We start from the raw sequence: 66,216 nt of genomic DNA on the forward strand, positions 1-66,216 counted from the left end.
GAAATGTTGGCCCATATTGATAGGATAGCATCTTGCAGTTGATGGAGATTTGTGGGATGCACATCCAGGGCACGAAGCTCCCGTTCCACCACATCCCAAAGATGCTCTATTGGGTTGAGATCTGGTGACTGTGGGGGCCATTTTAGTACAGTGAACTCATTGTCATGTTCAAGAAACCAATTTGAAATGATTCGAGCTTTGTGACATGGTGCATTATCCTGCTGGAAGTAGCCATCAGAGGATGGGTACATGGTGGTCATAAAGGGATGGACATGGTCAGAAACAATGCTCAGGTAGGCCGTGGCATTTAAACGATGCCCAATTGGCACTAAGGGGCCTAAAATGTGCCAAGAAAACATCCCCCACACCATTACACCACCACCACCAGCCTGCACAGTGGTAACAAGGCATGATGGATCCATGTTCTCATTCTGTTTACGCCAAATTCTGACTCTACCATTTGAATGTCTCAACAGAAATCGAGACTCATCAGACCAGGCAACATTTTTCCAGTCTTCAACTGTCCAATTTTGGTGAGCTTGTGCAAATTGTAGCCTCTTTTTCCTATTTGTAGTGGAGATGAGTGGTACCCGGTGGGGTCTTCTGCTGTTGTAGCCCATCCGCCTCAAGGTTGTGCGTGTTGTGGCTTCACAAATGCTTTGCTGCATACCTCGGTTGTAACTAGTGGTTATTTCAGTCAAAGTTGCTCTTCTATCAGCTTGAATCAGTCGGCCCATTCTCCTCTGACCTCTAGCATCAACAAGGCATTTTCGCCCACAGGACTGCCGCATACTGGATGTTTTTCCCTTTGCACACCATTCTTTGTAAATCCTAGAAATGGTTGTGCGTGAAAATCCCAGTAACTGAGCAGATTGTGAAATACTCAGACCGGCCCGTCTGGCACCAACAACCATGCCACGCTCAAAATTGCTTAAATCACCTTTCTTTCCCATTCTGACATTCAGTTTGGAGTTCAGGAGATTGTCTTGACCAGGACCATACCCCTAAATGCATTGAAGCAACTGCCATGTGATTGGTTGATTAGATAATTGCATTAATGAGAAATTGAACGGGTGTTCCTAATAATCCTAATAATAATACTTTCTTTCAAAGTAATCAGAGTTTTCTGCGAATCGATAATGCAACAACGCGATCTCCCAAAAAACTAACGAGACGTTCACAGACAGGGCCATTATTATCCTAAAACCTCAAACAGTAGTAAAGTGTATAATCAGTAAATTTGGTTAAAACTCCAAAACGCTTAACACAGGTTGTTTACGTCATCTTTAAGTTTTCTCGATGATTAGGCAAGATATTTTTTAGTGTAGGAACATAGGCATGATTTTTGTCTTAAGTATATATATGAAACACTGTCTGAAGTATATATATGAAATAAGTGCTTTACGTTGCTTGTAAAAACTGATTTAGTGTTTGCTATTTTTCTCAAAACAGACATGAGTGGAATTAAAAAGATTGTTGTGCCCTATGCAATGTCAGAACGTGCCTTCCAAGAGACGGTTTGGGACACATTTCCTGAACTTGACCATAGAGAATTTGAATTATGCAGAGTTGATCAACGCCGTAGAATTCACAGAGTTGATATTTGTGCTCAGTGTCCTTCTGTCATTAAGGCATGCCCAGAGCTTTCACGTTCAGCAGTGTACATCCGTGTTAAGGTATGATTTAAAATCATCTCTCCGGAGATGCTCAAATTAATAATACAACTCCATAATGATTCATTTGTTATTAGACTGAAGTTGACTCAGCAACACTTGATAATCATCCAGTCTACAGTGACCAAGTGAGTAAACATTTGTTAGTGAGTAAACAATTGTTTGCATTGTAAAACATCACAGTAATATCACTTTTTTTTCACAGTAATATGTCCTAGTGCTCTAGAGTTATTTGTCTGTTTCTTTGCAGGATACCCAGTCATCTTCAATTGAAGTGCAGTCAGTAAGCAATGAGGTAATTGACTGTTACAGTAGAATTATATGCCATAACTGAGATCTGGGCATGAAACTATGAATAATCCTTTAAACTGATATTAAAATGTTTCCTAATTCAATATTACAATCGATGTCCCATTCCTTATCATGTCTGATAAAAAAACAGTGCTCATTAAATGTTACCATAATTGTGTGCTAATCTTTGTTTTAGGTGCTAGTCCAAGCAGACCCAGAGGCCACAACAGCAGCCACAAACAACAGTGTATTTATGATTATTATTTTCATATTATATTTATATTTGTGTATTATATTTAGATTTCTTTTAGAATTTAATCTTTTGGTAGACTATTGGGCCATTCTTATTATCACATGAATATAATTATAACAAAACTAAAATATCATTGTTACGTCGTTAGGAGTTGATGGCCAGGAGAGCTCTGATAGCAGCGCAGGATGATGAGTACAGCTACTCCCTTGAAGTGGATAGAGCCAGGGTAGGAACATATAGGCTCTGTTTTGATTATATTTTTATGAGTTTTGTGTGTATTTTAGTTAAGTGAATTTAAACATTTATAGGAAATTAGAAGAAGATAAGAATTTGAGCTGGAGCGAAGACGCAGAGAGGTACATTATTTTTCCATTATCACAGATGTAGTAGTTTCTCTATTGCATTCTGTCAGAAGAAATGTAATTTCTTCACAGGCATTTCTTATCAACTAATTAAATGCTCATTTTAGAAAATAGCAGACAGAAGGAATTACATAAATGCAGTGCCTGAGATAGAAGATGGGTTCATAATCCAGCTGAAGTACTCAGATGGAAGGATTCAAAAGAGGAGGTTTTCATCGTCACAGCCTTTTCAGGTATGCTTTTACTGATCTCTTAAATTTCAAATTACGTTGTCCACAACACCACTTGGAAATCTCACTAGCTTCATGATCCAAGTGATAAATACATTTATTAAGCAAAGACAGTGGTCAAATAAATTCTTGATTAGCGGGACAAAAATTTACATGCTGACAAATCAGTTAACTTGCCTAATCAGAGAGACAATATGATCACATTTTTTATTCTTAAAAGCACAATATTTTTGGTATTAACATGTTCCTTTTTTTAGGATTTGGTGGCCTTTGCAGGTATGGATGAGATGGCTAGTGAAATATTTTCATTACAGCCAGCCATCTCATCAAATCCATTACTTAGCACCTTGTCAGGTACTATTTTGGACCAAGGTATTAGCAGTCCACAAACCCTGTTTGTGCTTTGGATGTCTGGTGATGAAGTACTGGTATGTACAGTTCCTCTTTAATATCCTCTGAATTTATATCTTTCGGAAAATGAAGTGTGTTATAATTTTCTTTTTTAACAGCAAATGTTGACGGAGCAAGAGAAAACTACCTCTGAACAATTTTATTCGTCCAGTCTAACCTCCTTTACTCCAAATTTGCCTTCTACTGTGGCCATTACAGATGATAGAACGTCTCCACCATCTGCTTCTTCTCATGATATTCCTTCTGTCCCTCAAATTTCATATGAACAGAGCATTAATTCCACAGCCCACATCACAATTCCCATATCTTTTAGTCTGTCCTCTCCCTCTCCTACTCGGAGTAATTCTCCCCTCCCTGACAGTCTGTCCTCTCCCTCTACTATTCGGAGTAATTCTCCCCACCCTGACAGTCTGTCCTCATCTACTTTACATAATTTCAACCAAGTTAGTTTGCCCTTATTGGGACCTCCTGCTCTTACACTTGCAGCAGAAGGAGGTTCTACAATGGAAAGTCCATCCACATAAGAAGAGTAAGCCATGAATTTATTTCATTAATGTATGACCAGCGTACTTGCATATTTTAAGCCTTAATTCATTGTATATTGGAGTGGAGTTTAACATAACACATACAGCTACAAAATTTTCAATTCAATTCAATTTTATTTATATAGCGCATTATCACAACATTACATTGTCTCAATGTGCTTTACATTTCTGCCTCGTAAGGACCCCCCATTGAGTAAGCCAAAGGCAACGGTGGCAAGGAAAAACTCCCTAAGAGGAAGAAACCTTGGGAGGAACCAGACCCAAAGGGGGAGCCCATCCTCCAGGGGCCGGCAGATGAGTCAAACAAACAAGATGATATGACTAAGCTAATACAGACAAGATGAAATGACTAAGCTAATACAGGGGTTGAAATATATGTCTCAATGCAGCGGCCGACCGGTGCAGGCACGTGGTGCTTGATGCACGATGGCAGGATTAATAGACACACAGCCGCAGGATGGATGGCGAGGCATCGTGTTGAGCCAAGGGCAGGCAGGTTGGAGGGTAGTTGCCGGAGGTTGAGGTAGTTGTCTTGCAGGCCGCAGAGGCATAAACTCTTCAACGACATTGTGCTCCATGGAGCACACCCCAGAAGGGGTGAGGGAGGAAGTAAGGATAATTGTGTATTAGCCAGAGTTGAGGAAATCAGAGGCAGTGCAAGCAAAATGATCGAGTGCAATATTCGTCTAGGCTCCGGCAGGTCTGAGTATAGCAGCATGAGAAAGAGGGAGAGACAGGCGGAAACACAGGCATGGGGACTCCCTGAACATCAGCACTCTAGTGTAGAGCCAGAGTGACAGCACTGACGCCTCAGTTTATCCAAAGCCAATGACACCGATCCCCACCCAGCTCATCACCTCATACTGTTAGTCTGACTGGGAGTGAGGGACTAGCTGGAACCAGAACTAGGTTTCCTATACGCTAAGCTATACAAGTGCGTTTTTAATCTAGACTTGAAAAGAGAGAGTGTGCCTGAATCCCGCACATCCGCCGGGAGACCATTCCACAGCTGCGGAGCTCTGTAAGAGAATGCTCTGCAGCCTGCCGTAGCCCTGTCTACTTTAGGAACTAATAGATATCCTGCTCCTTGTGAACGAAGCAGGCGAGAAGGGTTGTAAGGGACCAGAAGATCATTGAGATATTGTGGTGCAAGGCCATTCAGAGTTTTGTAAGTCAATAGTAATAATTTGTAGTCAATCCTAAACTTGACCGGTAGCCAGTGCAGGGAAGACAGGATAGGGCTAATGTGATCAAATTTTTTAGTTTTTGTTAGAACTCTGGCAGCTGCATTTTGTACTAACTGAAGTTTATGTAGGGATCCAGATGGACAACCCGAATGGAGGGCATTGCAGTAGTCCAATCTAGAAGTTATAAAGGCATGTATTAGTTTTTCTGCATCTTGAAAGGACAGCAACTTCCGAAGCTTGGCTATGTTCCGTAGATGATAAAATGCCGTACTGGTAATGCTATTTATGTGAGCACTGAAGCAGAGGTCGGAGTCTACCAGGACACCAAGATTTCTGACCACTGTTTTAAATTGAGTAGGGAGGTCGCTAGGGTTGGGGTTTACAAACTTATTGCGGGCCTCCTTAGGACCGATTAAAAGAACCTCAGTTTTTTCAGTATTTAACATGAGGAAATTCCTTGCCATCCAACAACGGATGTCTAGCAGACAGTCGGCTAAAGAAGAGAGCTGGGATGCGTCACTAGGTTTAACAGATATATACAATTGTGTATCATCAGCATAACAATGAAAATTAACACTGTAATTTCTAATTATGTTACCAAGCGGTAGCATATATAGATTGAACAGTAGGGGGCCCAGCACTGATCCCTGCGGGACACCATATCTTACTTTAGTGGCTATGGATGACTCATTGTTTACATGGACAAACTGGTAACGATCAGTTAAATACGAACGAAACCACAGTAGTGCTGTCCCTTTAATGCCAATCAATGTTTCCAACCGGTCCAAAAGAATATTATGGTCTACAGTATCGAATGCTGCAGTTAGATCCAGTAAGAATAATAGCGATATACAGCCACGGTCGGAAGCCATAAGCAAGTCGTTTATCACTTTGACTAAGGCCGTTTCTGTGCTATGATTGGGTCTGAAACCAGACTGATATAGCTCGTTAGCATTATTATCTTGAAGAAAGGAGGACAGCTGGTGAGCAACAACTTTCTCAAGAATTTTAGAAATGAAGGGAAGATTTGAGATGGGTCTATAGTTTCCTAAGTCACTAGGTTCAAGATTTGGTTTCTTTAGGATAGGTCTAATAACAGCCATTTTAAAAGATTTAGGAACATATCCAAGACTAAGAGATGAGTTTAACAAGTGTAACAATGTAGTGCTAATCAGTGGTGCAATTTCCTTAAGTAGATTGGTGGGTATTGGGTCAACGAGGCTAGTGGAGGGTTTGCAAAAGGAAATTAACTGAAGGAGTTCTGTCTGCACTACAGGAGTGAAACATTCCAAGATGTTATCATTAGTACTAATAACACTAGCACTAGCAGAGGATTGGTGGTTGTGTGCAACCGTGGGCGTGCTCGTGATGGTATGTCTAATCGTGGTTATTTTATTATTAAAAAACGCAATAAAGGCATCACTACCAAGAGCTTCTGGGACTTGTGAGTTTAACATTGAACGATTCTTTGTTAACCTAGATACAGTTTCAAATATGAATTTAGGATTGGTTTTGTTATTTTCTATTAGTTTAGAGAGATACATAGACCTAGCAGTCATTAGTGCATGTCTATACTTAGACAGGCTCTCTTTCCAGGCAAATCTAAAAACTTCTAATTTTGTTGACCGCCATTTGCGTTCTAGCTTTCGTGAAGCTTGTTTAAGTTCATGTGTACGGTTAGAGTACCAGGGGGCAGGTTTCTTATCTCTATGTTTTATTTTCTTGAGTGGTGCTACATGATCAAGAGTGGTACGAAACGATTCTACCATGTTGACAGTTACCTGTTCAAGTTCATTTACACATGACACTTCAGAGGTTAGGTTAAAGGACTGTGGGAGCTGTTCCAGAAAAGTTGCAGCGGATAATGAGGCTATGGAACGTCTAGTATCGTACCTCTGGTCTGGGGCCTTAGGGGAGTTATGTTGTATTTGAAATGTTAAAAGGTAATGATCTGAAAGTAGAGGATTCTGAGGGATAATTGATATGTGTTCTACCAGGACACCATGACTAAGAATCAGGTCTAGGGTGTGGTTACAGGCATGAGTTGGCCCAGTTACATTCTGATGTACACCGACAGAGTCAAGAATGGCAGTAAATGCTTTTGTTACTGGATCACTTTCATTTTCCATATGAATATTAAAATCACCTACAATCAAGGCCTTGTCGGTAGTAACCACCAAGCCTGTTAAGAAATCTGCAAATTCCTTAAGGAAATTGCTATAGGGGCCTGGCGGTCTATACACAATGGCAATGGTGATTGGAGGTGTAGAACTACACTTAGATGTGCTTGCAAGATTTAGAATAATAAATTCAAACGTACTAAAGCTATAAGCAGTATTTTCACGCACTCCTAGGTCAGTCTTAAATATTGCAGCAACTCCGCCACCTTTGCGATCGGGTCGAGGAGTATGCTTATAGCTATACTCAGCTGGAGTGGATTCATTTAGTGCCAAGAACTCATTCGGTTTTAGCCAAGTCTCAGTAAGACATAGGGCACTAAGATTAGAATCAGTAATGATTTCATTTACGAGCAATGTCTTAGGAGCCAGCGATCTAATGTTCAGGAGTCCAAGTTTTAGGTTTGCATTACACCTACTATCCAGAGTTGAAATAGGTCTAATTTCTCTAAGGTTTGCAAGACACGAACTACGATGGAATGACCCCCCACGATTAAAACCGCGGGGAACAGACACAGTCTCAATAATATGAAGCCTGGGTGACGACTCTAAGTGACTAGCAGGCGGTCGGTTAAGCCGTTTTACCTGCCGCCTTGGCTTGGCTCTGGTTAGTCAGCAATCTGCCCTAAGACTGTGAGCTATGCTTTTTGACAGGAGATCGGCACCAGCCCACGTGGGGTGAATACCGTCCCTCTTCAAAAGCCAAGGCCTACCCCAGAATGTCCGCCAATGGTCTATATAACCCACACCATTTATCGGGCACCATTCTGACAGCCAGCGATGCAGCGACGATAATCTGCTGTACATTTCGTCGCCACGTCTAGCAGGGATAGGGCCAGAGCATGTTACTGACGCGGACATCTTCCTCGCAAGGCTGCACACCGCTATGAAATTTGCTTTAGTGATCTCCGATTGCCTCAATCGGACATCATTTGTGCCGACGTGGATAACAATATGCGAATACTTACGTTTACTCTTAGCCAGCACTTTTAAGTTTGATAAGATGTCGGTCGCTCTGGCACCAGGGAGACAATTAACTACGGCCGCTGGAGTCGCTACTCTCACGTTTCTTAGCATAGAATCGCCGATTACCAGAGCGCTTTCAACAGGCGGCTCAGTGGGTGTTTCACTGAGTGGGGAGAACCTGTTGGAAACGCGAATGGGTGAATGGTGCCGGTGTGAGTCCTGTTTGGACTTACGGCTATGCCGCCGGGTCGTCACCCACTCACCTTGCTGCGAAGGCCCTGCTGCCGGAGCGGGGGGAGACTGGCTCACTATAGCGGACATATCCGGAGCCGCTAACACTGCATCAATAAAACTCTCACTCTCCTGAATCTCCCGTAACGTCCGGATGCGTCCCTCTAAGTCTGCGATCTTCTCCGTCAGCCTGGCAACTAGCTTACACTTAGAACATAAGAACATAAGAACATAAGAAATATACAAACGAGAGGAGGCCATTCGGCCCATCGAGCTCGCTTGGGGAGAACTTAACTAATAGCTCAGAGTTGTTAAAATCTTATCTAGCTCTGATTTAAAGGAACCCAAGGATTCAGCTTGCACTACGTTATCAGGAAGACTATTCCATACTCTGACTACACGTTGTGTAAAGAAGTGCTTCCTTAAATCCAGTTTGAAATGTTCTCCCGCTAATTTCCACCTATGGCCACGAGTTCTTGTATTTGAACTAATGCTGAAGTAACTATTCGGTTGAACAGCATCCAAACCTGTTAGAATCTTATAGACCTGGATCATGTCCCCCCTCAGTCTCCTTTGCTTGAGGCTGAACAGATTTAGCTCAAATAACCTTTCCTCGTATGCCATTCCTCTAAGACCAGGAATCATTCTTGTGGCCCTACGCTGCACCTTTTCTAAGGCCGCTATGTCCTTTTTAAGATATGGTGACCAAACCTGTACACAATATTCTAGGTGAGGTCTCACCAAGGAATTGTATAATCTTAGCATTACCTCCCTTGACTTAAACTCCACACACCTGGAGATATACCCCAACATCCTATTGGCCTTTTTTATTGCTTCCCCGCACTGGCGAGAATGAGACATGGAAGCATCAACATACACACCAAGGTCTTTCTCATAATCAGCTACCTTTATTTCAGTAGGTCCCATAAAATACCTGTACTTTATATTTCTGCTCCCTACATGGAGTACCTTACATTTGTCTATGTTAAATTTCATCTGCCAGGTGTCAGCCCAGTCACTAATTAAATTAAGATCCCGCTGTAGCTGCTGAGCCGCTAGTTCAGTATCTGCTACACCACCCACCTTGGTGTCATCTGCAAATTTCACCAGTTTACTGTATATATTGGTGTCTATATCATTTATGTAAATAAGGAACAAAAGTGGTCCTAAAATTGAACCCTGCGGTACCCCACTATGAACGCAGGCCCACTGTGACATCGAGCCTCTTATAACTACTCGCTGCTTCCTATCCGTTAACCAGTTATCAATCCAAGTCGCTACAGTTCCTAAAATACCTGTCGCTTTGAGTTTAAGTGAGAGCCTCTTGTGGGGAACAACATCAAAAGCCTTTTGGAAATCTAAATAGATGACATCATAGGCCTTCTTATCATCAACTTCCTGAGTAGCTTCCTCAAAAAACTCCAACAGATTTGTTAAACAGGATCTACCTCTCCTAAATCCATGCTGGCTATCCCTCAAAATGTTATTTGAGTCCAGGTAATCTACCATTTTCTCTTTGATTATAGCCTCCATAACTTTACCAGTTATACAAGTTAGACTGATTGGCCTATAGTTTGACAAATTACTTCTATCCCCTTTTTTGAAAATGGGCGTTATGTTGGCATGCTTCCAATCAGAAGGTACCACACCTTCAGATAAGGATTTTTGAAACAGTAATGTTAAGGGTTGGCAAATAATATCCCTCATCTCTTTTAACACTATAGGTAAGATGCCATCAGGGCCCTGTGATTTATTTATTTTGAGCTTAGCTAGGCTTTGCAAAACATCAGCTTCAGTTATATATATATTAGTTATAGACGATGTTGGATTAGTAATAAGAACTGGTAAGTTACTAGTGTCCTCAACAGTGAATACCCGTGCAAAACTATCATTGAACTCATTTACTATGTCAATGTCATTTTCAATTATAAGACCCTTACTATCCTGCAGATTAGTGATTTCAGCTTTTAGAGCTCTTTTAGAGTTAAAATACTGGAAGAAACTTTTAACGTCATCCTTAGCCTCCAATGCGATCTTCCTTTCGACATTCCTTTTAGCTCGTCTAATGTCATTTTTTAATTCAGCCTGTAGATTTAGATACTCTTGCTTTATTATGTCATCATCAGTTATTTTCCATCTCTGGAACAAAGCCCTTTTCCTCCTTACTTTATACTTTATGTCCCTATTAAACCACCTAGGTTGCAATTTCCTTGATTTATTCTTGCTAGAAACAGGTATGAAGTCCTCTTGTACTTGCAATAATGTGCTTTTAAAAAATCCCCATGCCTCTTCAACAGTTTTGTTAATTAACTCCATCCAGTTCACAGTTTCTAGTTTTAATCTCATACAATTGAAGTTAGCCTTCCTAACATTATATATTTTTGATTTGGACTTTGCTCTTCGGGCAGTAAACTTAACCTCAAATTTAACCATGTTATGATCGCTACTGTCAAGTGGTTCTAAAACATCTAATTTACCAATCCTGTCCTGGTTATTAGACAAAACAAGATCAAGAATGGCATCTCCCCTGGTAGGGGTGTTAACAAACTGAGTAAAAAAACAATCCTGTACTAATTCCACCATGTCAAGTTCATTTTCAGAAGAGCCAGCAACAATGTCCCACTGCATCCCCGGTAGATTAAAATCACCCATAACTACCACATCATTTTTATTGCTCATAATCCTAATATCACTGTATAACAATCTGCTTTCCTCAGCAGCTACATTGGGTGCTCTGTAACAAACACCGACAATTAGGCTATTTGAGTTTGTAGCATCTAATTTTACCCATATAGCTTCCGTACTTTTACTTATATCAGTAAGCTCCCTTGCCTGCAAGTTTTCCTTTACATATACTGCAACACCACCTCCCTTCTTACCTATACGGTCTTTACGGAACAATGTGTAACCATCCATATTATATTCTTGTCCATCCTTATCACTCAACCACGTTTCAGTTATTGCTATAATATCATAAGAGTCTGATGAGATAAGAGCCTCTAAATCATGAATTTTATTCCTAATACTCCTGGCGTTTAAATACAGACAACAAAGGGTAGGCCTATTACAGTGCCTACTTATAATATGATTTTTTGGGGCTTTCCGTTTCCCCCCAGTTACATACTTAACTAACCTCCCTGCCCCCCCAGTCCCTAGTTTAAACATTCCTCAACTACTCTACAAATACGCCTTCCCAGTACACTGGTTCCCCTCCGGTTCAGATGCAACCCATCCGGCTTGAACAGGTCCCACCTGTTCCAGAAGGTCCTCCAGTGCCCCATAAACCTAAACCCCTCTTTCCTACACCATCCTTTTAGCCACGCATTTAATCTCCTTATTAGGGTTGGGCATCGAGAACCGGTTCCAACTTCGAACCGTTAAAAAAATAACGATGCCATTGGAATTGTTTATAAAATTTGTTTTCGATTCCGATCATCGGTTCCAAACACGCAAGTTTTGGTTTCCATTGTGGCCACCGTATTTCCGGAAGTGCTTGCCGCGCGCTTGTTCAGTTGCAGCTATGGAGCACGGTAAGCGGCGCTCAAAAGTGTGGCTTTATTTCACACTAAAAAAGCCTGGGTCGGCACAGTGCAACACATGTGACAAAATGATATCTTGCACGGGAGGATGCACTACGAATATGACGAAACAATTAAGGAGTGTAGCGTGTTTGACGTGCTGCGCAGGTCCACTGTCTCGTCCTCCTCGGGCAACCCTGCGCTAACCAACGTTAGTAACGTTACCTCGTCACAACAATCAGGTAAGTGATTGTAGTTTAACAATAAAGCGCTTGACCAAATTTGGTGAACAACAACGTTACTGAAATATTTTTTTCCCTCGTAGATGAATGTAGCGTTATGCAAATTGCCCACGCTAGTAGCAGTCCTAATATTACTGCTGGTCTGAACGTTCACGGATACAGCCTGAGAAGGCAGACATGCTCATATTTCTGAACAAGAACTGTTTTTAATGAATTAAGTTTATACATGTACAGAGAGTCCAGACCAGGGTGCAAGTTCTGCATATATAAATCTGTTTTTTTGGTCTGGTGCAGAGGCATTCCTAATTTTCTCCTACATGGGCTGCAGCTCCTAAAACTAAAACTCATATTGAATCAAAATAAAATTATCCTCTGTGAAATCAAATGAGCCTGTGACATGTTTTGACTCCAGCCCACAAAGAATCGGAATTGAGAATCGAAAAGAATCGTTCAAATCAAAACGATGCCCAACCCTACTCCTTATCTCAGTTAACTTAGCCTGACTTGCGCGTGGCACGGGGAGTATTTCAGAAAATACCACCATGGACGTTCTGCTTCTAAGCTTATTGGCGACTTCTATAAATTTATCCTGCAGAACAGCCCTTCTACCCTTGCCTATGTCATTGGTGCCAACATGCACCACGACAACCGGATCCACCCCAGCTGGGGCCAAAAGCTTGTCCACACGATCTGGAAGGTCTCCTACCTGGGCACCAGGCAGGCAAGACACCGTACGGGACCCTCTATCACGCGTGCACACATACTGTAACTGTCTACTCCCCTAATAATTGAATCCCCCACTACCACAACCTCCCTTTTTCTGGGGGGAGGGGGCTCCTCAGTGCCCAAGGGCCCACCTGCTTCCCCAGTCCCTTCCGGCTCTAAAGCTGGAAGCACCTGAAACCTGTTAGACACAGACACCTCAGGTGATGCCGCCTCTGTAACATGTGTACGCCTTTTCCTGCGTCTACGACCTATGGTCACCCAGCTCTCTCGACCTCTCTGCTCTTCATTCTCCCTCCCCCCCGTTAGTGGCGTACACACCATCTCCCTAAACGGCGTATCAACTAGCTCATCTAACTCACTGTTGCATTGGATGCGAGCCAGTTGCTCCTCAAGGTCGCGAACCTTGACCATGAGTGAGTCCACTAGCTTACATCGCTCGCAGATGAAGTCCGACTGGACACTAACGTCCAGAAGGGCAAACATCTTGCAAACGCAACACTGAGCCGGCCCCATAATTAACTAACTCACTATGACCCCGTACTCCCAGCCCAGTAAATTTATATAGTGTATTTAACTATAAAGATTAATTTGCGTAACAATAAATGCAGTAACGTGCGGAGTACACTAAAATAAGTTATTACTTGTGTTAAAACGGAACTTAATTATTATTTTATTTAAAATTTTAAACCTGATAAATTTACTACTACTTACCAGAAGAACTTCTGCCTGAACCAAGTATGAACTAAAAACAAGGCGAAATCGAAGTTGCTCTTGGGAGGTCGAAAAACCACAAAAACCCCCTCACAGCAGGCTACTGCCGGAGCGGGAAAAAAGTGGAAAATGTCCTCCCGGCCCCGACTGGCGACCGAGCAAAGCTCAGGAGCAACTGTCCTTTTCCGACTCTGGGTAGCGATACCGACGTTAGATATTATTAGTTATTATCGCCCCGCGGGTGTTTGCTACGGAGTTTAAACGCGGACAGAAAAACGCCGCTCAGAAAAATCGCGCTGTTAATTAACAGACAGGACAGACAAGCACTCACGCTGACCGAAATAAGAACAATAAATAGAAATAAACAGCCACCCACGTAAACAGGTAAAGCACACAAACACTCAAAACACTCCAAAAAACAATCCCAAACAATCGCTGCAGCTCAACACCACTCTCTCGCAGCAATCCCAGCAATCCTCGCAGCAATCCCAGCAATCCCTGCGCCTAAATGCACTGTCCTGAGAAATCCTTCGAAATAATCGAAGGCACTTATCGCAGACAAACATACCGCTAATGACGGGAGAAGAATAACTAAACATACTGCACTCGGAGCAAACGACAAGAGCCATAGTGATATACTTGCGTTTAGCGGGGAAAAACTCCGGGGGCGGAGGCGATTAATCCGTCGTGGATTTGGAAGATTATCAGGAGACTTATTAAGCTTGCCAAGATTTATCCGATTGCTTAATTCTAGCTCTAAGTATTATTTGGGTTATAGTTATAGTTGTAGTTTAAAAGTTCGCGCGGTAGCAACCAGTCTCGCTCACGCAGGAAACAGCAAAACCAGGAGCAGGAGTGGCTCATCAGAAACCAGGTAGGACAGAAAACTTACTGGATAGTAGCCTTGAATGAATTTCTTTGTAATGTTTGCCACACTTACATTTTTTTCTCAACTTTTTAACAGGCTTGATGTGTCAGTCCTACTGAGAAATCTACACTCTCAAATAGATATGGGAAATTGCCCAACACACAATTTGATAAATGTGTGTCGTGATGATATAATGGCATGTGCTGTGAGGGCTTTGGAACGCCCTCTGTTCGATCCACTGAAGAGGATTGATGTCATGTTTGTGGATGACTGGGAAATGTCTGAGGGTGCTGTTGATGAAGGAGGACCAACCAGGGAGTTCTGTAGGCTATTAATGCATGCCATAAAAGACAGTACCATCTTTGAGGGGCCTGAAGAGGAGAAAAACCTTACCTTGGATTCAAGTGGTAAGTTGAACAAATACAGTCATTTTGTAAATCAAATCACATTGCAGTTTCACCATCTGTAACATGGTCATTGTGAAAGGGTTCAATAATCAGTGTTGAGGAGAAAAGGAATACGTGTAACGGGTTTACCTATTTATAATACAATTGTACAATTATGAGTAATTGTATTCCGATACAGTTACAATTTAAATAGATGGCAATTAGAATACAGTTACATTGTTATCAAGATACTCGTTCAGTCTCTCGTCATCTCCCGCCTTGACTACTGCAACTCGCTTCTAGCGGGTTTGCCACTGAGTGCCATTCGTCCTCTCCAACTGATTCAGAATGTAGCTGCTTGACTTGTTTTCAACCTTCCCAAGTTCTCCCACACCACACCTTTGTTGCACTCCCTCCACTGACTTCCTGTGGCAGCCACACAGATAGGGAGGGGCGAGGTTATGGATGCACTTAAATGCAAAGAGTAGGATTTTAAAGTGTATCCTAGCATCTATGGGCAACCAGTGAAGTTGTTGGAGAACTGGTGTGATATGATCTCTTAACGAGTTATGACCCGAGCTGCAGAGTTCTGTAAAATTTGAAGTTTATGGAGAGATTTGTTGGGAAGGCCAAATAGGAGGGAGTTACAGTAATCGATACGGGAAGTGATGAGACTATGCACAAGGATGGCGGCAGCATGGGGAGTAAGGAAGGGACGGAGTCGGTTAATGTTACGTAGGTGAAAGTATGCAGACCGGGTGATGTAATTAAGACTCTTTACCTGATGGAAAGGATGGATAAGGGAGTTATCTATGTCAATAGGAAAACTATGGGATTTTGTTAGAGTGGAAGGTGTACCAATGAGCAAAACTTCAGACTTATTACTGTTAAGTTTTAGAAAATTGGAGGAGAACCATAATCGAATCTCCATAAGGCAGTTAGAGAGGGAGATGGGGGAAGGGATGAATTGGGTTTCGAAGAGATGTAGAGCTGGGTGTCATCTGCATAACAATGAAAATTAATGTTATATTTCCTGAATAAATGGGCAAGAGGGAGCATGTATATGACGAATAAAAGAGGCCCCAATACTGAACCCTGGGGTACACCTGCAGAAACAGGAAACAATCTTGAGGAGTGAGATTTAAATTGAACAAACTGAGTGCGGTCTGAGAAATATGAGGTGAACCAGGTGAGAGGGATATGACTAATGCCAATGGATGTTAATCTGTTTAAGAGGATATCATGGGAAATAGTATCAAATGCTGAACTGAGATCAAGTAGAATGAGAATGGTGAGAAGGCCAGAGTCAGCTGCCATAAGAAGATCGTTAGTGACCTTTAACAAAGCAGTTTCAGTACTATGATCGGGGCGGAAGCCAGATTGAAATTTTTCATAAAGATTGTATTCATTGAGGTGAGAGTGGAGCTGGGAGGCAACAACTTTCTCTAGGATTTTTGAAATGAAAGGGAGGTTCGATATAGGGCGAAGATTGTCAAAGTTATTGGGATCTGCACCAGGCTTTTTGAGTATTGGAGTAACAGCAGCAGTTTTCAAGGATGAAGGAACAATTCCAGTGTTAAGGGAAGAGTGAATAATACTGGTTATAAGAGGAGCCAACGAGGGCAAACAGGCTTTAACTAACACTGTAGGGAGGGGGTCAAGCTGACAGGTGGATGGTCTAGATTTTTGAATGAGATTTGATACATCAGTTACAGAGGGAATGGTGAATTTTGAAAATAATTGACAGGGAGACAGTGAAGTGAGTGGGGAGTTGGCTATAGAATTAGAAGCTCCTATAGAGTTAAGTTGTTCGTGGATATCAGAGATTTTAAGAGTAAAAAAGGACATGATATTGTTGCAAAAATCAGTTGAGTACATGTGAGCGGGGAATGGGTCAGGGGGTTTTGTAATTTTTTTAAAGAGAGAAAAGAGAGATCTGGAGTTCACTTCTCTAGAACTGATTAAACCGGAGTAGTATGTGGATTTGGCTAAAACTATGCTGTTCTTATAAAGCAAAATATGATCACTATACATTTCTTTGTGTATGGTGAGACCGGTTTTCTTATAAAGACGTTCCAGTTGCCGTCCTTTGGCTTTGAGAAGGCGCAGGTTGGGAGTAAACCATGGTGCTGAATGAGAAAAAGAGACAGAACGGTGTTTGAGGGGAGCAAATGTGTTAAGAAGATTATGGAGGTTGTCATTATAGTGTGAAACAAGTTCTTCAGGGGTTGAGGAGCTGTGGATGGGTGAGAGTTCATTTATAGCAGATGAGAAAATATCCGGATTAATATTACTAATTTTCCTAAATGAAATTTCACGAGGAATGCAGGTTTTTGAAGCTGATACATTAGCAATAAAAGAAATAAACATGTGATCAGATTGAGGAAAAGTATTAGCTTTGCAGTTTGTGGGGGTGACACCAGAGTCCAAGATATGACCTTTAGAATGCGTAGAAAATTTGATGTGTTGTTGTATTCCAAAACTATCCAGACAGGAAGTAAAATCTCTGGAAAGAAGGTTGTTAATGACATGTGTACAGTATATTGAAATCGCCAACAATTATCATATTTGGAGTGAGTACAGAGAAGTGAGTGAGTAGAGCAGTAAAGTCGTTTAAAAAGTCCTTGTTCGGCTTAGGTGGCCGATAAACAGTGCTGTGGTAGAAAAATTATAAATCAAGGACTTAGAATAAAAGTCTGGACCTCTTAGTTTGGTGAGTAAAGAAAATCTCTTTTATTCCAGCAAGTTCAGCAAAGCGCTCCCATCACACTCTGGCACTTGGTACCAAGTCACACCCCGCACACAGAGCAACCAGTAGATAAAACATAATTCCCAGGGCTTCTAAGGCCTGATTGGTCATGAAACATCAACAAACTGAGCTGAAACGTATAACAAACACAATTCTCCTGCTCCATTGGTTCACCTTGGTAGCAAGGTAAAATCCACCCATTATACGCAACTTACTGGAGACAGCCTCGTCTTCTAGACTCTACATGAGATATGTATATAGATATTAATTATATGACATTGAATCACTGTTAATGTTTGATTAATGATTAACACATTGACGTATTGTCTCTGAATCACTGGAAATACATGGTTAACATAGGCCTGGACGATATGGCAAAAATTTATATCACGATATATTTCCTAATTTTGGTCGATACGATATAATTCCGATATCGATATGGACAATATTAAAAAGCCTCAGGAAAAAACTGCCGAGGACACGCACAATGGATGTCTGCAAACTGAATTTGCAAAGTCTATAATACCTCCAGACTCCTCCTATTAAAATTATATAATTTTTTTTTTAAATAAAAACAGTACAAAAAAAAAAAGTTCACTTTTTATTTGTATTTAGCCTTTACAAACAAGAAATGTGAAATAAACTATCAAATAAATAAAACTCTCAGACTCAGCTTATTAACAATAATATATTTCCATTTAAACTAGAACAGGCTGATTATTCATATACAGTCGAACCCGGTTATGTCGCCGGCCTAGGGGGTTGCCAAAAAGCGTTGAGATAACCGATGATCGAGATAACCGAAAACCAATATGGCAGCAATATATTAGCATGTGCTTGAAATGTATTTATGTGCGTTAATAACTGAGAATGTACATGCACGGGTTTTTGGCATTGCCGCGATTTGTTTGACGCGATCGGCATGCTATAAATATGTACATACATCGGGGCCGGTTCTAGACATGCATATATGAGGGGGCAGACAGAAATGTGAAGGGGGCATATGGTGGCGACAAAGGCGGGAAAGGGGTGGGGTGGTGCTCTGGATAACTGTTTTTGTCATGTAATTGGATTGCACTTTGTCAGGCCTCTGCCCTAAGACCTGTCCAACTTGGGTGTCCCACCTGAAGGCTAAGCTTCTGCTGGTGTAGCTCTTAGGGTCACTGAGGCACGCAAAGCCCCTGACCACAGTAAGGTGGCAATCCCTCAGGGGGAAAACTGAAAAGTAAAACAAAAAATAAAATAAAATATTCCTCATCAGATTAAAAACAAGACATTTACCTTAATTGGATGGCCTATATCAAACATATTTGAACCCAACAAAACACCTTTCACTATTGCCAATATTACCAAAACTAAAAAGGGTAGGCTAAGTTATGAAAAAGAAAAAATCAATTCACCGAGTCTTGTGTTACGTCCGCGTGTGTGTGTCCAGTCCATCTCTCCATCAGATCCCATTCCATCAAGCTGCTGATTCCGGTTCCGCATTTTCCATCTCTCTACACAAGCCGTGCCAAAACTGGATCTACTGGTTATCATCGCCTCGTTCCCGTTTCCCGCCTCTACAGCCCCGGATTATAAAAGACGCCTGCACACCCCATCTCCCAGCTCTTGCTCGTGATTTGTATTTGCTTTGCCTTTTGCTATTGTATTTTTGGATTTACTGTTACGACCCGTTTTGGCTTTCGACTTTCGCGTTTTTGGTTTTTGATTTGGTTTTGGTTGCTCGGCTTGGATTGATTTACCCGTGTTTTGACTATTGCCTGTTTATCGACTATTCTTAGGATTTCGGATAGGTTTTGGTTGCTTGTATTATATATATATGTTCTTTTTTTTTTATATGTGTGTGTGTATGGGGATAAAGGCTGTAGGGAGTGACTGCCATTTGGTTTTCTGCGTGTACGGCGTTTTTGTTCCTGTTTTGTGATTAGCGAGGGTTAGGATAGCGTTTGTCTTTTGTTTCACTTTTTGTTTTTGGTTAGGGAAGTTCGTCGGTACGCGGTTAGTTAATTCACTGGATTTTGTTTATTGTTTTGGCCGGTGTCACTCCTGAAGTTCACCTTTTCCCCTGAAATACACAGTGTTATCATCTTCATCGCCTTGGGTGTTGATTATTCCCTCACCTCCTTCTCCTCTACCTCCCGACTCCCTGTTCCCCTTTTCCCGAACCATATCGCTGTTTACGCCCCGTCCCTAGACCGGGACGTAACAGAATTGGGGGCTCGTCCGGGATCATCATCACCTAGGGTAGTGGGCTAGTATCTCACTGGTGTGGCAATGGCTGACTTTGACCTGACTCACTTTACTCTGTGTCCCACCTTGGAAGGCTTTGATGCCTGTAGGAAGATCGATCTGTTACAGATCGCTGCTTTCTTTGATGTGCCGGTGCCTCGAGCTGCTTCCAAAAAGGAGGTTAAAGCTCTGCTGTTTGATGACCTGGTATCTCGGGGTATATTGCCTGAGAGGGAGGAGGCGACGGGTGTTGCTCCTCAGATGGCACAGTCACCCGTAGCGGAGGCGAGCGGGATGACCGGTCCAGCTTTGGGCATGAATCCTGGAATCTTAAGACATTTCTTTTGGCCTGGTATTAAAGGTAATGTTATTTCGTATTGTCGCACTTGTCACAAATGTCAAGTGTCTGGTAAACCCAATCAGGTGGTTCCCCCTGCACCGCTTCGACTTATACCGGTGGTTGGTGAACCGTTCGAATACATCTTGGTTGATTGTGTGGGTCCTCTTCCGAAGTCTCGTGCAGGACATAATTACCTCTTAACTCTCATGTGTATGACAACTCGTTACCCTGAAGCGATTCCAATTCGTTCCTTGAAATCGCGGGTGATTGTCAAGGCTTTTGTTAAGTTTTTCACCACATTTGGCTTACCTAAGACGGTTCAGTCAGATCAGCGGTCTAACTTTACCTCTCGTCTGTTTAAACAGGTTCTTGCGGAGTTACAGGTCCAACATAAATTGTCCAGTGCTTACCATCCCGAGTCACAAGGTGCACTGGAACGCTTCCATCAGTCCTTAAAAAGTATGTTACGTACTTATTGTCTCGAGTCTGACAAGGACTGGGATGAGGGAGTCCCTTTGTTGCTTTTTGCCATCCGTAACGCTGTGCAGGAATCTACTGGTTTTAGTCCTGCTGAGTTGGTTTTTGGTCACTCTGTTCGTGGACCGCTTAAGTTGCTACAGGAGCAATGGTTGTCACCTATATCGGCTGCTCAGCCTAAACCTGTATCGACTTATGTTGAATCGCTTCGTTCTAGGTTGCGTGCGGCGTGGGATTGTGCTCGAGACTCTTTGACTGCTTCCCAGAAAGAGATGAAGTCTCGCTATGATTTGAAAGCGATTGAACGCTCTTTTCAGGTTGGTGATCGCGTGTTGGTTTTACTGCCTCTGCCTCGTTCCTCTCTGCAGGCACGATTTTCGGGACCCTACGTGATTTCCAGAAAACTTAGTGATACGGATTATGTTTTGGACACTCCCGACCGCAAGCGCAAGTCCCGAGTATGTCATGTAAACATGCTAAAGCCCTATCGCACACGTACAGATCCCGACATAGACGCTACATCTGCCCTGCCTGTTTTATCAGTCCCGATTGTCCCAGTGCCTCCTTCGGAGTATTCCCCTGAACAAGATGATCTTCATCTTGGGAAATTGTGTTTTCCCTGTGCTCGCCTGCCAAATTCTGAAGCCCTCGAAAATCTAGCCGACCGTTTAACCCATCTCCCCAATTTAGCTCGACAAGACATTCAGTCCCTCACAAGAAAATACCTGGATCTATTCTCAGACACCCCGTCCCGTACGAATGTCCTCTGTCATGACATCGATGTTGGTAGTCAGGTGCCTATTAAGCAACATCCTTATCGCGTAAATCCCCAGAAGCGTGCTGTGCTCCGTGAAGAAATCGCTTATCTTGAGGAAAACGGGTTAGCCATCCCCAGTGTTAGTCCGTGGTGTTCTCCATGTGTTTTGGTGCCAAAACCAGATGGCACGTTCCGTTTTTGCACCGACTATAGAAAGGTTAACGCTGTAACAAAAGCGGATTCTTTTCCACTCCCCCGTATGGAAGATTGTATTGATCGTATCGGCTCTGCCACTTATGTGAGTAAACTGGATCTTTTAAAGGGTTATTGGCAAGTTCCTCTTTCTCCGCGTGCCTCCGATATTTCTGCTTTTGCAACTCCGGACACCTTTATGCAATATACCGTTATGGCTTTCGGGCTCAAAAATGCACCTGCTACGTTCCAGCGGCTGATGAACAAAGTCTTGGGACATGTCTCTAATTGTGAAGTCTATTTAGACGATATCGTGGTTTATACCGATACCTGGGAAGAACACATGCGTGTGCTAGACGTTGTTTTTGGGAAGTTGCGTGAAGCTTCTTTAGTCTTGAATCTAGAGAAATGTGATTTTGGTAAGGGTATGGTTACTTATCTGGGAAAGACTGTAGGGCAAGGCATGGTTAAACCTGTTAAGGCGAAAGTAGAGGCTATAAATTTGTTCCATGCTCCCCAGAGCAAGCGTGACCTCAGGCGGTTCCTTGGTATGGCCGGTTACTATCGGGGGTTTTGTAAGAATTTCTCGGATGTGGTTTTACCTCTGACTAGCCTCTTACGGAAGGACACAATTTTTGTGTGGTCCCCAGAGTGTCAACAGGCTTTTAACACGGTGAAGATGTTGCTGTGCAGTACTCCGGTGTTATCGACCCGTAACTTTAACAGACCGTTTAAACTAGAGGTGGATGCCAGCGGTACCGGTGCCGGGGCTGTGCTTGTACAAGAAGACGACATGGGGTTAGATCATCCCCTCAGTTATTTCTCAAAGAAATTCGTAAAACACCAGCTAAATTATAGTACGGTGGAAAAGGAAGCTCTTGCTCTTTTGTTGGCCCTCCAACATTTTGAAGTTTACCTGGGTGGGAGTAGTGTCCCGATCACCGTCTATACTGACCATAATCCACTTGTTTTTTTAAATCGAATGTCCTCCTCCAATCAGCGCTTGTTACGTTGGTCCCTCATTGTGCAGAGTTTTAATTTGGTTATTGTGCATCGGCGTGGATCAGAAAATGTGGTAGCTGATGCTTTGTCAAGGTCGCATTGATTTGTGGACCCCCTTTGTGGTTTATTTTGTTATTGTGTGCGTGGGTCCACACTTGTGGGTGGGGGTGTTACGTCCGCGTGTGTGTGTCCAGTCCATCTCTCCATCAGATCCCATTCCATCAAGCTGCTGATTCCGGTTCCGCATTTTCCATCTCTCTACACAAGCCGTGCCAAAACTGGATCTACTGGTTATCATCGCCTCGTTCCCGTTTCCCGCCTCTACAGCCCCGGATTATAAAAGACGCCTGCACACCCCATCTCCCAGCTCTTGCTCGTGATTTGTATTTGCTTTGCCTTTTGCTATTGTATTTTTGGATTTACTGTTACGACCCGTTTTGGCTTTCGACTTTCGCGTTTTTGGTTTTTGATTTGGTTTTGGTTGCTCGGCTTGGATTGATTTACCCGTGTTTTGACTATTGCCTGTTTATCGACTATTCTTAGGATTTCGGATAGGTTTTGGTTGCTTGTATTATATATATATGTTCTTTTTTTTTATATGTGTGTGTGTATGGGGATAAAGGCTGTAGGGAGTGACTGCCATTTGGTTTTCTGCGTGTACGGCGTTTTTGTTCCTGTTTTGTGATTAGCGAGGGTTAGGATAGCGTTTGTCTTTTGTTTCACTTTTTGTTTTTGGTTAGGGAAGTTCGTCGGTACGCGGTTAGTTAATTCACTGGATTTTGTTTATTGTTTTGGCCGGTGTCACTCCTGAAGTTCACCTTTTCCCCTGAAATACACAGTGTTATCATCTTCATCACCTTGGGTGTTGATTATTCCCTCACCTCCTTCTCCTCTACCTCCCGACTCCCTGTTCCCCTTTTCCCGAACCATATCGCTGTTTACGCCCCGTCCCTAGACCGGGACGTAACACTTGAAATATAAAACTGAAAAATAGGATCGGTCAGGGTTCATTTCACTACATGTTGTACTTGTTATAACTATGTATGTGACGAATAAAGAATCTTGAAATCACAACGAACAAGTCGCTCAATGAGAATGAATGACGTAACCGACTGGCTAAGCTGCTTCTAGCGCCAAGGTGGTTCAAATGGTACGATCCACACTAGGGGTGTCTAAAATCGTTTTACATAAAATTTTCCTACAAGGTGAGGTTCTTTCTTAAAAAAAAAAAAACAACAAGAAAAATGTTAATACCCCCCCCCCCCCCAACTGCTATTTTTGTCTATTTGGGGGGGGTCTTGATCGGGGGGTACAGTACCCCCCGATCAAGACCCCCCCAAATAGACAAAAATAATTCGAACCATGATCTCACTAGTCACTATGATTTTGACGAGAGAGATTGCTGTTTCCTCCTAACCTTCCGCAATCACGCAGCTCATTTCGCTTTGCCCTGCCTACTGAGAAACTGGCTAATTTGCATACTAACAGTGATTGGATGTTTAGCTGGGGGGAGGGTGAGTGGGGGATCTGCCGAGTGCTGCGTGAGTCCGCGCACAAACAGAACGCGGAGGGAAAGAGCGAACAAGAAGTGAAACTTATCATCTCGTTTGTGCCTTTTTCAGTGGATTTTTCAGCTACTGTAGTAAATCTTGTCCATATTCAGTTTGTGGGTAATTATTATTTTCTTCTTCAACTTCTAAAAGTTTGATTTAAGGGGGCAGGACGTTTGCTTAAGTGGGCGTTGCCCCAGCGTAGAGCCGGCCCCGACATACATGTTGGCTAACAAAAGGCATACCACCAACTAACAGCAGAGATTTACCAGTATACAATAAAAACCACCGTCGTTTCTTGATACAAACCTTTAATTATATTCTCCAACATTGAAAACACAAAGATCGCTCACAAAATCACAAAAAACCTGCGGGGTGTACTGTAGTTCGTTTTCACAAAAAGCTAACCAGTGTCAAAATTAAATTCACGAGTCATTTCCCTCTGACGCAGCTCTGAAAAGTATCATACACGTGGTTACTATGGTTTCTTTACAAAGTCTAAAATGCTTTGTTGCTTTTGCTTTTAACAGTCTGCTTGAAAACAAATGCTTCAATATTATTTATGCTGTCTAAAAAAGTTTTACCTGGATCACGTTTCACAGCTGCGTTGTTCAGCAAATTACCATGCGAATGCGATTTGAATACGCGCTGTTTAGCACTTGTGATACATTTTTAAAAGCCGGTGAATATATATAATATTCAAATGTATATCGAAATATCGGAAATGTGTTTAAAAATCGTATCACCGTTATCGGAAAAAATTATATCGCGATATATATTGATATCGAATTATTGTCCAGCCCTAGGTTAACATATGATTAGTATGATTAACATGATGCGATCAATTGCATATAACAAATTATATATTGACTACTACTATTCTATTAAGCTATAACTCTTTGTGCACCAGTTGGGGCAGCTTCGAGTCTCTTCCTGCAAGTGGTTTCTCCCCCCCTTTGCTCCACTGTCTGCCCCTCCAAGGTCCGAGCTTCTGTGGAGCCAACTGCAGGCAGCTATCACAAAGCGAGGTCACACAGTATTCAAAACAATCTCTTCTGGCCTAAGGCCTAAGACATAACAGACCCAATATGCCTCCCCTCCCGGGCCTACTAATGTCCAATTTTACTTCCACAGTGCATATGATGGTGGGAGTGGAACCAGGGAGCTGTATTGCTGTGTATTCAAATGAATGGAAGAGTGGGGCTGAGAGAGGGAGGACTTTCCACTGCTTCCGGTGAATTATCGCGAGACCACCACCCCTCCCTGAGTTGCGAGGTTGACAAACGTAAACAAACTCAGGTGGAGTGGAGTCATTAAGCAAAACAAAGTCATTAGGCTGTTGCCACGTTTCAGTCAGGCAAAGAAAGTCCAACTTACGGTCGGAGAGGAGATCCTGGATGAGCTGCCCCTTGCCAGTGAGAGAGCGGATGTTTAGTAGACCGAAGTTGACGCTGGAGATGCCGTTTCTGATAGTGGGCTTGGCCGACCTAGCAGGGTGTGCTAGCGCGTTGTGGCTGACAGTACGGTGGGTATTGCGGGGAGGACGTCGAGATCTGGACCAGATGGACTTATGGAGTTAGTGTCATTGATGTTGAAGTTTCGTCGGGACCCTCGGTGGATATACCTGCGACGGGGCTTAAGAGCGATGTCTGGATGGAGGTGCAGAGACATGGGTGGAGGGACAGACAAGTAGAAGCGGAGCCTAAAAAGTTCGCTTGCGGAGTACTGCAGCAGAGCTGTCGCCGGGTGGTGAACAATGGATAACAAAACCCCGGTGAGCACAGACCACACACACAGCCTGTGGATCCACATCTTCAACAGCGGAGCGCTGGAATATAGCCGGCTGAAAAGTCCCGATGTGGTAAAGTCCAAACAGACAGCAGCAGCGTGAGCATGAGACACCCGCAAATGTTATTAAAATATTAAAATATATCAAGGTACGATTACACTTTAGGTAATCGATTAGAGGTTTAACAAACTTAAAAAACAAAACTTAAAAACAAACTTAAAATAGTAAACCGCTGAGTAGCGGCAGCCAAGAACGCCAGCGTTCACTCAACCGGAACCGGAACATAATTCACCTACAAGAGCATGTATGCATATGAAAAAGTATGCAGAAACTCTCTGCTCTGGCACCTAATTAGTGGAATGAACTCTCCCTAGATGTCCGTTCAGTTGAGTCATTGAATGTCTTCAAACGACGACTTAAAACTTACCCCTTTCGGAAACATCAACCTCTATTTACCAGCCACCAACTTACTTTCTGCGTCCAAAAACTCCAATTCCAACCTAAAGAAACATCTTGAACTAAGTTCTTTTTTTTTGTCTGGCTAAAGTGAGCTTGTTAGCTTGCTTGTCCTAGCCCTTTATAGTTATAGTCAAGCTGCCAATTGACAATCTGCTATATGCTAACTATAGCTATTTACCATGCTGTCTAGCAAACGTTAGGTCAAAGGCTGTAAAATCCATGGTGTTAGCTTTGTGTATTATGCAGTTTCGAGTCTACAAACAATAAAGGCTGTCTACTGCTGGCATTCATGTGTAGTGCTGTTTACATATTTAATGTTTCTGCATACTTTTCCATATGCATTAGGGTGCATCAAACCCCCATTGATTTTCAAAATGTTTTTGGCTGTATAATAAATATGTTCTACCGGATGAAAAAATAATTTGGGCAAAATTTCGTTAATTTTGATTAACATCTACCGGGTCCACATCTAGATTGAAAATATGAAAAATAATGATAAACGCAAGAAAAACGAAGGTACTTCAGAAGTTCACAAATATATTTTAAATGCACAAATTAAATTATTAAATTATTGTGATACATGTCTGATGTCTGATATAGTTGGTACAGGTGTATAGGGCATAGGCCTACTGTTACAGAGCAATACTTCCAGCAGCAATATAATAGCAATATACTTCTGGGCAAGTATAATAGTATGTCTATCTTAAGAACTGATAGTGAACATCAAGAAGACTGATATATCGATGGCACCTGGGAAAAACCGCGTAAGTGCACTATAGTATGGCGCAATCCGCGTAAGTGAAAAATGGGCGGGAACGAAACTAAAGCAACTAAACAAAACCACATCCATTTCATATCATGCAATTTTCGCGTAAGGGACATCAGTCTGTGCTGTGATTTGGAAGTGAGTAGCTTGTGAACATGGACGAGGCTCAGATTTTAGCACCAGTATTTTCAGTATGTTCACAAGGGCTCTCAAATCTAGGTCACGTTTTACTTCCACCATTTAGAAAAAACGTTCCCCTGTAAAATTGACAAATTGTTGGATACGCGGTTTTTCCCCGGTGCCATCGATATCCACTATTAACCACTTTAAATACTAAAACATGAAATCATTAATGCTTGCAGTATAACTATTCCAAAGTATGAATTATTGCCGTTATTTCAGAATTTCATGGCTGTTGTGGACCCGGTAGAACTTATCCAAATTTCAAATTATTTTGCACAGTGTGTTTTTAGTACAGATAGAACATTTTTTTTTATATAGCCATGAAAATATTTTTCACTTGGGGGGTTTGATGCACCCTAATATGCATACATGCATGCATATACATCTTGTTGAAAAGTATAGTCTAATGATACCACTTTGCTACCAAACTGATATAGGATAATACTTTATGGCAGTGCTTTCACTGAGCGATGAACAGGACATGTTAAATAGCTGGTGGTGGATTTCTCATGTACATTTATGATGGGCAATTATTTAGAATCAGTAAGTGTAATGAAACCATCAACAGGGTTTCACCAACTCTCACGTGTCTGGCGTGATACTTTAATACATTCAACCAGTTGCTACAGTAGAAGAACACAACAGAATTGTCTTCTTAAGTAAGTATGGTGCGATTGCCACCTTCATACTGTTATGAAATTGGAGTAGCTTAATGTTAGGAATATTAAGTTTCACACATAAGGAACATGTTACAAATTACATTTTAGGGCATGTATTTTGTAATATGTAGTGGAATACATTTTAAAAGTAACCCTCCTAACACTATCAATAATATTACGATACACATACAAAACTTGTGTTAGGGTTCCTAATCTACTCACAACTGTATTTTTGTGCATTGAAAGGGAATTTATTTATATTTGAAATTTTCTAGTTTCTACTTATCCTTTGTTGCGGACTGAAAATTCCAGAGATTGCAGAAAATATTTTAGAAATATGAGTGTCTGGTGTCTATTTTTTTTTTCTTCAAGCAAAAAAGTGTTCTGATCTTAGCGTACCAAAGGATTTTTCAGTTTGGGCAAAAAAACATACATTATAGACCTGTGTTGAAATTCGAAGATCTCCCCCGACTGACCTAGATTCTTTTATATATTTAATTTGCATTTGCATCCTTTTACCAATAGCACAACCTCTCCTGCCTTATGACATTTTCACCCCTTTTTCGTCATGATCACAGCCTAACAAGAGACATACATGACCTAGCTGTCCTGGCCTCTAATCTAGATTCATGACTCAGGACTACTCCCTGCTCTCAGGCCTAACATCACCATTGCTTAGGGCAGTGTATTTCAACCTTTTTTGAGCCACGGCACATTTTTTACACTGAAAAAATCCCACGGCACACCAGCAACCAAAAATGTTACAAAATGACATTCTATAGCCTAGTAATGAGAAATAGTCTCTCAATTTATTTATACTCACTCAGTGTGAAACCTGAGCTTGTTTGGATGAACATAAAGCTGATATCCTGGCAGGAACTGAAGACAGACACACAAAGCTCTTCCTCAACAGCTCTCAGTCTCTGTCTGTTTTTAGTTTTTATATGAGTCAGGCTTTAAAAGCTCAGCTCACACAGATATGTCGTGGAAAATGGGAGTAATGTTGAAATAGCTTTGTTTGTTTAGAATACATCACTATTACAGCACATACACTCGACAATGGCATCATCATCATCATCATCTGCCGCTTGTCCGGGGTTCGGGTCGCGGGGCAGCAGCTTCAGGAGAGGCACCCAGACCTCCCTCTCCCCAGCTACCTCTACCAGCTCCTCGGGGGGGACACCGAGGCGTTCCCAGGCCAGCCGAGAGATATAATCCCTCCAGCGAGTCCTGGGCCTGCCCCGGGGCCTCCTCCCTGTAGGACATGCATGGAAAACCTCTCCGGGTAGCCGCCCAGGAGGCATCCGCACCAGATGTCCAAACCACCTCAACTGGCTCCTTTCGACGTGAAGAAGCAGCGGTTCTACTCTGAAGCCCTCCCGGATATCCGAACTTCTCACCCTATTCCTAAGGGAAAGCCCAGACACCCTGCGGAGAAACCTCATTTCGGCCGCCTGTATTCGCGATCTCATTCTTTCGGTCATTACCCACAGCTCATGACCATAGGTGAGGGTAGGGACAAAGATGGACCAATAGATCGAGAGCTTTGCTTTTTGGCTCAGTTCTTTCTTAGCCACGACGGACCGGTTAAGCGCCTGCAAAACTGTAGACGCCGCTCCGATTCGTCTATCCAGCTCCCGATCTCGCCTACCCTCACTCGTGAACAAGACCCCGAGATACTTAAACTCCTCCACTTGAGGCAGTACGTCTTCCCCGACCCGAAGAGGGCAAACCACCCGTTTCCGGCTGAGAACCATGGTCTCGGACTTGGAGGTGCTAATCCTCATCCCTGCCGCTTCGCACTCGGCTGCGAACCGCCCCAGTGCATGCTGGAGATCCCCAGCAGATGAAGCCAACAGGACGACATCGTCTGCAAAAAGCAGCGAGGCAATCCTGAGGCCACCAAACTGGACACCCTCAACACCCTGGCTGCGCCTAGAAATCCTGTCCATAAATATTATAAACAGGACCGATGACAAAGGGCAGCCCTGGCGGAGCCCAACCCGCACCGGGAACACGTCCGACTTATTACCGGCAATGCGGACCAAGCTTCTGCTCCGTTCATACAGGGACCGAATCGCCCACAATAGCGGACCCCGGACCCCATACTCCCGAAGCACCCCCCACAGAGCACCTCGGGGAACCCGGTCGTAAGCCTTTTCCAAATCCACAAAACACATGTAGACCGGATAGGCAAACTCCCAGGCCCCCTCCAGTACCCTTGCAAGGGTATAAAGCTGGTCCAGTGTTCCACGGCCAGGACGAAAACCGCATTGTTCCTCCTGAATCCGAGATTCGACTATCGATCTCACCCTCCTCTCCAGTACCCCGGAATAGACTTTCCCAGGGAGGCTGAGAAGTGTGATCCCCCTGTAGTTGGAATACACCCTCTGGTCCCCTTTCTTAAATAAGGGGACCACCACCCCGGTCTGCCAATCCAGCGGCACCATCCCTGACCTCCACGCACTGTTGAGAAGGCGTGTCAGCCACGACAGCCCCACAACATCCAGAGCCTTCAGGTACTCCGGGCGGATCTCGTCCACCCCCGGGGCCCGGGCGCCACTGAGCTCTTTAACCACCCTGGCCACCTCAGCCCCAGTGATGGGCAAGCCCCCCCCAGCACCCTCGGGCTCTGTGCCCTCAGATGTCTCAAAGGCAGTGTGCGTAGATGTATCTGAGGCAGGGTTGAGGAGGTCCTCAAAGTATTCTTTCCACCTCCGGATGATGTCCCCAGGTGAGGTCAACAGCCCCCCCCCCCCACTATAAATAGTAGGAACCAGGAGCTGCTTCCCCTTCCTGATACTCCGGATGGTTTGCCATTGTTTGTTTAGAATACATCACTATTACAGCACCTACACTCGACAATGGCATAATATTTGCAAATAATAATTAATTTTCCAAAAAGTTTTTTAGACCAATTAAGTGAAATTGGATAATTTCCCACAGAACACCTAACAATCTCTCACGGCACACTAGTGTGCCGCGGCACAGTGGTTGAAAAAATCACTGGCTTAGGGCTCACAAAAAGAAAGGTGTTAGCTCTGCTCCATGCATGGATGGTTACATAATGCAAACGAAGATGAATATATGATTATATGAATACTTGATGCAAGCATGAGTGAATAAATCATGGTTATATGACTGAATTTAATTTATACATACATGACTATGATTCATACCTGATTACATGCATCCACTATGTAAACTTTTACCAACATACATGTAAAACCAACACAGACAGTTATCCAGCACATTACCATTTTATATAAGGTGCTGATGAATTGTACATACAACCACGTTCTTTGTTCAAGTGTTGTGAAGTATTTTAACATACCTTTCTTTTTGTCTCCAATGGTAAATTCAGCTCTACGAAGTGGTCTCTATAGACTCACTGGGATGATGATTAGTGTCTGTCTCATCCATGGAGGGGTGGCACCACATTTTTTTTCATTACGAACCTTCAACATAATTGCTAGGAGACCAAATGGGCCCGTATCCCTCAGTGAGCTTCATGATGAAGATTTCAGAGGAAGACTAGAGAAGGTACACTGCAAATGAGAGAAGCTCTTGAATTATAGTGTATATATATCACTCATCTCTTTTATGCAAAATATTTTATTTTCGCCCAACAGATTCAGAATGCACCCACTATTGATGAGGTAAGGGAGGCTGTTCTTCAGGCTACAGAAAGCCTTTCTCTTCTTGGTGCAGTTCGATATATTTCAGACTTCACAGAAAGAGACAAACTGGTTCAAGAAACAGCTCAGGATTACTTAGAGAGAAGGCTCAAATCTGCATTTGAACAGTAAGAATAGTCTATTTCTCTTGATCAAATATGACTGGCTAATGTATAATCCTATTTAACAATATGTTTGTATCTCTTTCTATTGTTTATGGCAGATTACTGGAAGGACTGAACACACTGGGGTTGGCAGAAGCCATTCAACGCTATCCTGTCCAATTTCAACATCTGTTCCTGCAGAATAAAAGTAGATTGACTGCAAAGGACCTCATGGCGCTTTTTAAACCCACTTTGTCCCCATCTGGAAGTAACAAGAGACAGCAAGAGAACAGAGTACTTTGTTTTTGGAGGGATTGGCTCATTAATTTGCAGGGTAAGCTTAAATAAAAACAATGTGTATCATTATTAAGATTTGAAGACCTCTTTAGAATTAACTAAATAAATTTAATAATTGTAATGGCAAAATAAATCTGCTAATTCATATCTACACATTTATGATGCAATGAATGAGTTAGAGTTCTGTTTTAGGTGGTTGTATTTGTACAGATAATTATGTTGCATTTACTAAATGTGTAAACGTGTCAATCTACTACTGCATTTCAGGAGGCCAATGTGAACCAGTCACTCTAGAGAAGCTCCTGATCTTTGTTTCTGGCCTGGACAGGCTGCCACCACTGGGCTTTCTTTCTGCTCCCACCCTGGAGTTTCTACACCAAGACTCTGGTGAAAGGAGACCACTGCCCGAGGCAAACACTTGTACAGTGTGCATTAGGTTACCGCTGCACCAATCGTATGAAGAATTCCAGAAGTGGATGAATTCTGGCATATTACAAGCTTAAGGTTAGGAATATTAAGTTTCACACTTAATTTAATTTTGGCACTCTTGGCCCTCCATATACATGTTTATGTTTTACATATAATGCCAAGGCCACATTGCATATTTGTTTTAATGTTTAATGGCAATTTTAACATGTCATCTTTGTTTAAAAATGTGTGACGATGTTTTTTTGAAAACAAAACAAATGAACCATTGTTTTGTCTGTTATACATTGAAAGTAAATGATAATTGACACCAATCACAGCATTCGACTTTTGATTTATGATCAGATGTGTTCGAAACAGCTAAAAATATAAACATAGATCATGGAAAAACTGTCGTAGGTATTCCAAATGGTATGTCCAAGGTTATCATCGAAAATATCAGTTGTTCCTCAAGAAATCAAGAACTTGTGCTAAAAGGTCAGTTCCCATGCTATCCCTTGCACCTGCCAGGGGATTAACTAGTTGGAAAAGTTCTTGAATGGATCTTTCCTCTAGATGAAACTGCGTGGTAGGAACTTGAACTTCTTCTGGCCAGTCAAACTCTGGCGGAGCTGCTGGTGCCATCTGTACTTCTGAGGGAGGGTTGGCCTCTTGATCCACAAAAAGACCTCTGATGGCAGTTCGGTTCTGGGTTTGCTGAGCAAGGCTACCTTGAATAAATATCTGGTATGGAGACATGTTACCTTGCTGTCCTTATTTTATGATGGTTCCACTGATTGACAAATAATTGAAGATCTCGATTAATTCTTGGCAAGTACACATAATGGAGAGCCCACAGGTACATTTCATTGTTGCTGTCTAGAATTCCTTCATTCTCTAAAAAAGTAAATAACAAATGGTAAATGTTTGTGAGTCCTTTCCAAACATCTCCCCATAGTCTCTCAATTCTTTGATTGTGGGTGCTCCTCCCTCTGAGTGCACTCCCTCTAGAAGAACCTCTGAAGACCTCCATAAACATGCAAACTGCATTATTCTCTCCACCTTGATCGCAGCGAACTCTGGAGGGCACCCCATATATGCTAACGGCATCCACAAAACTATTCAGAACTGTACTGCTATAATTATTAGTAGAAGCTTTGAGGAAGATGACAAGCCTGCTGTAGCCATCAATCCCGCCATGAATGACAATTCTCCATCTTAAAAAAAAAAATGTATAAAGTTTACACACATGAAAGACAAAGGACTATAAATTTAGGTGCCACAGCGATATTTAGTCATTGCATCATTTTGGTAAAGTAAAAACAGGGAAAATTACCACATACTAGGGGTGGCACGGTTCACAAAACCCACGGTTCGGTTTGTATCACGGTTTTAGGGTCACGGTTTTCGGTTCTGTACGGTTCTTGTTATTTTTTTCTTTTAATCTTTAACACTCCAGAAATGTACTTCAGCATATGATATATAGCTTAATTATCCACAATTTAGGATACAGTATTAAAAAAGTTATATCATGTAATCATGCATAAACTGAATTTGACTTGACTTAAAGCACATTATTAAAATTATTAAACATTATTAATCACAGAACAGTAATAAAATAAAAGTCTTGCCTTAACATAAATGCTAAAAGAATAGATCGCTTTAATCGCTATTACAGTTGGGTATGGGCACGCGGTCTTATTTAGAAAACATACAAAAAGAGATGCATATAATGTTTAATCATTCGTTTTGTATTTGTCCGGTCCACGGGGTTAATTTAATTGGGGATCGTTAAAATGATAGATCACCTATGTTGATTAAGCCTGATTCGGTTCGTTATATATATATATATATATATATATATATATATATATATATATATATATATATATATATATATATATATATATATATAACGTGAAAAAATTTGGTATTAATTATATTGAATGTTCTTGAGTAATCGATAAAATCAGTTTCTGTGTATGTACAAGACATCAATCTGTAATAGTGCAAAATATGTCCAGTTGATATGTCTAGTATAATCATCTGGCAATAGCCTGTAGGTCTGTGTGATCAGACACTGTGCAATAAACAGAATTTTTAGGAACATGGCAAATGTTCACATTGCAGCAAGGAAGCAGGCTCACTGTTACAACGCTGACCGGGGAAGCAGAGGCGAGGAGACCTAGGATCGGGGGAATGTGGGGTTTAATGAGCAAAAGAAACACAGACGAGCGGTAAAGCAGAATTACAATATAATGACCGGATTGGAGAAAGAAACGGAAACGCGGACTAAATACAATGGAGTAATGACAAATTTGACAACAATCAGGAACAGCTGGTAAACACGGGGAATCCACACAGGGTTAACGAGGGGGCGTGGCACACGAAAAGAGCGGACGATCGAGGCATGACACTCGCTGAGTGCAGTACCGTGAAGCTAGCAAGAATAAGCAAGAATAATGAACCGGAAGTACTTTCGTTGTCATGGTTATAACAGAGCATTTTTCAAATTAAAAACTTGCGTGCTCTGCGAGCTATCAAGGTGGACTTGCGGCTTTGTATTGAGTCTGCTGGTTTCTCGTGTGCGAATTGAAGGTAAAATTTTATATGATATACTTCACATATTTATATCTAAATTTGCTTATTCGTTTACAATTACCTAATAATTAAAAATAAAGAAATATATTTCGTTTTTAATGTTTTGCATTTCACAGATTTATGGAATTGTAAATTAAATTTTAAGTTAAATATAATTGTTCTGGGCTAATTGTCTACAGTGATGGAAGACTACGGGACTGGATTCCGGCACAAGTTGGAGAAGTGGCCACGATCTTCCATAACGGGTTTTTTTCACAAAACCTCTATTCCGGAGATTGTTGAAGGAAAGAAGGTGAAGCGTCTCTTTCACCACTAAACTACAGCAGAAATACCTGAGCCTCAGAGCTAATATCAATGATTAAGTAAAGCACGTTTATACTTTCTATACTTTTCCGCATACTGTTATTTGCCAGTTTTGAGCTGATTTTTGTAAAGTAAACATTCAGTAAATGGTATTCCCCATAAGTAAATAAATAATTTCTGTGGTATAGTAAGACATAATTTCGTTCTGAAAAAATATAATGAGCAGTTTCAGTTATACTTCCCGAAATAAGAATTATAGTAATTATAATTTTAAAAGAATGTCAGAAATTTCATATCAGGATATATTTCACATAGCTGAAATAGCCTAGGTGAAATTTACATGCATAACACAAATCTAAAAGATTGTGTCAGCTTCAAATCTGGTTAGGTACATTCTACAAATGCTCTTTGAATAGAAACAAGTGCCACTTATATCAAATAAGCGTCAGCAAAAAGTTTGCTGGGTTTGGAACATAGTGTCCCCAACGAGAAATTATGGCTGATTTTACATAGGTCAAATGTACATGCTTAAAACACAAATTTAAAGGATTGTGTCAGCTACAAACCTAGTTAGGTACATTCTACTAAGGCTCCTTGAATAGCAACAAGTGCCACTTATATCAAATAAGCGTCAGCAAAAAGTTTGCTGGGTTTGGAACATAGTGCCCCCAACGCGCAATTAGGTCTGATCTTACATAGGTCAAATGTACATGCATAAAACACAAATAAAGGATTGTGTCAGCTTCAAACCTAGTTAGTTACATTCTACTACGGCTCCTTGAATAGGAACAAGTGTCATTTATATCAAATAAGCGTCACCAAAAATTTTGCTGGGTTTGGAACATAGTGTCCCCAACGCGCAATTAGGTCTGATTTTACATAGGTCAAATGTACATGCATAAAACACAAATAAAGGATTGTGTCAGCTTCAAACCTAGTTAGTTACATTCTACTAAGGCTTCTTGAATAGGAACAAGTGCCACTTATATCAAATAAGCATCAGCAAAAAGTTTGCTGGGTTTGGAACATAGTGTCCCCAACGCGCAATTAGGTCTGATTTTACATAGGTCAAATGTACATGCATAAAACACAAATAAAGGATTGTGTCAGCTTCAAACCTAGTTAGTTACATTCTACTACGGCTCCTTGAATAGGAACAAGTGTCATTTATATCAAATAAGCGTCACCAAAAAGTTTGCTGGGTTTGGAACATAGTGTCCCCAACGCGCAATTAGGCCTGATTTTACATAGGTCAAATGTACATGCATAAAACACAAATAAAGGATTGTGTCAGCTTCAAACCTAGTTAGTTACATTCTACTAAGGCTTCTTGAATAGGAACAAGTGTCATTTATATCAAATAAGCGTCACCAAAAAGTTTGCTGGGTTTGGAACATAGTGTCCCCAACGCGCAATTAGGTCTGATTTTACATAGGTCAAATGTACATGCATAAAACACAAATAAAGGATTGTGTCAGCTTCAAACCTAGTTAGTTACATTCTACTACGGCTCCTTGAATAGGAACAAGTGTCATTTATATCAAATAAGCGTCAGCAAAAAGTTTGCTGGGTTTGGAACATAGTGTCCCCAACGCGCAATTAGGCCTGATTTTACATAGGTCAAATGTACATGCATAAAACACAAATAAAGGATTGTGTCAGCTTCAAACCTAGTTAGTTACATTCTACTAAGGCTCCTTGAATAGGAACAAGTGTCATTTATATCAAATAAGCGTCAGCAAAAAGTTTGCTGGGTTTGGAACATAGTGTCCCCAACGCGCAATTATGGCTGATTTTACATAGGTCAAATGTACATGCATAAAACACAAATAAAGGATTGTGTCAGCTTCAAACCTACTTAGGTACATTCTACTACGGCTCCTTGAATAGGAACAAGTGTCATTTATATCAAATAAGCGTCAGCAAAAAGTTTGCTGGGTTTGGAACATAGTGTCCCCAACGCGCAATTAGGTCTGATTTTACATTGGTCGAATGTACATGCATAAAACACAAATAAAGGATTGTGTCAGCTTCAAACCTAGTTAGGTACATTCTACTAAGGCTCCTTGAATAGCAACAAGTGTCATTTATATCAAATAAGCGTCAGCAAAAAGTTTGCTGGGTTTGGAACATAGTGTCCCCAACGCGCAATTAGGCCTGATTTTACATATGTCAAATGTACATGCATAAAACACAAATAAAGAATTGTGTCAGCTTCAAACCTAGTTAGTTACATTCTACTAAGGCTCCTTGAATAGCAACAAGTGTCATTTATATCAAATAAGCGTCAGCAAAAAGTTTGCTGGGTTTGGAACATAGTGTCCCCAATGCGAAATTATGGCTGATTTTACATAGGTCAAATGTACATGCATAGAACACAAATAAAGGATTGTGTCAGCTTCAAACCTAGTTAAGTACATTCTACTAAGGCTCCTTGAATAGCAACAAGTAAAGTAGTGCTCCATGCTACTCCAGTCTGTGTTTTTTTTAAATCGTGCACGACTTAGATTTAGTCTAATTACGTCCATGCCACCATGCGGATTTAGATATAACACAATGTATGTGTAAGAAAGTCATTCTTCCCGATTTATGTAATATGTTTCAGGTCTGCTTCTTGTTAATTGTCGTATTTCATCTGCATATGTAATAAATTTAATGAACACCACTCTCACATGTATTTAGCTTACTGTATAGTATGGTCAGTTTTACCTGTCCCAGGTGTGAGTGTGGCTTGTTTATGTTAATGTTATTTTAATACACCCTAATTTTGTTCCACTGGGAGCACACTAGAAACGTATTATTTCTCAGTTGTGATTTTGTAAGTTCGTGGTTGATGGAATGTTAGTGGGACAAAATAAAAAAATTAAAAGAACATCACAACAAGCTTTGATTGTAAATAGTGTTACGAGCCGGTCTTGGCCGGGCCACAACATACAAAAGTGGATGAGACCAGAGATAAGTTTACGGTATATTTAATTAGTGCTCTTTGTGTCCCAAGTGGTTAAAGTCTTCAGAAGCCGACAAGGCCAAAATAATAAACAAAACTACCTCTACCTATTCAGAAAAATAGACTAACTTAGCTAATCCAAAGAAAAGAAATATACACCATCCACCCTCACTCTCTGTCTAACCCAAAACCAGGAGAAAAACAGAAAGTCATTCACAAAAAGTCAGTTCACACACAGATGTACAAACAACAACGGAACAGGTCTCTCTCGAGGTGTCGTCGGACGAGGCTTTAGAAGTAGTCCCATGTACAGCCAACCCATCCCAACACTGGAGGCCAGAACAATATAGTGATCATCTACTGGGAGGCAGGACATGTGGCAGTAGGCAGGACCTGCACAGGGAAGACACACCCATCCCACCACCAGCACAAACACCCAAACAGTAAGAACAATATACTGGTGGTCGTAACAAATAGGTCTAGCCATTTATTTGAAAAAACAACCATTAAGCAAGTCATTTAGTTTTTTAAGGTTAATAACTATTTAAATAGAACAAAAAGTTTCCGTTTTAATTTTAGAATCAGTGTCTAACATGGAAGACGAAAGAAGTGGTGTATTAATCAGGTAGTATAATACTATGTGTTCTTAATTCATATTCTATCATTTTCCTCTTGTCTTCTGCAGAAAGCATGGTATAATTGCCACCGAACAACAATGTCTTTGCAAATAAGGAAACATATAAACCACAGCTGCTGTTGTCTGTCTGTTTTTTAAAAAATGGACAATTATGGAAAATTTCTATCTCAAATTGTAACTGTATCACATCATTGTACAGTATGAGATACTGGGCAATTAAGAATTTTTGCAGTGCTTTGAGAATTTGTTTTATTTCCATTTTGTATATGTCCAAAGAATCCACGATGCGTGCACAAATCATTATACACTTACCATTTTTAGTAAAATTCTGCATGTCAAAGGACACAACAACCCAATGTGATGATTTTATGTTAAAAGGGACAATAACATTATTAAAACACCACCAGTTACTTTTGTGTTTAGGTGGATTAGGCAAGACTTCAACATCTTTGCAGTAAAGGCTCTGTAATATTTGACTTACAAATATAGATGGTACTGTTAAAGTGCTCATGACTTTGTTCTGTAGAAGCTGCATGTATGCATCAATTATTCTATCATTTAGCCATTTCCCACCTCTAAGAATGTCAATGTCTTCTTTTGAAAGATTGCCTGTTTGATGTGTGACTTTTGTGGGCATATGTATATGTACTGGAAGTGAACACTGCAGTTCACAGTCAGCCGTGCAGGTATGGCATATCTCTGTTGAATAATGTTGTTCTAAAACTGCTTCTTCACTGACATCATAGGAAAGAAGACAAAAATGTGCTTTGGAGATTAATTTTGTGACAATATCAAAGGAATATTTTACAATATTATTATCATTCAGGCACCATTCATTGTTTGAATCTATTGTATAAATTGTAGTATATGGATATGTCAGAGAACACAGCAACACAGCTCTTATTGTGTATAAATGTTCTTTAAAAAGTGAAGCCAGTTTTAAAAGTTGTGGTGCTACACTGCTTTTGGAACTTAAACTAACTAAAATCGATTGAGGAAGATGAGCAATGTTTGCTGTCCTCACTGTCAAAGAGTTGAAACATTTTTGGCACAAAACTGTATTACAGAGATTTGTGCAGACACTCTCGAGAAATCCTTTTTGGGATATTTCTGTTGCTGTTACAATATATTCTGGCCTATACTGAAACAGAACGTTGTTACATTTTGTGCAACTAAGATGTACATAAATATGAAGATAAAACAAATCACCTGAAAGAAAATTTGCAGACAGTGTTTGTGAAAATAAACCTCCTATCACATTCTTGATATAACTTCCTGAGATTTTATATTGCTGAATAGTGTTGTTAATTTTGATTGATCCAGCATTTAACAATACAGTACATGCATTGTGCAAGTGTTTAGAAGGTGACATGGCTGTAGCATGTTTAAGTCGGCAATAACATTTGACCTATGTAAAATCAGGCCTAATTGCGCGTTGGGGACACTATGTTCCAAACCCAGCAAACTTTTTGCTGACGCTTATTTGATATAAATGACACTTGTTCCTATTCAAGGAGCCGTAGTAGAATGTAACTAATCGTGCATTCCATTTGCCTCGGATTCCGATTTTCGGAATCCGAGATTACGTCACATCCGGTAAAAACTCGGAAAAACCGAGTTGGATACGTTCCATTTGCCAAAGAAGTAGCAATACCATCGACCCATATGAAAAAGCAAGATTTTTTGCTTAGCCGGACAACTTGTCGGATTTAAGGTACCTCAGTTTAAATGGCCTTTATTTTCGTTCACTTACAATTAGCCCGAACTACCTTAAATCCGACAAATAATCCGACTAATCATGAAATCCAATTCTAGACCGGTTAATTGGTAGCCATTGTTAGCCATATCACTTGATAACACATTACGCGCGGTGCTTCACGTATAAAACTCCGTAGCAACACGTCCACAGATAAGTTGGACGGTATAGTGTGTGCGACCGATTTAATGAGCCAGAAATGAGAAGTAGTGCTTAAACAGGATAAAACTACAACTTTCCCTTCTGTTGATAAAGGGCGCAGCCATCTTCGATTCTGAACTCGGGATCCTCTGCGTTATCCGAGATCATTCTCGGATCTCCGAGAAACGGGAGCGCGCATGTCGTCACTTCCGGCTTTGAAACTCGGAATCCAACTCGGAATCCGAGTTCCCAGGGCAAATGGAACGCACCATAACTAGGTTTGAAGCTGACACAATCCTTTATTTGTGTTTTATGCATGTACATTTGACCTATGTAAAATCAGGCCTAATTGCGCGTTGGGGACACTATGTTCCAAACCCAGCAAACTTTTTGGTGACGCTTATTTGATATAAATGACACTTGTTCCTATTCAAGAAGCCTTAGTAGAATGTAACTAACTAGGTTTGAAGCTGACACAATCCTTTATTTGTGTTTTATGCATGTACATTTGACCTATGTAAAATCAGGCCTAATTGCGCGTTGGGGACACTATGTTCCAAACCCAGCAAACTTTTTGCTGACGCTTATTTGATATAAATGACACTTGTTCCTATTCAAGGAGCCTTAGTAGAATGTAAATAACTAGGTTTGAAGCTGACACAATCCTTTATTTGTGTTTTATGCATGTACATTTGACCTATGTAAAATCAGGCCTAATTGCGCGTTGGGGACACTATGTTCCAAACCCAGCAAACTTTTTGCTGACGCTTATTTGATATAATTGGCACTTGTTCCTATTCAAGGAGCCTTAGTAGAATGTACCTAACTAGGTTTGAAGCTGACACTATCCTTTATTTGTGTTTTATGCATGTACATTTTACCTATGTAAAATCAGGCCTAATTGCGCGTTGGGGGGACTAGGTTTCAAATCCAGCAAACGTTTTCCTGACAATTACTTTTATGCAACAACATATGGTATAAATGTTTGTGCAGTTCTCTTACGTTTTTGTCTTGGATGGTTAAAATGTACTTAATAAGTAAGGAAAGCTGTGTAAAACCTGTGTAATAAACAAAATAATTTACGTATTTTAGGTATAAAATAAGGTAAATTTATAAGTTTCTCAATCTTTTTATACATTTACTTTTATTTATGATCAAATTTGGCGATGTAAGTATAATATATCACAGCACTTATTATTATTCTTGCACATAATTCACCATTCAATGGATTAATCGCCTATTAAAACCGAACTTTTATTTTGACACAATAAGCGGATATAGCGACCGGAAGTCTCCCTCTTATTCTTGCCAGCTTCACACTGCTCTGGAGAGCTTTGTCACAGATAACTTAATTTTCTTTAACAAAGTGCCTAACCGCACATTAAATAAAGTCACACAACAGAGGCGCACAACAGTGTTCAGATGTTGTGCTATCGGTTGGCTGAAATTTAAACGTTTTCTTCAGAGACAGGGTGGTAACGCCGAAAACACGAGCTAAACGCAGCAAACGAAAGGCTACCGGAAATTACTTAGCTGGCTGAACTTTTACCGGAACTACGTCACACCGCTCTGTGCATATAGCCTATTCTTTCGCGCGAAAGGGAAACACACTGACGTCACATACGGGGCACGAGGCTACATTGCGCATGTCATGAACCGTCGAACCGTGCGACGCATGCATGCCCCGAACCGAGACAAGCGAACCGAACGGTTCGGTTTTTTTTCATGAACCGTGCCATCCCTACCACATACCTGATCAGCTTGTGGTTGCCATCAAGGTGCCACAAAGAGTTTGGTCCTGCAACACTATACGTCCTTCTGTGCAGTCTGTGAGACATTGCTCTGTGTGCTGCTGCCCCTGGGTCAATCCTATTTAAACTCTGCCAAACTCTTTGCCGTTGCACAACAACACCGATGCCAATAAGTAGTGCTCTGACAGATTCAACACCAAGTTCATCATTTCCATTGACAACTTCTTGCACTCTTTCATCAAGATCTGAGTCTGTCAGATTGGTGTAATGACTTTGCAGTGATAAATTGAACTGCCTGTTGAAAAAGAATAGGTGCATAATGAATTCAAATAAAAACTTATAGTTCTATCTGAATAACATGCTTTCGTGTGCTCTGGCAAATTAAAAAATAATTTGAATTACGCTGCATTACACTGTTTTAAAATATCAACCCTCGTATCAGGTGTTGGTGGTCTAGTAGTAGGATACATGTCTATAGACCAAGAGGTCAGAGGTCCAAATACACCCTACTGTAATGCCAGCACTACCACCATTCTTTCATTTCACTATCAATCCTTAGGTGACATTCTGGCGAGTAGGTATAGAATAAAAATATAGTAGAGCATTTAGAAGAAACACCTGTCAGTGTATTACCTAGACCAGTTTGCTGCCTTAACTTTACCTGGAACAATTATTAAATGCTTCTAAATTCATTTTGCCCAGTTTGATATTGGATTTGGTCAAATTGGCTCACGTAAGAATCAAGACCAATTTACCTTAGGCGTCGTTTTACTGTTCTCTTTGACACTCCCAAAATATCAGCAATCTCTCTGGTAGTGAAACTGAAGGTGAGCAAAAATCGCAGCTGTTCTGAGCTGATTAAGTAGCGAGGACGACCACATCGACCCCGTATTGTCGGAGCGCTGTAACTGTGGCTGACTGCAAATAAACAATATGGAAATAGTGGTTAAATAAATGTTAAATGAATATATATATATATTATTATTAAGGGTCCAAAGCATGAAATGCTTATGGACCATTATTGTTTTTATTATTATTTAAAAAAAAAGCTAAACTGAACAAACCTTGTTGCTGAGTGAGTGTTTGAATCTCGGCAACAAACTCCGAAATTGTTCTCATCATCTCATCGGCAAATTCATTTTCAATTAATCGCCCACTTGCCCAACGTACACTGCTTTCCATTGTAGTCATTCTATTATAGCAAAATAGAGATATTCAAGGACACGCTAAGGGTATAAATCATAATAACAGCTGTTATATTAAAGTAGCAAAAATGAATTACCTCGTCAGTATCGTGTCTACATTAGCTTGTACATTATCAGACAATGCCAGCCGGGTGCATTCCATAAATATTTGATTGCAGTTCAAAAGAAAGCTTCTAAGAGCCATTTTAGTTTGCGCTCCGAACCAAGTTCTCTATCTAGTTTAATGGCACGCACACCTCCTTTAAGCAGACGTCTGTGGCTCATCACGACCACGCAAAGAATCCGTAATCAAAAACGTAAAGTGATGCAGAAATACGTACCTGCGGCGAAGGCTTGCGTTGTCTCTTACCCCTGATTGACCCCTGATTTACACTGGATGCGTATCCACTGCGGTGCGAATGCGCTGCGTTCCCATTCCGTCCGAGGCCGTCCGCTAATTCACGCTGGATGCGTTTGTGGTCCGTATCTGATCCGGCGCGCCGCTGGTTTGCGAGATCACATGACCACGGGAGAATAACATTTAACATAACATGTATCTATGTTTCTATGGATAAAATAATGTGTCACTCCCATATAGGTTACTGAACACTTTATTAGGAGTTTACAAGTACTTCACAGTACAGGTTACTTTCATTAAAAATCAAGTATATACATAGTTAATTGGAAGATTCAACTTATCGTCAAATCCCAAAACTTCTGAAGTTTCACTCCACGCCTTCTCCTTTCTACTATTATCCTTGTAAAAAGGATGTCTGGGGTCGTACACAATTCCGTGTTTCTCCACCTCCAAAATTAATTTTTCCTCGTCCATGATGTGACGGAGAATTGGCGCATGCGCTCTGTGTTGCGTTCCGTACCCGTCAAAAATAGACTTGATGCGCATCTCGACGTACTGCCGGACGTGTGACGGAACAGAGACGTAGCGGAGACGCAACGCAGCGGATCTGGTGTAAACTGATGTGTAACCCCTATGGAATTACTGCATCTCAAATGAATTCTTATTCTATTATACTTACACCTTGATTTTCGTTCATTCACCCAGAGTGGATACTCCCTAAACGCATTAGTAGTGGTGGGTTATTTGCAGACACTCCCTAAGTACTTTCCCGGGAGAGAAGAATTTTTTTTTCCTTTTTTTTCCCCCGCATGCTCAATTCACCCCGGAAAAGAAAAGCGAGGAGACGTTAACTTTAGATTACACACCGAACATCATTACACAGCCTCATACACGGACACTAAGAGGGTTTTCCTGCAGATTTTCTTGGGAAATTCTGTCTTTTATTTGAAGATACCCTGGCTGGTTTTTCCCCCCTTCTCGAGGCCCGTGCATCATCGTGGATTCCACTGCACCTGCTACGCTATCCTCTGACTTCCATGGACTGATAGATTCCCAACAAGGGAGTGGTAGGATTGGAATACTGTGAAATGCATTTTTTTTATTTTTTTTTTAAATCAGAACGCGGAACATTTCCCCATAATGGTTTTTTTCTTTCTGCTGTTTTGACTCAGCTCTTTTCCCATACACACACACACAAATCATATTTGATTCAACTCATCACACACCCATTTTTTTTCCTAAGATCGCAGAACCTTAAAGACTGATATACTCCCCTTTGGGGGGTTGTTGGATCCAACGTGTTCTAACGTGTTCTAATGTGTTCTAATGTGTTAGCGATTTATATTGCTATTCCATGCCATACTGTGTTCTAATGTGTTAGCGATTTATATTGCTATTCCATGCCATACTGTGGTTACCCTATTAATGGTTTACATTGATATCTCATATCATACTGTGTCTGTTCTATATGGTCTGAAGTGAACTGTGATCTGAATTGGAGTTCATATTACCTCAGAACTGTTAAGGGATTTTATTTATTTATTTAATTTTTTTGACAGTACCCAATATACCGTGAGAAATGTACACATATACATACATATTTTGACCTGGAGCCATAATCAACAATACAAGATTCCCTTTTATAAATCCTGATTGGTGTTTGTGTTATTGTGGGTTGGCGTAATGCAATAATCAGTGTTCACTACTGCAGTCCTCCTGTACGAATCTTGGACAGAGTAAGTAGACTTGACTAGTAGTGATTTAATAGGTACTAGGGCCCACCTAGGCAGGTAGAGGGAGACTTACATAGTTACAGATGCATTGACTTTATTGGCGGCGATTGCCTGCGGCTGCCGTGTCGGAAACGCACCGCAGCGGATACGCATCCAGTGTTTTATTATTTTCTTTTTCAAATGCATTTAGAGTCTCAGCAGTTAAATTTTCACGCATATGAGATCGAGTGAATGAAGGCATATTGTATAAACGTAAAAGTATATTAAAAAGTGGAAGGCATTGTATATAGATTTTTTTTTATTCACATCTTAGACTGGAAATTTTGTTGAGTGAATCTACTTCTCATATATTCAACTTTTTGTTATTTCAGATTCTGATGCATCTTTAATTGTCATGCATGTTCGGGCATGTTTTGTTAGAACTACTGTAGCTAACTTAATTAGTGCATAGAGGTTTTACTATAATTTGATGCAAAAACATCAGTGTTATAATCGGAGTGTTTGCATATTTGTGAAACATGTTATTTAAAAACATTTTGGCTATAGTAAACAGCTAAGTAAAGAACCTGAAAATCAATACGTGAAACAAAAGCGCGCGGTCAAAAATTAACGGACCTCTTCCGACTGTCTCGATTCTGAACTTGATAGTGTAGAATTAACTTTTAATATATAGTTTAGTAGTGTATAGTAAGCTATATGTAGGGTGTTTTGTATTTATCAGTCATGCTAATCTTTTAATATTCTCTCTTCAGGCTAAAACTGAAGCAACTGATTGATGATCTGTTCTCTTCATATACGTATATTTCATATTGTTACTAAAATGTGATTTCCAATGGCTTGGAGGTGCAAACTTTGTGCTGCTGTCTTTGATAAACGAGTACAGTTACTTGGAAGGAAATGTTGCATACGAGAGAACAGGGAAAACTCTCAAATTATCTAGGGGACAAAAACATGACATCCTCGAGACCCTTGCAGCTAAAATGCACAGCTTTACAGCATACCCCAATGATAAGGACGTTTCAATGGTAGCAGAAGCACTTGTCACTCAGCATCCTTGTCTAACAGAGCCAGGATCTCGGACTGGATGGTATGGTTGGAAAAATAGTCTGAAGTTTAAGATGGGGAACTACCGCACCAAGTTAAGTCGGGCTGGCTTTCACGAGGTGGCTGTAAATTCTGGAAAGAGAAGCAGAAACAATCCAGACAAACACGCTTCCCACACTAACATTAAAAGAGATAAATGAGAGAAATCTTCCCCTGATCACAAAGTTGATGCAAACCACCTTTGCACTGCGGCGGAAAGAGGTCATCGGTGATGAGCTACCCGTTGGTGAGATTCTTGACCGTTGGCCTGCCCTTAAAATGGAATCTCAGGTGAAAATATTTTCCTTATTATATCTCTTTGACTAGATTAGATTAATTAATGTAATTATTTTGTATTAGTGGTAACTTGGCTGGTTTTACTCAGATTTACATACAGGTTTAAAACTTGTTGTGACCTGTTAAGTTAATGTTTTCCTTTAACAGGCAATGGTGTTACAGTTTCCATAAATGTTTGATAATGTTATATACAAATGTATTTTTTTTGTACAGATCTGTGCTGAATTCCATAGAATCACAAACATGAATCTGAAGAACCACTTCTATGCTGTGTTGGACCAACATGCCCCCCGTCTTCAGAGTTTATTCAGGAAGAAGGCTGCTCACACAGGGAGAGTAGCTGAGGTTCTGGATCAGCTGTTCAGGAATTATGACCTTCAGGTATGTTTGTTACCCTTTCTGGTAGATGACATACCTATTGGAGGGTTTTGGTTGATATTTGGTTGAACTGTAATACGTATGCTCTCTCACTCAAGGAACAAGTTGACGTTCATGTGAGACGTGCTGCTGTCCTTCGTGCACTCCCTGCATATCTACATGAGGATGACTCAAGATTTCTGAAGCTGTGGGATGTAAGTTAATAAATTGTTTGGAATTAATGCAGTCTATCATTCATCTGTTTTTGTGTAAAATATTTGATAGAATTTTATTTATAAAGTTTACAAATTAGGGGTGGCATGGTGGTGCAGTGGTTAGCGCTGTTGCCTCACACCTCTGGGGCCAGGATTCAAATCCCACCCTGGTCACATGTGTGTGGAGTTTGCATGTTCTCCCCATGTCATCATGGGGTTTCCTCCAGGTACTCCGGTTTCCCCATCACGGTCCAAAAACATGCTAAGGTTAATCGGCATTACTAAATTGCCCATATGGCGTTTGAGTGTGCTCAGCAATGGGCTGGCAGGTTAGAAAATGGATGGATGGAAGTTAACAAATTAATATATAGAAAAAAGTTTTAAAAGACTGTTCTGGCACCAATTATTGATTGATATGATACTGTATGTCATCAGACCTTCTATCTCTTCTGCTTAGCTGCCATTCAGGTTGTAGTTGCAGCTGCTGAATATATGAATTAGAGATGTACTGTGGTTAAATCTAATTCAACAGTCCTTCAATAAATTGACTTTTTTTGAAAATTTAAAGGACATGTTAAACAAAATATCTTATTTAAAATGTGTTGGCTGTTGTAATTGTGGAGGCTGGTGAACTAATGCTAGAAATGTGTTTGTTAAATTGAGTTTACTCTATACATACACTTTATGTTATGCATATATTACATTGATTCTCAGCAAGCAACAACGGTAAAAAGACCATGAATTTTGTCGCAATATGTTTTAGAATTCTACAGATCTCTGGCTTATACAGACATGTGACAAATCAAATGTTTAATTTTTTGACCCCTATAGAGATCTGGTGTATCTGTTAATGCTGTGTAGTTGGTCATTGATAGGGTATGAAAAAAATGTGATTCCTATGGTGCCTTTGCAGTCATAGATCTCAGTGCAATTCGCAATGCAATTTAAATTGGCCTAAGGATAGCTTAGGCAATCTGGAGTAGAGAACTCCTCTTTGTTCTTGTCTACAGGTGGCGCAGTCTGATGAACCTGACATTGATGACATAACAGTTGCACTCCTCTTAATCAACACCAGTTCAACAGATGCCAAGTTCTTCTGCCCAGAAAGGATTGCGGTTGTGTTAGAGGGTAATGTAGTAATTGATTGCACCACCCTGGCTGATGGATTTGTCATGCTTTTTAGTCTCATTTATGGCCTTCACCTAAGTTACCCAAAAGACCTGGCCAACACATTTGACTTTATCCAAAAAGTCTTGATGGGACTAGATGATGGGAAGTTGAGGCCCAGTGTGTTAAGTCTTAAAAATGACCTTTTGGCAGTGGAGTAATCTGAATGTAAGTTGTTTCATTACTTGTGCGCATGCACTGCAGTCACTTTTGTTATACAGATGAAGTCGCTTCAATTTTCCCAGCCCTGCCGGAGGCCATTCGGCTGACAGCCGAAAGCCAGCCAGTTCCCAGCCAAAAACCAGCCGAAGGAGTTGACCCCCCTTCTTCTGGAGGTGTGCCTCAGTAATCCTTTAAACCCGCCCATTTATCCACTTGCAGGGTGTTACCATTAGATGGCGCTTCCTTAACAAAAACAAATTTCAGCTGTGGTCAGATGTCCAACAGGTATCAACCTGAAGCTTTTGGTAGCCATCAGCAAGCTTCTGGCTTAATTCTGACTGGATATTTGACCACTGTTCTTGGCAGAATTGGTAGTTGGTTTCCTAGTATGGCTTTAAAGAATAACCTACAAATTTTCAATATGTTTGAGAACATATAGGTGAACTGTTCCATAAAGCAGGAACAGTTCTGAAGCTTGGCATACTTATCAGGAGTGAAAATTTATTATTCCAATATTTATTTATTTATTTATTTATTTATTGTTTTGTACTATTCCTGTAATATAGAAAAGCTCAAAAGTCTTGGCAAAAAAATTCATGATGTGATTTTTACATTTTCTCAGCACCAAATAGATTTTTGAAAAGTGTATGTTTGATTTGAACAAAAATAGAATAATCACACTCCAAATGGTCTCAGATAATTGATGCTAAGTTTGTGCTGAATAAAAGCATTTGATTCACTTTGGGATAAATGTGTTTTAGGTCAAGGGTGAAATATTTTTAACACTAGAATCACTGAGTTTTTATTTTCTGGTGCAAGTCCCGAGGTGTTCTTCACCCCTGCTGAGATTTTCACAGGTCTTCAGCTCGATTCTCCTCCTGCTTTTGTTGTGCAAACCACCCTGTGAGGCCTGGCACATTTGCATTTGTTTACTCAGAGTAGCTCAGATCCAAGTCAGGCCAAACCTCTGTGTGACATGGAAACCTTCAGAAAAGCCTGCCGTATCTATGCAAATTATCCCACACACTGACTGACCTGCAAATATGAAAGACACACATTCACAAAATATATGGACACACAAGTTTGCATGTCACACAGAGGTTTGGCCTGCCTTGGATTTGAGCCACTCTGAGTAAGCAAATGCCGGGCCTCACAGGTAATGGGTGTGTCTGCACAACAAAAGCAGGAGGACAATGGAGCTGAAGACCTGTGAAAATTTTTGCTGAACTGAAGAAGCGTCTGAGTGCCACGGAAACAAAGGTTGCAGCCCTGACGGAAGCACTGAGCGCCACAGAGTCCCAGCTCACAAGCACAAGGTCTGCACTGGAGGCTGTGACACAGAGACTCATCCTGCTGGAACAGGACAGACCAGAGAATACAGGACACCAACCGGGTTGCAGTCTAGTTGTGAGGAGGCAACTTTTTCAAACTACAAATGATGAAGATGATCAACAGACATGTGGATCCACCACCCCCGCCGCTCAGCCAGCCAGTGCCACCCCTTCCTGCACCCCCTGCACGCCACTGCCAGGTCCTTTGCCAGAGATCTCCACCAGGACTGTATCTATTGAACGGGAGGAAGTCTTCTACCAGGACTGCTTTGTGCGAGGCCAGTATAGGCCAGAGGTGTATGCAGCCAATTTATTTATGGCTCTTACACCTTTTGAGACCTATACGGGCTGGGTGAAGCATGCGAACTGGTGCGGCACAAATGGCAAGAGGGAGTTGCCTCATAACTTAAAGGAAAAAATACAATGTTATCTGGTCAAGAGGTTCCCTGAGCTGACAGGGGAGCAGTGGCATAGAATAAGAAACAGAATCAATGAGAGACTGAGGAGCCCCCGAAAGATTGATCCAGAGACGCCTCGCCTTGGTTTCTCCCCCCACTGAATGTTAATGACACATGCCTGAATAAACAAAACACATGAAAGCAATAAAATTGAGCCTCGTTACCTTTTGTTTTTGCCACTATTGAGTACTGTACTATACAGTGCAGTATTTGCAATAAAAATGCATCTCCTATTGATCTCGTATCAAGATATAATGATAAGACTACTACAGAGAATTTGTTGTATTTGTGATAAAAAATGTTGATGGCCCATTAGCCGTGAACAAAGATCAATGCTGCGCAGATTTTCGCAGGCCTTCAGCTCCATTGTCCTGCTTTTGCTGTGTAAACACACCCATTACCTGTGAGGCCTGGCATATTTGCATTTATTTACTCAGACTGCTAGCTCAATTCCAAGGCAGCCCAAACCTATGTGTGTGATATCTATACAAAATATCCCACACACTGACTGACCTGCAAATACGAAGACACAGACTCACAGAATATATGGAGAGACAAGCCTGTTTTATTTATAGAAAAGAGTGAATATAGAATAAAAAGTTGCCAATAGAATGAAATGAGTAGCAATGAGTAGGTTTGCAGACCATGGACCATGACTTCACTCAGTTTATGACATATATGAACAAACATACGTTGGGGACTGATGTGTTAGCGGGTTTTCATTCTATTAATTTCATTCTATTAGCAACTTTTTATCCTATAAACGATATTTTCGTATAGATATGGCAAGCATCTGTCACACACATAGGTTTGGGCTGCCTTAGATTTGAGTTAGCAGTCTGAGTAAATAAATGCAAATGTGCCAGGGTTCACAGGTAAGTAGTGCGTTTGCACAACGAAAGCAGAAGGGCAATGGAGCTGAAGGCCTGCTCAAATCTGCTCAGGCTTAGTAGTTCTAGGTATTTTTCACCAGAATATAAAAAGCTCAGTAATTTTAGTGTTAACAGAGACAACATCTACTGTTATATTTATATTAAACAGTGCAATATGAAAATACAAAACCAGTACAAAATAGATTATATTCTATTCAAATATACATTCTGTCCCTCTTTGTTCAACATCCTGTCCATCTTATTACTTTATTTAGGCCTGTAATTAGTGTGTTGCACACATCCTGGGTCAGTCTCACCAAAAAAAAGAAGTGAATTAAATTTAAAAAACTCTAAAATAAAATACACTAATGAGTTACAGTTACCTGATAACAGGGAAACTCACTGCAGCTTAATTTATCACTGCTCCTCCTGGTGGATAGGTAAATCACTGCAAGTGTTATACACAGAAAAGGTTTAGGGGCGGATCATGCCGGCCCCCTTGTTCATGACATCACCAAGGGGGATCTCATTACAGTCAAGGTCCCACCCAGATCCCAGCAGGGACCTGTCAGGGACCAGCCATGGCCCCATCAAGGAAACAGGGGAAATTTCAAGCGACTGCATCTGTACCTTAATGCAATGTAAGTTGCACTTTCTGTGGGTTTTCTATACTTTGTTTTACGTTTTCTACATTTTATTGTTGTTGTTCACATTAGAGAGTTACTGCTCAGCTTCTGGAATTATTATAATGAAAGAGTAAAACGATATGGAAAACAATTGTCCATACTTCTGCTGGGGCATTTAGGCATTTGTACTATGTTTAGGTCACTCATAATTTGATTTAATGTTTCATGGCTGGGATAGAAGTGATTAGGTTTGGTGATAGTCTAATATTTTCCATATACTGTTAACTGAGACAGATGCTTTTATATTGCTGCATTTATTAGGTCATTATGTGTGGTGTAAACCATTGAGCAGCATGTTTTATAGAAATACTGGTATTGTATATTTTTGTATACTTTTTTTGTTAAATAAATAAATAAATAAATCACAGTAGTATAATGTGCAGTAGTTTTATCCATATTGCAAAGTTCTAGAAGTAAGATTTAAAAAATGAGGCAATTTTTCATATAGTTTCAATGTTTCACTGTTTGTGAAGTATACATTACCATCAGTCAAACAACTTTGACCAAGTTCGTGTTTGGTTAATGTTTTATGGTTACTTAATAAATGAGTAACTTGCATTTAAATTGCCTGTGTTAATCTGTCTTTAAATGTTTGGTTAATGTGTGTATTCACAGATTTTGAGTTAAATCTACTTAATATTTATGTAATCAGTTTCAAATTTTTTTTAAAGTATCTGTTGTACACTTTTGAGTTAAAAGTCAGCAAAGTTTTAAGTCACAATAGAGTTTATACAGCTTAAGTGAACTTAAATATGTTCAGTAAATTTCACATTAAAAATGTATTAGTCAGCAACTAATTGCTTTTAGTTACAGGTAATTAATAAGTACAAGTTAACTATACTTGATTCAGTATGTAAAAAGTGCTTATTAAAGAATGTTCTTTTAACTTAGAAAGTCGAGTTGGTGTAAATTTAAAATAATCAGTTAAACCTACTTAAAAAACTAAGTTACTTTCACTTAAAGTTTTTTATGTAATCAGTTTCAACTATTTTTTTGAGTTCTATTAACTTATCGGGTTTTACAGTGTATGGATAGACAACCTGTCTCCACCTACCCCATCTCCAGAATGAGCAAAATGCTTAAGTATCTATTAATGGAATCAGGTCTAATAAACGTTTGGAGAAGTAAATTCCCAAATGGAAGAGATTTTACTTACTACTCGCACAGACATTCATCTTATTCTAGAATAGTTTTTTTTTTTTACCCCAAAGACAGAATTACATAGAATAGAAAATATTGAAATTCTACCAATAACTATATCTGATCATGCACCTCTTGCGTTGACATGGGATATAGGTCTTAGGCCAAAAAGCAAACAGTGGAGGTTTAATGCATCACTCCTCAATGATAAAGGATTTAGAACATTTGTGGCAACCGAATGAAAAGTTTTTTTTGGATATAAACGTCACACCTGAGATATCCCCTATTATCTTGTGGGATTGTGCTAAAGCATATATTAGAGGACGAATAATTTCATTTGCGAGTCTAAAAAGAAAGACTAGAGAAGCGAAACAAAATGAGCTAGAAGAAAAAATAAGGCAGCTAGAACACCAACATAAAAAATCACCTAACTCCAAGGCCGCCAAGGCTCTTGTACAAGCTCGTAGAGATCTAAATACCTTACTCAGTGAAAAGACAGAGGGCAATTTGCGGTTTGCCAAACAAAAATATTACAAAAATGGTCAAGGGGCTAGTAGATTGCTGGCATTAAGGCTAAAAAAACAGCAAGCGTCTAATATAATTCAGAAATTAAAGGTTGATAACTCAACAGTCACAAAACCTGATGAAATCTCAGAATTGTTTGCAAAATTTTATGAGTCCCTATACAGAAACATGGATGCCTGTACCGATGACAACGCATTGGCTCACTTCTTGAAAGATATCAAAGTAACAGAACTTACTGAAACTATGGCGAATGAGTTGGATGAGCCAAATAAAGTACAGGAAATACAAGATGCTATCTCCAATCTAAAAAATAATAAAAGTCCCAGACCGGATGGTTACATTAATGAATTTTATAAAACGCTTAAGGAAATTATCTCGCCCCTGCTTCTAGAAGCGTACCATCATGCGTTACAATATGGAGTTATGGCTCCCTCCTGGAATGATGCAACAATTGTAGTAATACCTAAAGATGGTAGGGACCCTACTAAATGCCAGTCATATAGACCCATATCATTGCTGAATACAGATCTTCGCATATTAACAGCCATTTTAGCGAAGCGTGTTAGTAAAATTGTGCCAAAAATTATTCATCCTGATCAGACAGGGTTTATAGTAGGAAGGTACTCTGGAGACAATATTAGGAGATTACTAAATCTAATGACACACCCAAAGGCTAGGGAGGAAACAGCAATGATTCTGTCCCTTGATGCTGAGAAAGCATTCGATTGTGTATCCTGGCAATACCTATTTCAAGCACTGAAACGATTCCGATTTGGCCCTAACTTTCTAAAGTGGATACAGACATTGTACTCTACACCGCAGGCTAGGGTCAAAGTAAATGGACACACCTCTACTCGATTTGCATTAGGTCGTGGATGTAGGCAAGGGTTGCCCCTTATCGCCACTGCTATTTGATATCAGCATTGAGCCTCTTGCACAATTAATCAGAGATGACAATAATGTGAAAGGCTTGTCAATAAATAAAAAACAACACAAGTTATCACTATATGCAGATGATGTGCTCTTACATACAGTATAGCGGACCCAGAGAACTCAATTCCGGTTTTAAAGAGCCTCATCTCTACCTATGGCTACTTCTCTGGCTATAAGGTAAATATTGACAAAACCATGGCTATGGACATAGCTGGCAACATTCCACAAAGGTTCAAACTCCAGAGTGGGTTTAAATGGCTAAAGGAAGGTATTAAATACCTGGGTATTTACATTCCCCCATCACTAAAAAGCTTGTATGATGTTAATTACAAACATACTATTAAAAAAATTAATAAAGACTTGGATCGATGGTCAGCCCTCCCCCTATCTTTATTAGGCCGAATCGAGAGTATACGTATGAATGTATTACCTACAGTAAGCTCCTATACCCATTCCAGATGCTACCCATTGAAATACCAAAATCTGTATTTGATAACTTAGATAGGGCAATCTCAAAATTTATATGGCAAGGAAAACGCCCAAGAGTCAGACTAAAGACACTACAGCTGTCTAAATTACGTGGTGGGCTCAAACTTCCAAATTTAAAATACTACTTTTGGGCTGCACAGTTAAAACCTTTGACAATATGGGTACAGGATCTCACAGACACACGTTGGCTAAATATTGAAAAAAGCTTATCCCCAACTCCTTTACAGACCATACCATTTCTCGAAACTCCCCTTCAAAAAACTCCAATGAGTGAATGGACTCGTGTTACGCTAAAAGTGTGGCGGAAAGTAAAATCATCATTTGGTCTGCCCAGGGCATTTTCTGCACTAAGCAATATAGGATATCTGAAAGGCTTCGTGCCGCCTCACACAGACGCAGGTTTTAGAAAGTGGTCAGCTAATGGGCTCACTAATTTATATCATCTCCATAAGGATGGATGTCTTAAATCGTTTGACCAACTAAAGGGGGAATTCAAAATTCAAAGCACAGACTTTTTTAGATATCTACAATTGAGGGACTTCCTAACTAAACATGATGAATGGTATAAAGTTCTGAATCCTACCCCGGTCGAGGAGTTCTTAATAAAACTGCAAACAAGGAATGTGACTAATAAAGTTATGTCGTATGTACAAAATATTTTCGGATATGAGTCAGACCAACACAAAGGTAAAAGAGAAATGGGAATCTGAAATGAATACATATATACCTCAGGACATGTGGGAAGAAATATGTACTGAGGCACATCTACTGTAGTTACTAACTCGAATATATGGAGAGAGTATAAGTGGAAGATAATCATGAGATTATTTTATACTCTGGAAATAATGACTAAGATGCGCCTAATAAATTCCAATAAATGTTGGAGACACTGTGGCACGTAAATGGCACACCATACCCATGTGTTTTGGACTTGCCCTAAAGTACAGAAGTTCTGGGATGAAGTGTTTGAGACCCTCAGAAAGATAATTTGTAGAAATATTATGAGAGACCCAAAGATGGCAATATTGGGAGTAATGCCGAGTTGCGTTGAGGGAAGATCTGATAAATACCTACTAGAAATACTACTAACGGCGGCAACTAAATGTATCACATTAAAGTGGTTACAATCTGACCCCCCAACACATAGTTTATGGGTTGAGAAGGTATGGGAAATCTATCAGATGGAATCAATAACATATTCCCTGAGGCTTCAAAAGGATGTTTTTGTTAAAAGGTGGAGTCCTGCTACTGCCATACTAAAACAACATGGTATCTAATTACTAATAAATTAATTTATTCATTAATTATTTTATCTATTTATTTATTTTATGTATATGTATGTGGATGTGTACACTCGCCTAAAGGATTATTAGGAATACCTGTTCAATTTCTCATTAATGCAATTATCTAATCAACCAATCACATGGCAGTTGCTTCAATGCATTTAGGGGTGTGGTCCTGGTCAAGACAATCTCCTGAACTCCAAACTGAATGTCAGAATGGGAAAGAAAGGTGATTTAAGCAATTTTGAGCGTGGCATGGTTGTTGGTGCCAGACGGGCCGGTCTGAGTATTTCACAATCTGCTCAGTTACTGGGATTTTCACGCACAACCATTTCTAGGTTTTACAAAGAATGGTGTGCAAAGGGAAAAACATCCAGTATGCGGCAGTCCTGTGGGCGAAAATGCCTTGTTGATGCTAGAGGTCAGAGGAGAATGGGCCGACTGATTCAAGCTGATAGAAGAGCAACTTTGACTGAAATAACCACTCGTTACAACCGAGGTATGCAGCAAAGCATTTGTGAAGCCACAACACGCACAACCTTGAGGCGGATGGGCTACAACAGCAGAAGACCCCACCGGGTACCACTCATCTCCACTACAAATAGGAAAAAGAGGCTACAATTTGCACGAGCTCACCAAAATTGGACAGTTGAAGACGGGAAAAATGTTGCCTGGTCTGATGAGTCTCGATTTCTGTTGAGACATTCAAATGGTAGAGTCAGAATTTGGCGTAAACAGAATGAGAACATGGATCCATCATGCCTTGTTACCACTGTGCAGGCTGGTGGTGGTGGTGTAATGGTGTGGGAGATGTTGTCTTGGCACACTTTAGGCCCCTTAGTGCCAATTGGGCATCGTTTAAATGCCACGGCCTACCTGAGCATTGTTTCTGACCATGTCCATCCCTTTATGACCACCATGTACCCATCCTCTGATGGCTACTTCCAGCAGGATAATGCACCATGTCACAAAGCTCGAATCATTTCAAATTGGTTTCTTGAACATGACAATGAGTTCACTGTACTAAAATGGCCCCCACAGTCACCAGATCTCAACCCAATAGAGCATCTTTGGGATGTGGTGGAATGGGAGCTTCGTGCCCTGGATGTGCATCCCACAAATCTCCATCAACTGCAAGATGCTATCCTATCAATATGGGCCAACATTTCTAAAGAATGCTTTCAGCAACTTGTTGAATCAATGCCACATAGAATTAAGGCAGTTCTGAAGGCGGAAGGGGGTCAAACACCGTATTAGTATGGTGTTCCTAATAATCCTTTAGGTGAGTGTATATACTGTATATATATATATATATATATTAGGGGTGGAGCCGAACCCGAATACGGTATTCGGAAAGGCACAAATAATGTGTTTTTTACGAATACTTATTTCGAACAAATACTTAAAAAAATATTTGTATTCGGGAACAAGAAAAACTTTATATCAAAAAGCTGCGTTTCCTCTTGAGACCGCAGTGCATGCCCGGATGAGTGAGTGAGTTCAGGAGTCGGGGGGGTGGTTGTAAAAGAGGTGACTGACACAGGCTGCTCCACACAGTAACAGAGAAGGCTCGGCTGAGCGAAAAAAGACTTAACTGTATCACTATTTTTGTTGAATAGATTTTTGTACCTTAACTGGGTTCCGGAGGCAGTTTATAACTTTCGGGAAGCAGAGTTTGATCGGGAGATTATTCCATTACGCTGCATTATTGACGTCTGCAATCAGGTGCTCTCATGTTCGCTCTGTTTACGTAGCTCTGTTAGCTCGGTAATTTAGACAATAGGCTGTTGACAGAGTAACGTTAACGTTTGGTTAAAAAGGTTAAAACAATGCTTGTGTAGTTGTGTCGAATTGTATGCACTTGTAGGAGTTATATGGTACGTTTAAGTTACTCTGTCTACTGCATATCCATAATTATTATAATGGATATAATTAAAGAATACTTAGACTATAGCGTAAATTAGAAGTGCAACGCAAAAAAACTGGATTTTTACGCCTATTTTGAATTTTACTCGAATACGAATACAAATACAAATACTTTTCCCCCCTCAACAAATACAAATACAGATACAAATACCGGCTGCTTTGCAGACCCCTAATATATATATATATATATATATATATACATACATACATATATATATATATATATATTTTTTTATTATTATTTTTTTCTCTCTAACATTTATGTCTGTTTACCATTGTCATTATTATTCCCTGTATGTGTAGATAATCTTCTCAGGTTATACTTTAGAATTGGAAATGGTGAAGAATTCATTTGAAAATGTTATTTGTATAACCTGTTAAAACTGCAATAAAAACTAAGTTCTAAAAAAAAAATAAAAAAAATGGGGCAGATGTTTGGAGGTGGAGACTCATTGACTTACCTTATGGGGTAAATTAAACACTATTAGAGTTAATAAAGATTAATACTTTAACTCAATTGTTCAAGTTGCTGACAAAGCAAAACATCTGTGTACAACCACTGTACACTATTGAATTAAGTAAATCCAACATGTTCTTTTTTTCAGTGTATATGGAGCCCATCAAGGGTCCATCATTAGCCCATGTGGGCTAACCCATGTGGGGCCACTATGGAAACTGTGGACAAAATTGACTAGGCCCCACTTGGGTTTCCCATGTCAGCCCAAGTGCATCCCATGCGGGCCCCACATGGATGTGTTGGCTGGGCAGTTGGATAAATGCATGTTTATGGGCCCTTGAGTCATGAAAAATAATGAATGTAGTGAATGACTATATTCTCTAATTACTTTTTGTAACATCATTTATTAAACAAACAAATCTGAATTGGCAGAATGAAAAATTAAAAATGAAAATAAACTATTATTTAAGAAATATCCCTTGGAACAACAACCTGTGGAAAACTGTGAATTTACAATATTTTCCTTGAGACTTGAAGGAAGAGTCCGTAAACGGAAAATGTGCCGGTAATTTTCTGCCAGTACATTTTCTGTTTTTTGACTGATTTTTTTTTTTACAGTGTATACCTTTGCCAGAAGTGGGCCGGAGCCACAAGCCATATAACAATTTTTTAATAAAGTATTTAACATGTGGTCCATCTCTGTTTTCTGACATTTGGGCCACATTTGTCTAATTACAAGTGGGCCACTTTTAAGATACATCCGTTTGCCGGTGCCGGAACCGGGCCAGCAGTGCCACACATTTGCCCGAAGTGGCCCACATCCGCAGGCTATCTGGGAAAGGTGGACATAATGCCTGAAGCCTGTGAAATGGCAAGTCTTGTTGGCTCTGGGTTTGTTTCTAAAATGTATTCAGAAGACATCCTACCTTAAGCATGCTGCACAAGTGGTGCTGAGGACAAGGACAAGGTTCCACTGCGTTTTTTTCCAGGTCTGTGGAGTCTGGCGAATCCTCTTCTCATTCTGTTTCATAATTGCTCTCCTCACTCTCTCAACACTGAAGTCTTCATCAGTGCTGTCAGTTTATTCCAAATCAATTCTGCTCAATCCCTCAGCCACCTGTTGTGCAGCTGCCATCTGGTTTGACACTAATTCCTGCATATGACCCTCCCATGTGTCTTTTGATCTTTGCTTTGCAATGTCAACAATGTCTGGGGTCTCTGGAGTTGCAGGAGTTGAAGGTAATTAACATGGGCTATGTTATAATAACAAAAGTCTGCTGATCTCAAGCCCACAGCCAGATCTAGAAGTGGGCGGGGGGGCAATGCACACACAAATTTCTACTCTGCCCACCCAATTCGTCAACTTCATCACCTGAATCTGCCAATTATGTTCATTTCATTCGTCCCATCAGATATTCTTCTGCGGAGTGTTTGTAGTCGCCTGTGAAAGTGGAGGAGGAATGTTACCTTATGCTTATTAAAACTCCTTTTTAAAATGAATCTTTTGTTGCTGTAGTTTGCTGTAATGTTGTGTTGAATAATGATCTTTGCTAGTAGGGGTTTAGTTAACTCTTAGATAGTTAGCTAGCTAACATTATTGTTGGCTAGGAAGCTCGCTAGAACAGTACAGTGGAACCCCCATATCTGCTGATTTGGTAACCGCGGTCTCAGTGTAATTTTTAAATGAAATCATTGGTACGCAAGACCTTAAAATTAATAGTGTTCACTGCTATCCAGGGTTTCGGATCCACGCGGATACGAGTGCACTACTGTATTTAACATGACGGTTTGCTAACATTGATATCTGCGCTGGGTTGCCAACGTTGGTCAGCTGCCTGGAGTGAGATTTTCAGTTCGAGACAAGTCTGCACGCACATGCACACGCATTTACATGTATTTAACAGTTTTATTACCTTAATAAATAATAATAATAATAATAATAATAATAAACTACCTTAAAGCTTTTGATGTGACAAATTTTAGGTTTATAATGGAATAATATGATTTGTTGTAAGACTTCTTGTATAAGAACCTGAAAGTGTGAGTGTCACGCCAGATGTGTGAGAGTTGGCAGCCCTGCCAGAGCTCAGTATAAACAAAGTTACCTGGTTAGATAGATTACGTGCTATAATTCACAACCATAAACAACATGCAACAATTTTGGGTCCCAAATCTAACCTTGCTACCAACAGTACAGTTACAGCTGCTCTTAGCTTGAATAACCAAGCTTGGGGACCAGTGCCATTGAACCAAGTGGGCTGCTACTGCAGACAGTTTAGGCAGTAATGTTACACCTTCCTTAGCCACTTGGCACCAGCGCAGTGCAGGTCGCTTCCAGCTTTGTTTGCAAAGTCAGTTTGTTCATGGTTTGGAAATGATCTTTTAATGCCTTTTCTCTTAAGGATCCTCCTTCCACTATATTACTATTCATGGTACATGTTCTGCTCTGTTCTTATACCAGTTCATGAGTTTGAGTTCCAACTTTGCCTGTAATATGCCAGTAGATAAGCTTATGTTTATGTTAAGTTTATGCTTGGTTAGCAGACACTTCAATGCAAAGCACCTTACAGAAATCAATAATAATAATAATAATAATTTGACTTTCCTGATTAGTGGGATGACCATGAGAGCATAATATACAGTGATACCTCAGAACTCTGTTCAGAACTCCGGATCGAATCCTAAAAAGTTCGAGTTCTGATTGAATTTTCCTCATAAGAAATAATGGAAGACCAATTAATTCCAGGCCCCAAAAAATGACACCTAAATATGTGTTTTTTTAGCATTTAAACACAAAATGAACCGGACAAAACAAAAGCATATACTGTACTAAACACATCTAAGCAGATTCATCAAAACAGTAATTTGTCCAATTTATCCAAACAATGTGTAAAGTTAAAAAAAACAAAGTGTCCTGCCCCGATCGTCCGCTCCTTCCGTGTGCCACACCCCCTTGTTAACCCGTGTGGAATCCTTGTGTGATCAGCTGTTTCTGGTTGTTGTCATTAGTCCTCTGTATTTCGTCTGCATTTCAGTTTGTTTCCCCAGTCCGGTCATTGTATTGTCCGTCTGCGTTTTGCCTGCTTTACCTGTAATTAAACCCCGTATTCCCCGATACCTTGACATCTGCACCTTTGTCTCCGTTCCGTCCCCGCTGGGCACGACAATATATCATTATAATTAAATGTATTAATGGTTTATTATTGATATTAAAATAATTAATAAGAAATCTTTATTTTTAAATGTATTTTGGCCTTTGATACAGCATGACATGTTGACATTTTTTATTTGTTTTTAATTAGTTTTTTATTTTATTTATTTTAATTTTAATGTATTTTAGATCTGATTTTTAGTTTATTTTTGGCTTTTATTCTTATTCTGATGCACTTGTAGCACTTTGGTCAACTTCGTTGTGTGAAAAGTGTGTTATAAATAAAGTTGCCATTGCCATTTTATTATATAATAATTATTACTGTTACTGTCTATCATTGTCTAATGTATTTTTTACTGTCTAAATACATGTATTCAGCTAGTGTAAACATGCAGGATGCTAGCACAGGGAATGCGAGGCTGAGATTGAAGCGATACCCTTTGTTTGTTCCGCGTGACTCAATTCCCCGAGCGTACTGTACAAGTCATCTTAGGTTGGCGTTCACGGTTTGACTCCTGAGATTCAGATCGAGTCCTAGGTAATTGTTTTTCGAACTGGTTCGTTCGACTTTTAAGAAATTCAAGTTCTAATGAGTTCGAGAACTGAGGTACCACTGTATTTAAATATATTTTATAAATGTAAAATATGAAAATGTCCATGTAACCCCCCCCCCCCCCAATTTCTTTGGTCACAAGCCCCTACTGCACTGTAGTATAGTCCATTGCTGCCCACCCAAATTTTCTAATTGCCCCCACAACCTGAGCAGTCCATATCCAGGTCTGCTGAAGACCATACACAGATCTATAGCAACAGATATTTTAGAGATGGGCAAAGATCCAAAGGGTAGAAATGGTAGTATTTTGTTTTAAGTTTTATGGAAATATGTCAGGTTTATTGATTTTTTTTAAATTCCTTGCTTTTTTATAAATTTGGGCCTCTATAGGATAGGCCATCACAGTTTAGTGATGGACAGATGATATTTGGTGTGTTTTTGTCAAAATTGGCCCAGAGGGTAAAACCGGAGAAGAATTCATCCATCCATCCATCCATCTCCTACCACTTCTCCAGGTTGGGTTGCGGGGGCAGCAGTCTAAGCAGGGAAACCCAGACTTCCCTCTCCCCGGCCACTTCGTACAGCTCCTCTGGGGGAATTCCGAGGCGTCCCAAGGCTAGCCGAGAGACATAGTCCCTCCAGCGTGTCCTGGGTCTTCCCCGGGGCCTCCTCCCAGTGGGACATTCCCGGAACACCTCACCAGGGAGGCATCCAGGAGGCATCCTGACCAGATGCCTGAGCCACCTCATCTGGCTCCTCTCAATGCGGAGGAGCAGCGGCTCTACTCTGAGTACCTCCCGAATGACTGAGCTCCTCACTCTAAGGGAGAGTCCAGTCACCCTGCACAGGAAACTCATTTCGGCCACTTGTATTCGCAACCTTGTTCTTTCGGTCACTACCCACAGCTCATGACCATAGATGACAGTAGGAACGTAGATCAACTGGTAAATTGAGAGCTTTGCCTTTTGGCTCAGCTCCTTCTTCATCATGACAGACCGATGCAGCGCCCACATCACTGCTGACGCTGCACTCATCCACCTGTCAATCTCCCGCTCCATCCTTCTCTCACTTGTTGGTAAGGGAGTCTCCCATTCCACCCCAGACATCTGAGCCCTGGCAAATAATCATGAGAAAAATTGGAGTTATAGTGAGGTGATGCAAAAATATAAATATCTCTAGTAATTAATAATGCTTTGTTTTTTCATTTTATAAAGTCACCCTTCATTTTATAGTTACTCACCAATGTAGATTAAAGATGCGGGGATGTGGATGTCTGCTGAGGATGTTCTGGTCACTTGTGCCTTATTTCCAGTCTTTAAGTAAGATTTGAATTTTTGTTCTTTCTGGCAGTAAATCAAACCCAGAGCCTGATGCCCAACCCCAGTAATAATCCTATCTGTGACAAAGCTGGCTTTTTTGTAATTTCCCCCTCATGACACTTTCCATGACATTTTCTTTCCTGCTCCTGTTAACTTTTCTTCCCTCCCTATTCCTTCTTGCCATCCCCTGTCATGTGGTTTTGCTCTGCATCCCAATCAGACTGTCTAAACCCAGGAACAGACCCACACCAGAGAGGCCATGGAGGCTCCCTGCTGCTCCGTCAGCTTGCCGCCCTGCAGGTCAGCCAGCAGCAGGCTCTTCGAACCAGGCAATCTCAGCAACAGGACACTCTGCACAGGCCTGCATGTCCCAGGCTGAAGATGGAGCCGCTGTCCAGAAACTACCTGCCTGCTCCCTACGCGGCTCTTCCCTCAAACCCACATTGCCCCACCGAGCACCACAGAGGCACCAGAGCAGGAGGGTGGGAATATGACATTCCAGAAGAAGTGTCAAATCAGGGATGGCGATGTCACCACTAGGACCTCTGCATCTCCACCACCTGCAGCTCTTCCCCTCTCCAGCCTGGACCTACTAGATACCGGTGAGTGATCAAGGACTGTAGTTCAGGCTGTCTTGGACTCGGGATGTGGACAGGGTCTGACTGGAGACAGGACAGGGGACACCATATATCTCTCAGGTACAGTGTGAGCAGGGGGATATGCTACCTGTCCATCTGCTCTCACAAACACAGCCTTGATAACACAGCTGTGAGTGTTGAGGAGCAACTGGGACGTGTTATTCCAGGTGAGTCACTCTAACCTGATGGCAGGACACCTTGGGGGAACCCGAGCACTGAGAAGGATAATAGTCTGATTCTAGTAGCCGGGCATTCATACAGATACATGTAAATGTTAATGGTGAAACAGACTGAAATCATGCATTCAGCATTTCGTGTTGCGGTGGAACCAACCCTCTGCCATGGCATTCAGCCATGTACAGTTCTCATAATGTAACTAATGTTACAAAACGCAGTTTTCTAAACACAGTTAACTCTATAACACATGTGAATCACAAAATTATTATACTATTGCAATTATGGACAATCTGTATATACTGTAAGTTTTACACATTAAACCTATTCTATTTTTGTCCAACTGGGTGTGTCACATGACTATTTTGGTCCAATCATGATTGAGTGATCACACCTGCAGTAAAAGCTAGGCTACGTTCATTAGTTTACGATGGATAATAACCCTGAGACTGCATTTAAGTCAGTGGTGTCGGAACATTTTGGGTATACAGTGGAGTACAGGGATGACAGTCATGTCATACACAAAAACATAAAAATATATATAAAAAAAAACTCACAAAATCACATAATCCGAACCCAATCTGACCCAAACTGTGGATTTGGAGAATCATTACACCCCTAGAGAATGACAGGCTGCCATTTCTATGGTTACACAAGGCAAAGTCAGGTGATAAACATCCAGTCACTTTGCTGGTACCTTAGTGTCAAGTTTTATTTTTCTTCAATTCAGGAAAAATGCCCAGTGGGCATTCCAAAGCTCACTGGGGTAATTACAGTGACAGGCAGTCAAGCTTAAACATAACATGTCAAAATTAACATGATGGAGCTGAAGACAGCTCGGATTTATTCAGAATGTTGGTAATGACACTGTACATTTCAACACTGCAAACAACACTGCAAAGGTAAGATAATCATATAATGTACAAATATTTACGCAGGAAGGTTTCTGTCCTGAAACCAGTTTGCTTATGACTTGTAACTTTCCAAATACATTGTTTCACTAAACAGTGTCTCTTCACGTGAAGTCATCAAGCTTTTTTGTTAAGCAGATATTCTGAGACACATAAAATGTTGAAAAGTTCCATGTAACAACAACATAATATACAAAGTTCAGTTTGGAAGAAATTGGTTGACATGAAGGAGGACCCTGTATTGATCTTCACAGGTGACTGAC

The 66,216-nt window shown here is 40.7% G+C and overlaps 3 long non-coding RNA genes across 5 annotated transcripts; 2 read left to right on the top strand and 1 right to left on the bottom strand.

The window, feature by feature from the left end:
• Positions 1-34,340: 34,340 nt before the first annotated feature.
• LOC140584043 (uncharacterized) lies at positions 34,341-44,578 on the bottom strand. Of its 2 annotated transcripts, none has more exons than XR_011986078.1 (5): positions 44,077-44,578; positions 43,616-43,743; positions 43,307-43,469; positions 42,553-42,846; positions 34,341-34,600 (listed from the first exon to the last, which is right to left on the bottom strand). It is a non-coding gene; the product is annotated as an uncharacterized lncRNA (long non-coding RNA). The 2 variants fall into 2 exon arrangements; XR_011986077.1 differs by lacking the exon at positions 34,341-34,600 and adding an exon at positions 38,276-38,659 and having other exon boundaries at positions 44,077-44,577.
• LOC140584045 (uncharacterized) lies at positions 34,646-35,504 on the top strand. Its single transcript, XR_011986081.1, has 2 exons — positions 34,646-35,013; positions 35,196-35,504. It is a non-coding gene; the product is annotated as an uncharacterized lncRNA (long non-coding RNA).
• Positions 44,579-44,601: 23 nt separating the features above from the next.
• LOC140584044 (uncharacterized) lies at positions 44,602-51,677 on the top strand. 2 transcript variants are annotated; one of them, XR_011986080.1, is made up of 4 exons: positions 44,602-47,200; positions 47,420-47,587; positions 47,683-47,778; positions 48,789-51,677. It is a non-coding gene; the product is annotated as an uncharacterized lncRNA (long non-coding RNA). The 2 variants fall into 2 exon arrangements; XR_011986079.1 differs by having other exon boundaries at positions 44,602-47,587.
• The last annotated feature ends 14,539 nt before the right edge of the window (positions 51,678-66,216 follow it).

The sequence above is a fragment of the Paramormyrops kingsleyae genome, unplaced genomic scaffold (genome assembly GCF_048594095.1).
Source record: "Paramormyrops kingsleyae isolate MSU_618 unplaced genomic scaffold, PKINGS_0.4 ups31, whole genome shotgun sequence".
Lineage (NCBI taxonomy): Eukaryota > Metazoa > Chordata > Actinopteri > Osteoglossiformes > Mormyridae > Paramormyrops > Paramormyrops kingsleyae.